This window comes from Eumetopias jubatus, unplaced genomic scaffold (genome assembly GCF_037043125.1).
Source record: "Eumetopias jubatus isolate StellerSeaLion01/CBP00866 unplaced genomic scaffold, mEumJub1_p1.0 scaffold_45, whole genome shotgun sequence".
Taxonomy (NCBI): domain Eukaryota; kingdom Metazoa; phylum Chordata; class Mammalia; order Carnivora; family Otariidae; genus Eumetopias; species Eumetopias jubatus.
In genome coordinates this window covers 1,679,596-1,743,994 of record NW_028274851.1, presented here as the reverse complement: position 1 = coordinate 1,743,994, position 64,399 = coordinate 1,679,596, and the positions used below count along the sequence as shown (strand labels likewise).

Genomic DNA, 64,399 nt, shown 5'->3' with positions numbered 1-64,399 from the left:
TCTTTCCTGACTGCTTTCTGAAGCTACAGCTGATGGGCCATGGCACTTCCTTCTTCCCTCTGTTTGCCAAGCTCAGCGAGTTGTACATGTGAGATAAACAAGGTCAACTGTCACTTTAGGACAGTTTTACTGTGTCAGTGTTACTAAGATATCACCATTGAGCTGTTCTAGGCCAGGTGCATCATAGCCAACCTGCACAGTCACTTTCTGTAACTCACCTGAAATAGATTCAGCCTCCCTAAACCATGGTTCCCTTGTCTTTCAAATGATGGACGTGCTTTCTCACATTGTTACAGTGAGGGAGATAACATGTTAGAGCATCTAACATGTTGTTTAGCTTAGAGTAAAACTTGTTTTTCTCACCCAAATGACATGATAACCCAATGGGAAGCATAGGAATTCACATCGATAACCCTAGTTTGATGTAGTCTCTGAGACGTAGTGTACACGGCGTATGCAGAATACAGAGATCTCAGGGAGGAAAGATCCCGCCCCACTCCAAAAAGGAGGAAGGTTCATAAAAAATTGGGATTTCTGCCTGGTCCTTGAAGGAAATTTTTGGCTTCGAAAAGCATGGCTAATTTAATAGTGATCTGTTCCCCTCGACTGTATGGGTGCAGAAACCGGACTGTTTTCCCAACACGCCCATCCCTACTGCCCAGCAGCCAAGCCTTACACACAATAGGAATTCAATAAATATCTGTTGGATGAATTAGTAAACGATAGGGAATGTCACAACCAAAGGGCTATACTGTGTTGTATAACTTATAACACAGTAAGAGGTATTTTTTTGTTTTTTTTTTAATTTTTTTATTGTTATGTTAACCACCATATATTACATCATTTGTTTTGGTGTAGTGTTCCATGATTCATTGTTTGTTCATAACACCCAGTGCTCCATGCAGAATGTGCCCTCTTTAATACCCATCACCAGGCTAACCCATCCCCCTACCCTCCTCCCCTCTAGAAACCTCAGTTTGTTTTTCAGAGTCCATCATCTCTCATGGTTCGTCTCCCCCTCTGACTTACTCCCCTTCATTCTTCCTCTCCTGCTATCTTCTTCTTTTTCTTTTTTTCTTAAAATATGTTGCGTTATTTGTTTCAGAAGTACAGATCTGTGATTCAACAGTCTTACACAATTCACAGCGCTCACCGTAGCACATATCTTCCCCAATGTCTATCACCCAGCCACCCCATCCCTCCCACCCCCGACCACTCCAGCAACCCTCAGTTTGTTCCTGAGATTAAGAATTCCCAGTAAGAAGTATTTTTAACTCCATTTTACTGCTGAACAAGTTAGAGAGGTTGTAATTTGTCTACATAGTTCATCTAGTCAGGAATAGTGAACTGAACATAGAATTTCTGTAAAATCTGTGACTATTTTTTTTAAGGGTCTTGTCCTCCTAATTTGGAAAGAAATGCTAGAAAAAAGATCGTGTTCAAACTGCTTTGGAATCCAGCGATGATTTCTTTCTTTCTTTCTTTCTTTCTTTCTTTCTTTCTTTCTTTCTTTCTTTCTTTCTTTCTTTCTTTCTTTCTTTCTTTCTTTCTTTCTTTCTTTCTTTCTTTCTTTTTCTTTCTTTCTTTCTTTCTTTACATATTTTATTTATTTATTTGACAGAGAGAGCGAGACAGCAGGAGAGGGAACACAAGCAGGGGGAGTGAGAGAAGGAGAAGCAGGCTTCCTGCTGAGTGGGGAGCCCGATGCGGGGCTTGATCCCAGGACCCTGAGATCATGATCTGAGCCGAAGGCAGACGCTTAAGGACTGAGCCACCCAGGTGCCCCACCAGTGGTGATTTCTAATGGTTCTGATTTTCCTACCTGATTTAGAAGTCCATTGAATCTTTTGAGAGCTCCCCTAATAAGGAGTTGCCACGAGGATTTGCAAACCATTAGAAGAATGTATGTCATGACATACAAAATTGGGGCTCTGTAACACACGTAGGCACATGAAGAAAAACACACACATTCAGACTGACTCAGAATTCCTGCTTCCGCAACGAACCTTCTTCAGTACATTGGAAATGTCAAGAGAAGTGATAGAATTAAGTGGCTGCTCTTCTCTCATTCATTAGGGGGTAAATATTCTAGCTTGGTATCTGTAGCATAGTAGACACTCAATTAATGGTTGATGAAGAGAAGCATAACAGGTTGACTTAATTAAGCAATTAATTTAATAATGAACGCTTAAAAATACTTGAAATTGATCATTTAAGGGGGAAATACTGTCTTTAGCAGGATTGAAAGCATAAAATGACCTTTACAACCTTGTTGATCTTAAAATCATACAAAATAGTGATATTTATTGTCATTTTTAAATTATAAAGAAACCAACTTAAAACACAAACATGCAAACATGTTTTTATTGAACAAAGGAGAACATTTTTTGTAGGATAATTTTTTGTTTTGTTCATTTTAGAAAATTTGTGCAGAAATGGAGATAGATGATTAGAACAAGAAGAAAATATCAATCCCCTGAGATTATTTTATAAGACTTTTATTTTTTTGACCCCATGGCAAAGTAATCACAAGATTATTCTATTAATAACTTCAACGTATAAACATATAATAGCTTTAAACAAAAATAGCAGTCTCTATTCAACATATTATTATTATTATTATTATTATTATTATTATTATTAGAGAGGGTGTGGGGAAGGGCAGAGAGAGAGAGAGAATCTGAAGCAGACTCCCTGCTGAGTGCAGAGCCTGACTCAGGACTTGATCTCATGACCCTGAGATCACGACCTGAGCCAAAACCAAGAGTTAGACACTCAACCGACTGAGCCACCCAGGCACCCCGCAACATTTTTTACCTAGCTTATTCCATGAGTATTCTCTATAATCCTGAACTGTGATTTATCATATGTTGTAAGATAGCTTCACATATTCTAGCTCTGTCTTTGTTTTCTGTTAAGAAAATTGAAAATAATCCATCAAGGTGGAATATGACCAAACTGGAGTATGTCAAAGATCTGAATAAAATACATATCACAAGTCAATAGCTTTTGTAGACACATAGTCAATATACTGTTTACCTTAATTAAGAACTAGTACTTTCACTTTATTCTTTGATGAAATTGAGCTCTTTAAAAGTAAGTATGGTGAATTATTTATCCTAAATTACTTGTGCTTAGTAAAGTACATTCTAGATACTCATTTAATGTTCATTAAATAAAGCAAATATAAGTGTAAGAATCTTTTTTTTAATGTAACAGGTAATAAAGATCTATCCTGAAATTTTCCATGCCATAAAATCTAAACATTGATTTTTAACTGGAAACAATCATAAATGGTAGAGAGTTTGCATACAATTTTTAAATGCTGCATTTTTAAAAGTGTGTTCCATAGAACACTGCTTTCAAGGGTTGCTAACAGGTGTTTCACTTACATAGGACGCGAGCTTTTCAGAGCTTTTATTTTAATGGGCTAGTATGCAATACCATGACCCAAGAAGAGATCTAATTACTGTATTTCCTACCATCATTTCACTGCAGAGTTTCTTTTTTTGTTCAATATATTTTAGGAAAGACTACTGTGAATGATGTTGCAGATTTCAGATTGGTTAACTTATCCTTTGCTGATATTTTTCCTACTTTGTGAATAAGAGATATTTTTTCACATAATATTTCATATAACTCCCCAAATACCTCACTGAACTTATATTTCAGGTTGAATATGTATGTACATATATATATATATCTTACATATATATATATATATATATAATAGGTAGATATGATGGCTTCCAATCTATTTGATAGCCATTAAGTGTTATATATTCATTGTGATTGTAATTTATAGACCTAAAATTTATTTATATGTTCAATTGCAAAACATTTTAAAAATAAAAATTCAAATGCTTATCATACACTAATAAAAACTTCATATTAAAATATAAACTCAAACCAGTCTAGAAATTTGGGATTTGGAAACATCCAAAAATTAAAGTTAAAAGTTGTATTAGTTTTGTGATTTCGTTAGATTTTTTTGAGCTTTAATCACTAACCATACAAATCTAAACTGTGAGATAAAATATTGCATCTATTAAAAGTACATTTTCTCTCTTTTTTAAATATTTATTTATTTATTTGAGAGAGAGAGAATGAGTGGGGAGGGGCAGAGGGAGAGAGAATCTCAAGCAGATTCCCCGCTGAGCTCAGAGCCCAAGGCAGGGCTCAATCTCATGACCCTGAGATCATGACTTGAGATGAAACCAAAGGTTGGATATTCAATGGACTGCGCCACCCAGGTGTCCCTATAAGTACATTTTCTTTATTTAAAAAAAATTAAAAATTTATTTGACAGCGAGAGAGGGAACACAAGCAGGGGGAGTGGGAGAGGGAGAAGCAGACTTCCCGCTGAGCAGGGAGCCTGATGTGGGCCTCGATCCCAGGACCCTGGGACCATGACCTGAGCTGAAGACAGATGCTTAACAACTGAGCCACCCAGGCATCCCTATAAGTACATTTTCACATGAAATTATTTTATGCCCCTTTGGAAAAAAAAAAAAAAAGAAAAAGTGCAGGTCAAGTGATTTTATGTAAGGTGTTAAATGCAGATTCCCTTCTTCCTCAGAAGGAAGAAGCGAAATGACTGCAAGGACCTTGAAAGGTCAAGGAAAATTTAGGCCAAAACCAAGAATGCAACAAAAGAAGAATTAACAGAAGCAAAGAAGACACAATGAAAAGGAAATTCTTTGAAAAGGGAAGGAAAAAAAATGACAGTTTAGGTCATTGGAGATTTAATTGACTCCTCAAAGTCAGAAGAACAAAGCAGTCTGAAGACCTTTTACAACAGTCCTATTGAGATTTTACCCCAGCCATTAACATATCTTCCTAATTACGCTAGGCAACTCTCAGACAGGCTACTGTTAAACCCTGCACTTTTTGAGAAAAATAATTGGATAATGGCTTGAAAACAATTAGGAGGATCATTGGATAAGAGATTCTGTATTATTTACCTGTGAGACCATGGTAAGTCTATTTCAGAAGTTAAAGCCCAGTTATAAATAATTATGAAAAATAACTTTCCTGAAGATGTAACACTCTTCTTGATTGGTGAACTAGAAATACGATTCTATGCATCTCTGGATAATTTACTATGCATGAATAATGTTAAATAACTCTTTGACCTTTAAAACTTTAGGTGTACAACAGCTGCATATACAGTCGACCTTGGCCCTTATCAACACTTAAAATGCAAGACTGAATGGGTCATGAGACCTCACATGATCACCCCTGAGTTTCAGGTAGCTCCCAACAACAGAAATAATCAAGAGAATGTCTTGGATAAACCTAGCTTCTGTTGAAGATTATCAAAATTATAGGACAAAATAGATTTTGAAGTTAAGATTTCTAATTTGGAGCATCTACACCGATGAAAAAATTTTTTGATGAAATTTTTAAAGTAGTGACCACAGCCCACTACATTTTAGGCTCAGGAGCAGGACATAGTTGTATCCACGTGCAGGCATTGATCTAAGGGGGACTGACTGGTTTAATTAGGTTAATGGAGCAGTTCTTCAAATAAGCACTCTATTTCTGAATTCTGAAGAATTTCTGTATCTCCCAGTCAGTTATGCTTGTTTCTCAATTTTATTGGTAGTGTGAATTTTAAGACTTGACCCTCCTACTTCCAAAAAAGATTAGATTTCATTTTTTTCTACGTGTTTATTAGGTGTTAAAGATAGAGGAGAACTTATCAGAGGATAGTTCAAAATGTCCAACCTGTTCTGTTTTGTTTTTATTTTTTAATTGTTATGTTAATCACCATACATTACATCATTAGTTTTTGATGTAGTGTTCCATGATTCATTGTTTGTGCATAACACCCAGTGCTCCACGCAGAATGTGCCCTCTTTAATACCCATCACCAGGCTAATCCATCCCCCCACCCCCCTCCACTCTAGAAACCTCAGTTAGTTTTTCAGAGTCCACCCTCTCTCATGGTTCGTCTCCCCCTCTGACGTACTCCCCTTCATTCTTCCCCTCCTGCTATTTCTTCTTTTTTTTCTTAACATATATTGCATTATTTGTTTCAGAAGTACAGATCCGTGATTCAACAGTCTTGCACAATTCACAGAGCTCACCATAGCACATACCCTCCCCAGTATCTATCACCCAGGCCCCCCATCCCTCCCACCCCCACCACTCCAGCAATCCTCAGTTTCTTTCCTGAGGTTAAAAATTCCTCATATCAGTGAGGTCATATGATACATGTCTTTCTCTGATTGACTTATTTCACTCAGCATAACACCCTCCAGTTCCATCCATGTCATTGCAAATGGCAAGATCTCATTCCTTTTTATGGTTGCATAATATTCCATTGTGTATATATACCACTTCTTCTTTATCCATTCATCTGTCGATGGACATCTTGGCTCTTTCCACAGTTTGGCTATTGTGGACATTGCTGCTATACACATCGGGGTGCACGTACCCCTTCGGATCCCTACATTTGTATCTTTGTGGTAAATATCCAGTAGTGTAATTGCTGGATCATATGGTAGCTCTATTTTCAACTGTTTGAGGAACCTCCATACTGTTTTCCAGAGGGGTTACACAAGCTTGCCTTCCCACCAACAGTGTAGGAGGGTTCCCCTTTCTCCACATCCCCGCCAACATCTGCCATTTCCTGACTTGTTAATTTTAGCCATTCTGACGGGTGTGAGGTGGTATCTCATTGAGGTTTTGATTTGGATTTCCCTGATACCGAACAATGTGGAACACTTTTTCATGTGTCTGTTGGCCATTTGGATGTCTTCTTTGGAAAAATGTCTGTTCATGTCTTCTGCGCATTTCTTGATTGGATTATTTGTTTTTTGGGTGTTGAGTTTGATCAGTTCTTTATAGCTTTTGGATACTAGCCCTTTATCTGATATGTCATTTGCAAATATTTTCTCCCATTCTGTCGGTTGTCTTTTGGTTTTTGACTGTTTCTTTTGCTGTGCAAAAGATTTTATCTTGATGAAATCCCAATAGTTCATTTTTGCCTTTGCTTCCCTTGCCTTTGGCGATGTTTCTAGGAAGAAATTGCTGCAGCTGAGGTCGAAGAGGTTGCTGCCTGTGTTCTCCTTTGGGATTTTGATGGACTCCTGTCTCACGTTTAGGTCTTTCTACCATTTGGAGTCTATTTTTGTGTGTGGTGTAAGGAAATGGTCCAGTTTCATTCTTTTGCATGTCGCTGACAAATTTTCCCAATACCATTTGTTGAAGAGACTGTCTTTATTCCATTGGACATTCTTTCCTGCTTTGTCAAAGATGAGTTGACCATAGAGTTGAGGGTCCATTTCTGGGCTCTCTATTCTGTTCCATTGATCTTTGTGTCTGTTTTTGTGCCAGTACCATACTGTCTTGATGTTGACAGCTTTGTAATAGTGCTGGAAGTCCGGAATTGTGATGCCGCCAGCTTTGCTTTTCTTTTTCAATGTTCCCCTGGCTCTTCGGGGTCTCTTCTGGTTCCATACAAATTTTAGGATTATTTGTTCCATTTCTTTGAAAAAAGTGGATGGTATTTTGATGGGGATTGCATTGAATGTGTAGATTGCTCTAGGTAGCATTAATATCTTCACAATATTGGTTCTCCCAATCCATGAGCATGGAACGTTTTTCCATTTCTTTGTGTCTTCTTCAATTTATTTCATGAGTATAGTTTTCTGAGTACAGATCCTTTGCCTCTTTGGTTAAATTTATTCCTAGGTATCTTATGGTTTTGGGTGCCATTGTAAATGGGATCGACTCCTTGATTTGTCTCTCTTCTGTCTTGTTGTTTGTGTATAGGAATGCCACTGATTTCTGTGCATTGATTTTATATCCTGCCACTTGACTGAACTCCTGTATGAGTTCTAGCAGTTTTGGGGTGGAGTCTTTTGGGTTTTCCACATAAAGTATCATATCATCTGCAAAGAGTGAGAGTTTGACTTCTTCTTGCTGATTTGGATGCCTTTGATTTCTTTTTGTTGTCTGATTGCTGTGGCTAGGACTTCTAATACTATTTTGAATAGCAGTGGTGATAGTGGACATCGCTGCCACGTTAATGACCTTAGGGGGAACGCACTCAGCTTCCCCATTGAGGATGATATTCGCTGTAGGGTTTTCATAGATGGCTTTTATGATATTGAGGTAGGTACACTCTATCCCTATACTCTGAAGAGTTTTGATCGAGAAAGAATGCTGTACTTTGTCAAATGCTTTTTCTGCATCTATTGAGGGGATCATATGATTCTTGTTCTTCTTTTGTTAATGTATTGTATCACATTGAATGATTTGCGGATGTTGAACCAACCTTGCAGCCCAGGGATAAATCCCACTTGGTCATGGTGAATAATCCTTTTAATGTAATGTTGGATCCTATTGGCTAGTATTTTGGTGAGAATATTTGCATCTATGTTCATCAAGAGTATTGGTCTGTAATTCTCCTTTTTGATGGGGTCTTTGCCTGGATTTGGGGTCAAGGTAATGGTGGCCTCATACAATGAGTTTGGAAGTTTTCCTTCCATTTCTATTTTTTGGAACAGTTTCAGGAGAATAGGTATTAATTCTTCTTTAAATGTCTGATAGAATTCCCCTGGGAAGCCATCTGTCCCTGGGCTTTTATTTGTTGGGAGATTTTTGATGACTGCCTCAATTTCCTTAGTGGTTATAGGTCTGTTCAGGTTTTCTATTTTTTCCTGGTTCAATTTTGGTAGTTGATACGTCTCTAGGAATGCACCCATTTCTTCCAGGTTATCTAATTTGCTGGCATAGAGTTGCTCATACTATGTTCTTATAATTGTTTGTATTTCTTTGGTGTTGGTTGTGATCTCTCCTCTTTCATTCATGATTTTGTTGATTTGGGTCATTTCTCTTTTCTTCTTGATAAGTCTGGCCAGGGGTTTTTCAATCTTGTGAATTCTTTCAAAGAACCAGCTCCTAGTTTCGTTGTTCTGTTCTACTTTTCTTTTGGTTTCTATTTCATTGATTTCTGCTCTGATCTTTATGATTTCTCTTCTCCTGCTGGGTTTAGGCTTTCTTTGCTATACTTTCTCTAGCTCCTTTAGGTGTAGAGTTAAGTTGTGTATTTGAGACCTTTCTTGATTCTTGAGAAAGGCTTGTATTGCTTTATACTTTCCTCTCAGGACTGCCTTTGCTGTATCCCAAAGATTTTGAACAGTTGTGTTTTCATTTTCATTGGTTTCCATGAATTTGTTTAATTCTTCTTTAATTTCCTGGTTGACCAATTCATTCTTTCGTAGGATGCTCTTTAGCCTCCATGTATTTGAGTTCTTTCCGACTTTCCTCTTGTGATTGAGTTCTAGTTTCAAAGCATTGTGGTCTGAAAATATGCCGGGAATGATCCCAATCTCTTGGTATCAGTGGAGACCTGATTTGTGACCTAGGATGTGATCAATTCTGGAGAATGTTCCATGGGCACTAGAGAAGAAAGTGTATTCCGTTGCTTTGGGTTGGAATGTTCTGAATATGACTGTGAATTCCATTTGGTCCAGTGTTTCATTTAAAGTCTTTATTTCCTTGTTGATCTTTTGCTGAGATGATCTGTCCATTTCAGTCAGAGGGTCTTAAAGTCCCCCACTATTATTGTATTGTTGTCAATGTGTTTCTTTGCTTTTGTTATTAATTGCCTTATATAATTTACTGCTCCCATGTTTGGGGCATAGATATTTACAATTGTTAGATCTTCTTGTTGGATAGACCCTTTAAGTAAGATATAGTGTCCTTCTTCATCTCTTATTACAGTCTTTGTTTTAAAATCTAGTTTGTCTGATATAAGGCTTGCCACCCCAGCTTTCTTTTGGTGTCCATTAGCATGGTAAATTGATTTCCACCCCCTCACTTTCAATGTGGGGGTGTCTTTGCGTCTAAAATGAGTCTCTTGCAGACATCATATTGATGGCTCTTGTTTTTTAATCCAATCTGATAGCCTGTGTCTTTTGACTGGGGCATTTAGCCCATTTATATTCAGGTTAACTATTGAAAGATACGAATTCAGTGCCATTGTATTGCCTGTAAGGTGACTGTGACTGTATATTGTCTGTGTTCCTTTCTGATCTATGCTGCTTTTAGGCTCTCTCTTTGCTTAGAGGACCCCTTTCAATATTTCTTGGAGGGCTGCTTTTGTGTTTGGAAATTCCTTTAGTTTTTGTTTGTCCTGGAAGCTTTTTCTCTCTCCTTCTATTTTCAATGACAGCCTAGCTGGATATTGTATTCTTGGCTGCATATTTTTCTCGTTTAGTGCTCTGAAGATATCATGCCAGTCCTTTCTGGCCTGCCAGGTCTCTGTGGATAGGTCTGTTGCCAATCTAATGTTTCTACCCTTGTAGGTTACATATCTCTTCTCCCGAGCTGCTTTCAGGATTTTCTCTTTGTCTCTGAGACTCGTAAGTTTTACTATTAGATGTCGGGGTGTTCACCTATTTTTATTGATTTTGAGAGGCGTTCTCTGTGCGTCCTGGATTTTGATGCCTGTTTCCTTCCCCACATTAGGGAAGTTCTCTGCTATAATTTGCTCCAATATACCTTCTGCCCCTCTCTCTCTTTCTTCTTCTTCTGGGATCCCAATTATTCTAATGTTGTTTCATCTTATTGTATCGGTTGTCTCTCGAATTCTGCCCTCGTGATCCTGTAGTTGTTTCTCTCTTTTTCTCAGCCTCTTTATTTTCCATCATTTGGTCTTCTATATCGCTGATTCTCTCTTCTGCCTCATTTAGCCTAGCAGTTAGTGCCCCCATTTCATTGCACCTCATTAATAGCCTTTTTGATTTCGACTTAGTTAGATTTTAGTTCTTTTATTTCTCCAGAAAGGGTTTCTCTTCCACGCTTTTTTCAAGCCCAGCTAGTATCTTTAAAGTCATGATTCTGAACTCTAGGTCCGACATCGTACTAATGTCCATATTTAGTAGGTCCCTGGCAGACGGTACTACCTCTTGTTCTTTTTGCTGAGGTGACTTTTTTTGTCTTGTCATTTTGTCCTTCCAGTAAGTGGTCGCTTCTCTGTTCAGAGAGTTGTTGCTACTCTCTTCTTCTATCTTCTCTTGAGTTCGTAGTTGTTCACAATGGTTTGATCCCTATTCAGCTGAATTCCTGAGACCAGACGAAATCCAGGTCTCCTACTCCTCCGCCATCTTGCTCCGCCCCCAACCGTGTTCTTAATAAATGTTTTCTGGAGATCTCTCTTAGTAGAAAGAAATACGTCTCAGTGGTTCTGTTCGTATCCTAAGTGTTTTTGAAACTACTGTATAGTATTATTGTTTTCCTTCACGTTAGGGTATTTTCACAGGATATCCCTATCCCTGCAACGGAGTTCTGGTTATAGATGTGTATGTTTATTTTCACTTTACAGGAGAAAAGCCAAGAATCAGTAGTCAATTAACTTTTGACTAGTGTGCAGTATTTAGCTCAGGACCATAATTTTAGAAATAAACCATGATCCATGTTTTGAGCCTCACGATAGGCCAGATACTGTTCAAAGCACTGTAGATGTAATGTCTAATTTTATTCTGGAATGAATCCTAGAAGGCAGTTTCATGGACTTCATTTCCAGTTATGGAAACTGAGGTTTAAACAGTGCAATGACTTGTTCAGGGACCTGGGACTCAAGTGATGAGCTGAGATTTTCATTCAGGTCAGTTTTACTCCCTGTTTTTCCTGCTCTCTGTAGTTCCCTAGGAGTATTTGCTGGAATGACCTCCTAGTAACGATTGCTGGGAATCCTTGTTTTCTCCATGTCTCTTTCTTTATAAAGGTCTCCCCATTGTTTAAATGGATCTCTTCTTACATAGAAACATGGAAAGAGAAAAACACTCTGTAAAGATTTAGCAGTGTCTTATGGTATATTCTACAGCAGGGTGAGATAACAAATAAACAGAAAAAATGTCTATTATAAATGGCGTTATTGGGGATGTGTGTGTGTGTATATATATATATATATATATGTGTGTGTGTGTGTGTGTATATATATATATGTATATATATATATGCTGGCCGTCAGACAACTGGGGGGCTAGGGCTTCCAATCCCCGATGTAGTTGAAAATCTGCATATTAATTTGCCTCCTATTAACTTAACTACTAAGAGCCTACTGTTGACCAGGAGCCTTACCGATAACACGAACAGTTGATTAACACATATTTTGTATGTTATATGCATTATATAGTGTATTCTTACAATAAACTAAGATAGGGAGAAAAGTGTTATTGAGAAAATCATAAGGAAGGGAAAATACTTTTACAGTGCTGTACTGTTAAAAAATCCGCATGTAAGTGGACCCCGTGGTGTTCAACGGTCAACTGCACACACACATGTATATAGCGGCATCCATATAACTCTTACACTATTACATGAAAGCGTGTGATTATTCCTACATTCTCCCTAACTTTAAGGTATAAATGTGATTGTGAGTTTCTTCTCAGAAGGAATGCCCTTCTCCCCTAACTGATACATAGATATGTGACCATAGATTATTCTGATGTGGATCACCAAACTAAATCTTATAAACCATTGTAGAGAAATTTAGGGTGCTAGAATAGCATTTAATAACCAGTTATTGCCACAGAACACTAACACAGGGCTAGAATCTGCCTCTGCTGCCTAACCACACTTGGACATAGCGCAGGGACAGGGAATCCCGGCCTTTGAATTCATTCATCTCACCTTGGAGACAAGTAACAGGAAGCCCCAAACCATTTATGCACCTAGTCACAAAGCACGGTGTAAATCTAACTTATGAAAAACTACCTTAGAGGGTTATGTGGTGTGCATTTCCATGTTGTAAATTTTTTCCCTGTTTTTGTGCGCATGTGACATTTATTTTATTTCTATGTGAGAGAAGCACACCAGGCGTACTTCTGCATCATTTTCTGTACCTGAGTCTCTCTTTATGGTTGCCCCTCTCCTGTTGCATTTTCCCTCTGACTCTATTACACTTTTTCCCCCACCACCCCAATTTCTAATTCTTTCTGTTGTTAGTTTTCTGCTTCCTTTAGCCATAATATAAAATGAAATTGTAAAGGTAACTCTGAGTTGCTTTTGAGCTCTTCCTGTGATATGACAGCAAAAACTAATTTGCTTTTATTTCTGTAGCTTTTCGTTGATTCTTTTTATGGACCAGATGCCCATTAAAACAAAGAATGGGGCAGAAGTCCACATCTTGTGCCTTTCTGTGACTGTTTTGAACTGAATCCATGAAATCAATGTATGACAATCAGCAGTTTAGAAGTTGGATTCCATCAGTTTATTTTAATGGAGTTTGTCTTGTGTTTTAAATTGAATCGGCGCTCTTTGTTGCTCTAACACGAAGTAGCAGTATGTTCATAATAGGAGATTTTTCTTATGTCTTATGTATACCAATATAAATCTTCTCATAGGCTGGTCACAATTCTTAAATATTCTGTTTGACCCATAATCCATCTGCTTAAGTCTCATACATACCATTAACCCACCAATATTTGAGACAATGAATTCATTGCAGATTTCAGGATGTATTCCTCCTGTCACTGTTAATGCTAATAGATCTGCATTTCGACCTGTCTTGTAGCACCATTTCACTGGAAAGAAAATTAATTTTTAGTGACCTAATCCTTCATTTTCTTTATGTCTGATTTTCACTTGATTTAGAAAAGATAATGTTTGGGTGAGCACATTGTTATCTACAACTTAGTCTTTTTCAAAGCAGCATTTCTAACCCATCTGCTAAGCCATTGTTTGCATTAGTTTGGTGTCGACTCTGAGAAGTGTCTATTTTATTTCCTTGATTTCTAGGGATAATACAGACTCATCTTACCAACACTGCCCTCAGTGACACTGACCAAGGTTCTCAGGTGGTCATTAGCCACAGTCCCCTCCCGGTAGAAAGGGTGGGACTGCAAAAAAGCTCATCCTAGCTACATCTTTATGTGCAATTACATCTCCTGCACTTTGTAACTGAAGATGAAAGATAATCATCATACGTAACTACTGATGGCCTCTGATGGAGCTATTATGGATGATTGTTCTCTTCTTTTTTTTTTTATTTTTACAGTGAACAAAGAAAAAGATGCAGCTAATATATGGCTATTTTTAAAAAGAGGCTAATGTGACGTAGATAAAGAGGAATTTAAAACAGCTAGTTGATGAGACTCTAAAGGATGTGATTTGTCATAGACATAATATGTTCCTCAAATATTTATAAAGGCTTAATAATAGGTGTGCTCTAGATATTTCATTCCCTTCAAGCCCCCAAAATCTAGGTAATATTCATTAGTTTAAATAGTTAATAATTTAGTAGGCTTAAATAAACTAAGATGATATTTCAGGACTATTCAGTGAGACCAGGTTTTATAAATGATGCAAGCAAAGCATCTATTTTCATTTATTATGAATATAAACATAGGAATTCTATTTACCGAATGGTCTCGTGAGAGACCATTCAATTTCATTTTCAAATCTGTCCTCATTTTTAAGCCTATTCTCATTTTAAAATCTGTCCTTAAATAGTGTAACCATTTGTATGTGTATATATAGGCAGAAACATACACATTTATATACATACACACATAATTGGAACTAAATAGGTAAATATTATGTAAGTAGGTTTGTAAGCTTCTGTGCTAAGCTCTAGGAACTAATCAAGATAAGATGGCACTTTACTATGCCATTACTTACATAACAAAGCTACCCTGTTCCATGTGTATCAAGCAGATAATCACCTTGGAATTTTGCTGTTCGGTAAATAAATATTTTAGGGAGAAATTTAGAAACCCTGTTGGACTGTATTTATTCAGCACACATTCTAATGATACCCAGCATTTTGCAAATGGGGATTTATGGCTTGTGGAACATTTGTGGTGCAGTGAAAATCTATAAATTGCGATTAACACAACAAAGCTGGAATATGCAGGAAGTTGTGATTTCACTATCCTTCTGCTGAGCGGCTTACAAGTGTGGTGGTGGGGTGTCTGGTATTCTAGTCCTAGCTGCATATTTTATTTCCATGCAGTGGTTACGTCTCATTCAGTGAAGTGACAGATACATCTGCTAGACGTCTCTTTCAGTGGGTGAGGAACATTGCTTGCTTTAGAGAGCACTTACTAAGGACAGTAATTTGCACTGACTTGAAAAGCAGGCGTTAGATGTCTTCCGTGTATAAGCTATTCCCAAGTTGTGAGATAAATCACTTTATAATCTGTACTGGTTCTTCCAGTCCAATGGCTGGGAAATTACTAATCAAATATAGCTGTTCAAAGAGCTTGACTTGGTATCATATAGTTGACCTTAGCACAGAGAATGTTTTGCTGGAAAAATTGTAAACTCCACTGAAATATGTCCCAGTCTGTCCCTGGGTGTTTTGCACTATTTCCACTGATTTTCCTGATCTTGGTCATCTTATGAGTATTTTTGGAATGGAAGAGACTTCTCAGTATGAGGTGTTAGGCTTTACATGTTTGACAACACAGAATGGCCCATTTTGACATAATCATGGTAATTTCTGGGTGCTGGTTTTAAAAAGTCAGACGTACTTGGTTTTCCCTTTTTTGATTTTTCTTATATTACTGTAACTTAGATGAGACAGTCCCTTCATTTGAGTACTTTATCACATATTGATGTCAAAGTCTCTGTCTCTCTTTCTGGCTCTTTCCATGCATAGATATAATAAAGGCACAGATACACAGACAGAGATGTTTACAGATATTGTGAGGGGCGTATGTGTGCATATACACATACAATAAAGCTTGACCTAATGGTGTTGCAATATCTACCTGTTCCCTCTCCTAATATGCTCATAATATTTCCACCGTGGCTAAAGAAGGGGGAACAGGAAACAAAGAGGTCACCACAATGGGGGCACTTGCTGTCTGGAAAGCATTCCCGGAGGGCATAGAACAGAAGGGTTCAAAGACCAAACCAAGAAGATGGGATTGCCGAGACAATCACATCAATGTAAACATGCAGTGCGAAGTAGGAGGAAGAAAGTGGTAGGTAACATACTTAGGATGGGGTGCCAGAGGAGGGGGGCAGCTTGTGATCAAGTAAGGTAGACCTGTTGGCCTTTGGTGGGAAACTCGTCCAGGTGGCCAGACACCTGCTAGTCTGGTATTTATATAATTCAGTGTACTATCAGTGTTTTAATGCAGTGATACAAAATAGTAGGGAATATACTAGTAGAATATGTGTATTATATTTCTGCATATAACTACAAGTACACAAGTCAATGAGAGAAACCATTCTATATATTTTCTAGGAATACCTATTTGCTGCTTTTCTTATTAATGTTGTGTGTTTCAGACATGCAGAAATAGGCCCCAGAGCCTTAAGAAATAGTTTTGAAGGAAACTTAAAACGGAAACAATCACATCTACTATTCTTCTCCCCAGTGAACCAGGAAGGCCTGCCATTTTTTTTTCTTAATTTCAGGATGGAAAACTTTGTATAGGATCCCAGATGTTCTGAAAGTAGATAATTAGAGAACCAGTGATTTAGTCTGAAGAAAATAATAATAGGACAACTAAATAACTATTTTAAGGCTATAAGTGGACAGTATATGGAAGATGGCATCTAGTGATACTTAATTTACTGGAGTTGCTATTTTTACCCCTCGAGGTCTGACTGGTGACTAATTCTTGGGGGAGGAGGAGGAAGAGGTTTAAGAGCACTTTAACTGGATATTTCTTATTTGTATAGATAATTGATTTTCTCATTTTTATCATTCTCTTGTATTATGTTTAGGACATTTACAAAATATATAAAATGGTTTCAAATGATTTGTTGGATGCCAGAAAATGATTAATTCATTTTTCTTTGTTTAGGATAAAATTTGACACCTATTGATTAAAAAATTATCAAAACAGATGTGCTTCTTGTTATTCTTTGCAGCGTCCTCTGAGGCTCTCTGGAGGTTAGAAATTCTATGATGATTTCACTTGCCTCAGTTCTCTCTCTCAAAACCTCATAATCAATCCGTTCTCATAGCCACACAGATAAAATCCAATTCCCTAAGAAACTATATGACTTTCTTTTTTATTATTTTATTTTTAATTGTGGTAAAAAAAAAACCCACATAACCTAAAATTTACCTTCCTAGCCATTTTAAGTGTACAGTTCTGTATTGACTAGGATATTCACACTGTTCTGTAACTGATCTCTAAAACTTCTTCAAAAGTCCCTTACAAAACTGCAACCCCAAAGCAGGTAGACAACTTCCCGTTTCCTCTTTCCCCAGCCCCTGACAGCCACCACTCTGTGAGACTTTCTTCCTCTGACTCCTGTCTCTGCTTTTTGGATTTTCTCTAACTCATCTCAAAACCTGCCGTTCAGGCACACAAAACTTCCCATTCCCCATTCAGGCTCCAGTTTTAAGATCTTCATCCGCATTCTTTCCCCAGCCATTGTATGGTTAACTTCTGACTCAACTTTCAGATACAGACTTACAAGACTCTCCCAGAATGGGAGATGTACACCTACTATGTGCTCCTATATGCACCCTTCATTTCCAGCTATCACAACAATTAGCTTAAAACTTTTTTTTTTGATAGAATGTGAGTGCTTCAAAAGTCAAACCAATAGCTACATAAAGAAGAACATCTAGTCCAGCCCATCATTTTATTCTTGGCACCATAGCACACACTAAATAAATAATTGTTGACTGGATAAGCGGGTCAGTGTTCAAAATACCTTTGAGCATTTGAATATTCTTTTGTCACCTACTGGCTGTGTGCCCTTGGATACATAAAGATGATGATGTTGATGATATTAATTACAACATTAATGACAGCAAGCAGCCCTGGCTGTCACTGACACAACACTTCCTATGTATGAGGCACTTTTTAAACCTTTACATGCATTAACTCATTTACTCTTCCTAATAACCCTATTCATGAGGTACTATGATTAAGCCTGTTGACAGATAAGTAGAGAGGACAGGAATGCAGAGTGATTTGTTCAAGGTTACTTAGCTCCAAAGAACAGAATTGTTCCTGGAATCAGACACTTTGAATCTGAACTCATGTTCAGAAATATCACTGCTTTCTGGGGTGGACCTCTGTTTCTTTATTTATAATAAGGGTTATTGTAACTATTTCAAAATTGGGTGATGAGCATTAAGTGTTCTAATCTATGCGAGTGGCTTAGCACAGGGCCTGATTTGTAATGATAGTTTAAGAAATAACAGCATTTATTGTTGAAATATATGTCAAGTGCCTTGTTTGGTGTTTATAAGCCTGTAGGCTTTCAATAAACGCGAGCTGCCTCTTCTCTCTTTCTCCTTAATTAGAGCAAGTCAGAGGCAACTACTGGTGCCGAGGGGTTAGGTCAGGAGCATACTGCAGTGGCCACCAAGATGAAGGGTAATAACTTGTACAAGCTGGGGAAGAAGAGCACAAGTTTCAGAAAACAGCCTCCTGTAACTGTGCGCTCATGCTTTGCTGGGATTGTGATAAAAACATCTGCCATTTGAATAATATTTCTAATTTTGAAAGCATGTTCAATTTCTCATGTCATTTTTATCTCATGGTTGGCCTTGGGAGAAAAGACATAATATCCCAATTCCCATGTTACAAAGAATCCTCAGTGACTTACCAAAGATAAGAGCAGTTTGGGTACAAAGAAGAACTAGAAATTGTTGTTAATGTCAAAAGGTAATTCATCCTCAAACCGGGATGTTTTTGAGAGTGGAAGAGGAAAGGTAACGGTTAAGTTAGGAGAACAGACATAAACTGGGTCTGTCCAGGGTCCGGGAGGACGTATGGGACCCCTTTCTTCTGCTCAGCAGATTCTCCCTTCTCTTTTTCACCTTTTCTCTTGCCCCACAAGCATCACACTGACTTAAAATATTCTTCTTCCTTGATCCAGAGAATGAGTTCTCCTTCTCAGGGTGTCCATAGTTCCATTTGCTATATACACAACGTTCTACATTGTGAAAATCAAACATTATCTATTTGAAAAGAATGAGAAATTGACCCTGATGCAATGACTACACACACACCTATGTGTGTACGTGTGTGCATGCATGTGGGTGTGTTTGAGATAAAGGATGAGAGGCTAGCATACTTGGCTTGGTTTGCTTCTACGATGGAACTTCCCTTTTGCTCTATTGAACCTCCTTTTTTATCAGTTACGTTGAATCATGTATTAATTTCCTTATAATGCCATAACAAAGTGCCATAAACTAGATGTCTTAAAAGAACAGACATATATTGTCTTACAATGCTGAAAGCTAGAAGTCCAAAATCAAGTTGTTTGTGGGGGTTGGTATTTTCACAGGCTTTTGAGGGAGAAACTCCTCAATCTCTGTCCTAGCCTCTGGTCACACCCATGCTTACTTTGCCTTACAGATAAGACACATCACTTCAGTCTTCCCTGTCTTCACATGTCATCTCCTGTGTGTCTGTGTCTTTACAATGGTCATCTACAGTCATATTGAATTAGGGACCCATCCTGCTCCAGTATTGTCCTCATCTTGATCTTATGTTTGCAATGGTCCTACTTCCAAATCAGGTCACAATCTGAAGGACTAGGGGTTAGAAATTCAACTTTTTTTTTTTTTTTTGTGGCAGGGGGCCATTATAACAATTAGTAAGAACAACCAAAACCAATCATATATGGAAGAATTTGCCAGTGTTGCAGCCTGTATCAGTCTCTCTTTTGCGATAATCTGTGTCTTAGGAAAGCAAGAAAATATAAGAACTAGTTGTGTCTGCTGAAGATATAACCTCATAGTGACCGTCCCTGTTCATTACCTGGTGACAGGATACAATTTCATAGACAAGAATGATAAATAGAGTTACTACAAAATTAGTGTTTTGCCTAAATTATTTTCTTCACCTGTTGTGTTTAAAAGACATGAAAATTATTTTCCTTTTAAAATTAACAAAATTATATTAGTGCTCTATTGATAAATGTATTTATTTACATAATGTCTTAGTCGTGAATAGTTGTTGATTGAAATGGGAAATAGTTTGGTATTTTAATAGAATTATAGATTATTACAAGATAGATCGTTTACACTCCCGAATGTTGAGAATGACAAAGAAGTTATTACTCTAACCTGCTCTGGCTTTACATAAACTACAGAACATGGTGGTATCTGGATAGCTTCCACATTCCCTGCAGGACACAGCTGGGGGAAAGAGGCAATAGGGCCGAGCAAAAGGCACTCTGGGAAGAGTGACAGATCCTCTGGGAAGAGATCAGCAATCCCAAGCAATGAAGTCTCAAAGAGAGGGGCAAAAGTTAAAGCCACTGAAGGTAGCTCATTGAGGCACCAAACAAAGAGGATGGATGGAGGTGCTGAGCAGGCAGGATGGAGAAAGCACAGGTAGAGTGTTGGCTGATGGCTTCTGTGAATGTGGAAGGGCTGGGATTAGCACCTAGTGTGGCAGGCAGTCCCCAGGACTAGTTGGAGTATGGGTCTGGACTCACGAGAACCAGGTTCATGTGCAAGACCTCAGAAGCACGCATTGCCCCCTTTCCTCTACCCACTTCTACCAAGATAAAGGGGCATCCTTAAAAGACCATTGCAAATAAGTGTCCTGACCTTGCAGCTTGCTATATCTTCTGAACCCACTGACTCTTTGGCATACGACGGAGTCTCTTACAAAACCCACAAGCATCCTTCGTGCCTCTGCTTGGAGACCTCCATGGTTCCCCACCAGGCAACTGACAATGTTCCTCTCTGATAAAATTCAGTTTTTCAGAGTTCAGCCTGCATCTTTACAGATCTCCTCCTCTCCTTACTGTTCAAATAGACTTTCACTAGTACCTGTGGAGGGAATGAAATCCAGAATGTGAAGCTGTCCATATGTTGCTCCCCGTCTCCTCCGAATTGCTATTTCTCCCCAATGAAGACTCTGTATGATGGTGATGTTCCTTCTGTCCAGCAGCCTCTGACCCTTTCTCTCACGGCGACAACCTCCACGGAATGTCTTCCTTCCCTATTGCTGATACAGATGCTCTCGTACATTCTTACACGGGCTTGCTGCTTTCCTATCTTCCTGAGTTTATCTGGAGGGGCTGCACCCTGGTTCATGGTGCCTCATCACAACCCTGTTCCTGGTTCAAAGCACAGACTGCATCCGGTGTCTCCTCAAAGCCTGTGTAGGGCAAAGCTTTTGTGTGAAGGTAAGTCTTCAGTCCAGAGTCACGTTTGCATCTGATGTTTTCCTCTACAGAGTAATTTTGAGTGAATATTTATCCTGAGGGACAACTGGAAGTGAACACACATGTCAGTTTGTAGCCTTTCATATGAAACTTATGCTAACAAGGCAACAAAGAATTCATGAGACTCATTGTGAAGATTTGTGTGACCACCATATCGGATATCATTACAACAAAATCAGATCCGTACACCTTTGATGGGGACCAAACGATTCATTTTGCTGTGCACCCGGGCTTCTGTCCTTGTTTACTGTGCACAAAGAGGAAGTGCAGATCTTCTCTCTGAGGTTAATTGTTGCTTTCACAGCTCACTCACCCTCTTCCCTTGCACCCTGTAGGATTGTCTCTGACCTAAGACGTTCTTGTGAAAATCGATATCCATGGCTTATGAGGGACAGGAATAATTCAAATGATGACGGACCCTTGGAGGTGGGCAGTATGGTTAAGCATGTGTGTTTTAAGATGACAGTTGTGAAGATAGAAAAGCTCTGTCTGGCCTTCCTGGGCTCCCAGTTACTTTACATTAAAATGTGGTGTGTCCATCATGATTTATCTACTTCTTTCTGTTTTACATGCATTTTTGTATTTATGCTTTTTACACAGTGACATTAAACAAATTTAATATTTTGTTATGATCGATTCAAGTGCAAGTCCACACTCTGCATCTTTGCTCCTCAAAGTACAGTCTCGACCAGCAACGTTGCATCACCAGAGAAGCTTTGAAAACCTGCAGATTTCAGATCAGGAGACCAAGAGAAGGGACTTCAGAGGCCTATTTACCTCAATCATGGAGTCTTCCTGAAAGGGGCTGCTCACTGAAGTTAACTCAGTTCTGGAACCTCCAAGATGATCTAGCTGGAAGCAGCCCTGAGAGCTCTAAGGAGTTCCTTCAAGAGCCACTGGAAGAGGGGAGACAGCTCAGTGTGCCCTAGAACCATTAGCTCTGTCTGCACGCCAGGATCCTGAAAATGAAAGAAAACAAAAACTTTTTTATCAAGCTTTGTCAGTGGAAAAGAACAGTTAACCATTCCCCCAGCTCCCCAGTCAACCACTCATCCAGTACCTCTAAGTACTGGCCAACCAGAAGATATGTCTGAGACATCAGAATTGTACATGGTTGTTGATGTCACCTACAATGCTGGTGTTCTCCAGGTGGAGAAAAGCGCCATGCACAGAAAGATCAGTTAATATGGATGGCCATGAAATGCGTTGAGGACAACTTAATGAACTTATTACTATTACTACTATTATTATTACTCTCACAGTATTACTGAATTTAGAATAAAAAGGAAACACTCAAAGGATGAAACAAAATCTGACCAGAGCCCAAACTGACCCCATGGGTTTAAGAGAGAAAACGAGAGAAGACCTGACCCTTGAGCAGATCAGAAGCAGTACGGTGAGCAATCCAGGTCCCTTTCCTCAGCTTTTTTTTTGCCAAGAGACCAAGTTTCAAGCAAAACAAGGTATCTGACGGGAGACATTTCCACCACCGAGACCCAGGTGGAGATGAAGAGACCAGCCTATGAATTAAAGATTGTGGCTGATCAGAATGAGAAACCTCTGAAAATTGAAATAGAAGTTAAATCACCTGGTAGTAATTCAGTATGTCTCTGTGACCTTAGTGTTTCTGAAGATGATTTATTGATCGAGGTCTCTGAGAAGTACAGATTACATCTGAATCTTCCAGAATCTGTGCATACTGAAATGACTACAGCAAAATTATCAAAGAGAAAGCTACATTAATCATCACAGTGCCACTGGTGGAAGTCAAGAGCATCATCTGCTTTGGGTTTTCAGTGCTAACGGCAGATGAATTACAGGACCTTCATGATGGGTGAAGAGGCAGTGGTTTATCTTAAATACCAGTTTTGTATTTTGTAAGAGTTCTTTTTTACCCAATGATGTTTTCTCATCAACTGTTTATCTTTTTTTTTTTAAACTCACTCTTTCTCCTTCTCAAACTTGATGTGAAGCAGAATCTACTAAAAACAGTATCGCCATGATACACTTTTTTTTGAAGGTCTTCCTAATGGTCTTAAAGTAACAAATATGATTTGGGAAATTCTGTTTGTTTTCAGGTAACATGGGAGGATTCTTGGCTTACTGGTTGAAAAAAAAATTTTTTTTGTCTAGGAAATTTTTACATCAGGAAATAAAAATAAAGATTTTTATTTTTATTTTTTAAAAATTATATTTACTTTATTTATTTAAAATAAATAAAATATTTTAAATAATTTATTTATTTCATTTATTTAAAACGAAGAAAGCAGAGTTCAGGTGCAGCCCTGAAGTACTACATCAAAGTTGTAATTCATAAGAAGCTTTTTCTTGATGTTTTCTATGCACATTAAAGTTTGAGCACTGTTCTGCATCTCTATGAAATATACTCTTCTTAGATGTGAATTAGTGTTTGGTTTTAAACATTGCCATTGTTTTTGGGAACGTAGAGCCCCCAGAAAAATAATTTAACATTTTACACACACAAAAATGTCTTCTAGCTTCCACCTGGCAGATAGAGATTTTACTTTGGGGTCACACAGATGAAATATTACAAAGAAACATTAGACATGATGTCTTTGGTTACCTGAAAAGCAAGATTTCATTAGACACTCTGTGTTTAATAGAACTAAATATTATTGAAAGTAGTTTTTTTTTCCTCAGTAGTGACCCATTTTTCCTTACTTGTAACATCTATATTTTATGTAGAAATCTATAATATTGTCATAGAATTGTATATAAATAAAAATTGTGTCCAGGTGAATTTACGGGGTCTGATTTTTATTGCTCCTTAAGTAACAGGGCTCCTAGTTGTCCTGCACACGATTTTATATTCTGACGAATGCTACCAACTGCAACTTTGGGTTAGTCCTAAGTCTGCAGTAGACTGTAACTTTTCTCCTACATGTTTATACATGTGTGCAAACACACCTGCACTCAAGCATATTTGAAATTAATTTTGAGCAGCTCTAATAGTTTTGTCTATAATGAACTAACCTAAGTTCATTACAGGAGCTGTGGCATTTATAGAGATAAGTAGAGGACAGTTCCTGCTTTCTGGACATTTATAAACTAGTATGCAAAAATAAATTGAACAGAAATCACTTTGGTATGAAATGCAACAAAAGAGCCCCTGATTACTTTTGGACAGGGTAATCAAAAATACATTCTTTGATAAACTGCTATTTAATTGAACTTTGAAAGATACATGATAGTCTAACAGGTAGAAAAAAGGAAGAGCATTTTAACTGGGAAGCAACAGTAGGAACAAAGACAAGAAAACCAAAAATGATGAGCCATGGAGAGAAAAGGACAAATTCCCAGAAAAGTAAAGTGAAAGACGTTTTAAAAAATACCAAAAATTGAAGACCGAAGGCTCTACTTGCCACTACTCCATAGTATGCACATCTTCTAGCCTTTCTAAGAGCTTAGTATATGAAGGCATCATTCTCATTAATACTGGCAGATGAAAATACTGCAGTGAATTTAGAAGACAAATGTGCAAAGACATTTCTTAAAATAGTTAACTACAAAATCACGTGGTCTCAGAACGAAAACATCATTGAGAGACCTCTTCTCCCACTTTCATACAAAGGACAGAAATCCTTTCTGGTCTCCTTTATGGTTTCCATTCCCATTTTGCTTAAATTCATTTCATGACAGGTTTCTTCACTGAAATTTGGAAGATAACTTTTGGAAAGCTGTTTGTTTTCTTGAGTTGATTGGAAATCAGAGGAAAACCATTCAGGGATCTACTTGTCTGTCCATCCCCGAGTCCCAAATTAAGAAATTGGGAACACATTCTTTTCTTCTCCTTAGACCTGAAATGTGTGTGTGTTGTATACTCTGTGTATAAATCAGTATAATAATTCTGAATACTCTGGTATCCCTTTTTTGGACTAGTTTCCAGACTTTTGAATCTAATGGACCAGTAAATTCAAATCATGTGATTGCATTTAAAAAAATCACTATTGTGGATCTAATTTCACTTCCATTGCATAAATAAAAATATAAATTTCACTTAAAAAGTGGGAAGACAATCATCTCAGAATGAAACAGCCCATATTTGACCACAAATTAATCTTATCATATGTTGTAAAAATATGCACACTATAGTTCTTATGTTTCTCACATTTTTCCATGGATTAGAGAAAATTTCTTTTATCATCGGCAGACCGACATTTTGAAAGCACTCTTCTGTGTGACCTCTATTTTGTAAATATCTCTGGTTAAAATGTCCTGTCAGAGCTGAACACCTGGGGCACCTGGGTGGCTCTGTCAGTTAAGCAGCTGACTCTTGATTTCGGCTCAGGGCACGCGATCTTAGGGTCCTGGGATCGAGCCCCATGTAGGGCTCTGTGCTCAGCGGGGAGTCTGTTTGTGGGTTCTCTCTCTCTCTCCGCCCCTGCCCCAACTCCTGCATGCTCTCTCTTCCTCTCTCTCTCTCACAAATAAATAAATAAATCTTAAAAAAAAAGAACACTGTATTCTCCAGCATAGTCTTCTCCTTTTTGGACCTGCCCTTGAGCAGCCACAGACCCTCTTCTTGGCATTGTCAATCTGTTTGCTCACCTCGCACTCACACTCTCAGAGCCACCACTCACATCTTTATCTGTGCAGTGAAGTTTTTGAACCTAAAGGCAACACTTTGTATTTATTTTCATTCACCTGTATCCTGTTCATCTGCCGCAGTGTTGCGTTCTGTCGAACACTCTAAAAATAATGGTGATGGATCTCTATAAATTTTATTTACAATGTCTTCAGGCTGTCAAAAAAATTTGAGCAGAAAAATTATGTAGAACTCCTCATAGAACATATTCCATGGATCAATAGTATGTCATTTTCTCTTTTGCTTGACATAAATAAAAATTGAATCAGTTTTATGTACTTTAAAAAAATTCTGCCAGTTTGGAGTTTTGGCAAATGCAGCTTTCTATTTCTTCATCACCTGTTCAACGTTTTTTCTTTTTTTTTCTTTTATGAGGAGGTTTTTAAAAATAAAAATTCTATATATTTAAGGTGTACAGCCGTGATGATTTGATATAAATACACATAGTGAAATGATTACTAGCATTAAGGTAACCAACATCTTTTCACAGTCAGCATATTTTGGTGTGTGATGAGTGTACAGTATTATTAAGTATACTCTTGTCCGTATTTTGATATCTTATTTATCCTACACCACTGCAAATTTGCACCCTTTGACCAACATCTCCCCATTTCTCCCCCAACCCCAGCCCCTTGTAATCACCATTCTACTCTCTACTTCTATGGGTTGGACTTTTTTTTTTAATTGCTCATATAAGTGAGATCATTCAGCATTTGTCTTTCTCTGACTTATTTCACTTAGCATCATGTCTTCCAAGTTCATCCATGTTGTCACAAATGGCAAGATTTACTTCTTTCTGAGGAATGAATAAATATTCCACTGTGTGTGTATATCTTCTTTATCCATTCATCTTTCGATGGACATTTAGGTTGTTTCCATATCCTGATTATTATCCTTATTATGAATAATGCTGCAATGAATATGGGAGTGCAGATATTTCTTTGAGATACTAATTTTGTTTCCTTTGCATGTATACCCAGAAGTGGAAATTTTGGATCATATGGTAGTTCTATTTTTAAGTTTTTGAGGAATCTCCATAAGGTTTTCCATGATGGCTGTACCAACTTGCATTCCCAACAAGAGTGCACCAGGGTTCCCTTTTCTTCACATCCTCTCCAACATTTGTTATCTTTTGTCCTTTTCATAATACCTAAGAATATGAGATGATATCTCATTGTGGTTTTGACTTGTATTTTTCTGATAATCATTGATGTTGAGCACCTTTTCCTGTATCTAATGGCCATTTATATGTCTTCTCTTGAGAAATGTCTATTCAGATCTTTTGACCATTTTTTTAATCAGGTTATTTGTTTTCTTACTATTGATTTTTTTGAACTCCTTACGTATTTTGGATATTAACCACTTATCAGATGTATGATTTACAAATATTTTCTCCCATTTTTTAGATTTCCTCTTTATTCTGTTTCCTTTATTGTGCAGAAGGTTTTCAGTTTGATGTAATAACACTTGTCTGTTTTTGTTTTGTTGACTGTAGTTTTGAGATCACATCCAAAAAGTCATTGCTTGGCCAACTGTCAAGAAGCTTTCCCCCTATATTTTCTTCTAAAGGTTTTATGGTTTCAGGTCTTACATTTAAGACTTTAATCCATTGTGAGTTGATCTGCGTGAGTTAAGGGTCCAATTTCATTCTTCTGCATTTGGGAAATTTGTTTTCCCAGCACCACTTAGTGAAGAGACTACCCTTTCCCCCTTGTGTGTTCTTGGCACTTTTGTTGAAGTTCAGCTGACCATAAATGCATGAATTTTTCAAGTTTTGGCAAACATAGCTTTGTATTTCTTCATCATCTGTTCAACATTTTCAAGAAATGTCTCCATTGTTTTTGTCACGATCAAACACATTTAAATTAAAACAATAACAAGAAAGAAGATTTATTATTTTGCTGCCAAGAAACTCAACAACTAATTTGGGGTCAGGAAGAATCAGGGGCTAAAGTTCATTGGTAACCTGTAGCAGAAGCCAGTTAAAAATAGGAAAAATGGCTATAAACACTTAGAAAAGTAATGACTTCAAGAAGTTAGAAATGTGTCAGGATCCTAGAAAAGGTCTTAGATAGGAAGACAAACATCCAAAGGGCAGATGGCCACAGAGAGACTCAGGGCTAGAAGGAGTATTTCAGAAGAAAGCAGTTTTGTCCTTGTGTGGACCATTTATCTAAAAGATGATAAGTTGACTATGAACAAATTGTTAAGAGTCTAAAATCTCTTTGGAAAGATTTAGAGCATAAACGAATTGACTTTAAAAAGCAACCAAGACTGTCATAAAATCTGCTTTCATCTTATTAAACCGTGGTGCTTATGTTACAGCCAAAGTCTAAATGTAGGCTAATAACAACGGTGAAAGATAATTAGGAGATTAATAGATTGACACTCTAATGTAGAAGAAAAAAAAGTGTTGTATAATTTGTGTAATGAATATAACATCGGATACATAGTTAAGACATCTGACATGCCATTAATTATTAAATTTAAGTCATTTAATATTTTTGTTTCATTGTGAATCATGCAGCAATGATTAAGTCTTTCTTACATATAATACCGTTTTTCAAAAATTGACACTGATAAAGTAATAAAAATGAATATATTTTGCAAAATTTAAAATTTATATTTTTGTTATATATGCAAAATTTCTGTGCGTCTTGATTACATGAATTTCATTTGAGGGTAATTTAAATTATAAATGTAAGTGTGTATAAATATGTATAATATGTTTATAGTCAATAATAAAGCATTGAGTTAGTTTGAGTTTCTTTTAAGTTATTTTGTGGGGGGCAACCACTTCACACTGTATATCTATGAAATTCTGCCGTATATTTCTCATCACGATTTAGCATTAGCGACATAACTATTTGACAAGGTAGTGCCTTAACAGGACTTGCCTTTGTGCATATTCAGTACCAGTGAGCAGGCAATATATACAGTAGAAAGTTCTATTAAAATTAAGTAGGTCTGTTTTAAAGAACAATTAATATTTATTATTTATTCAAGAAACTGTGCATGCATGAGATAACCTGATCTAATCTCATAATTGATAAATAAATAGATGTTTTTAAAATAAAATGGTCAAGCCAGTTAGTTCTTTGTGGTTAATCCAAAGACCAGTTATTTGGCACCATATAGCTGTTACCTTTTCAATTAAATAATGTTCTCCAACTCTTTACAAAGCAGCTATTCTTCAAGGTCACTTTTTCATTATCTTTAACCTGAAAGAAGGCTTCCGTAAGAATACAAATATGACTTCTCTTTTACCTCTACCTTGGGCAGAGCAATGTGAAATATTATTGGAACATAACTCTGCTGTTTTGCTATGAGTCTTACAATAATTTGCCCACTCCGGAAAGGTTAAGTCATGTCATCCCGCTAAAACCTCCTAAGCCTACAAAATAGATTACTTTACGGTAAAGCAGCTTTCCTTTCCAAGTGTGCTTTGCCCTGGAGGAAATGAAGTTGCCACTTTAGAATGCTCAATAACACCTTCCACTCAGCATTGTAACTCGGAGATTAATCAGTTTCTGCTGTTTCATCACTCAGTCAAGCGGCTTCCAAAATATAGTTGCCAACCCTCAGACTTGCACCTATGCACTCTAGGATCCAGCCTTTAAATAAAGTAGGCTTTCTCCGTTGCTTTTTTTTTTTTTTTTTGGTCCTTTGTTTATAGAACAGATTTTAAAATCAGTTATTTCAAATCTAACACTTTTTTTAAAAGATTTTATTTATTTATTTGACAGAGAGAGACACAGTGAGAGAGGGAACACAAGCAGGGGGAGTGGGAGAGGGAGAAGCAGGCTTCCCGCTGAGCAGGGAGCCCGATGCGGGGCTCGATCCCAGGACCCCAAGATCATGACCTGAGCTGAAGGCAGACGCTTAACAACTGAGCCACCCAGGTGCCTCTCAAATTTAACACTTTTTATCCTTCTAAAGAAAATAAATATTCCTTATAGAAGTTTATTTTCTAATTTTAAATATTTTATTTTATGACATTTTAGTGTAAAGGACTTCCATGTTAACATTTAAAAAAATACCACTTGGAGGTACGATTCTCTACTAGAATTATCCAATTAAGTAATACAGTATAATTATTATTTTAGTGGAAAACTAATATCTACTTAAAAGTATTGTTACTTATCACTGTAACATCACTGTGAATTTTTGTTTGCTTATTGCTTTTCTTTGTTTTGTTTTGTTTTTGATGTTAAGGAAATCTGCAATATTGTGGTTCAGGATTTGTCCCAAAGACTAACTTTTATTTCCTTTTCTCTGCCTTTTTTAAACATAAAGGTAGGAATTCATATTATCCATTTCATTCTAAAACACATCCAGATATCAAAAGTTTAAATGGATGATAGTTTATGAGGAGACTTTTAAAAAATGTGATCCAGTTCATTTTAGTATCAGTTAAACACGAGTTAAGTAATGTTGTCTCCCTTCCTTGAGAAATTCCATTCCCATGGTTACTTTGTGTAGGACCCAGACAGACCTTCCTGTGGGACAGCTTGAAGTTCTTGCAGCATATTCTGGTCTCAGTGGATGATCTCCTTGCTGTGAGCTCGCTCTGTTTCCCTGAAGATGATACACCCTAGACCCCTAGACCCATGCTCTCAGCATGTGGCAGCCATTGGCCACATCTGGCTATTGAGCCCTGGAAATGGTGTTAACTACGACTGGGGGCATACAGTTTTACAATTTTTATTTCATTTTGATCAATTTAAATTAAATTATTGATTTAAATTAGGTATGCAGTGTAAAATAAATTTACATTAAGCATACCTTTCTTGTTTTGCTAGGACTGTATTTGACCATTGACATTTTAGCCTATGATTAAGATATGCTGCAAATGTAAAATACAAGATTTCAAAGATAAGGTATAAAATGAGAAAGTGGACCATCTCAGGGAAAATTTTTATTTTGATTACATGCTGAATGATAAGATCTTGGATATATTGTGTGAAATAAAATATACTATTAAAGTTAATTTCACCTGTTCCTTTTTCACTTTTTTAATGTGACGACCAGAATAGTTAAAATTACCTATGTGCTTTGCATTGTATTTCTATTATGTGTACAGCTCTGGTCGTTCAGATGGTGGAGACTCTGGTAGTTCTCTACACACAGGTGAACTTGGCAGTGAATTCACACGCGACTTAAAATTTCCTCTGTCGTTACAGATTCTTTCCTTTTCTAACTTAAGAGAAAATCCCTTATAATGCAGATTTCCCAAAATATGTTTTTGGCAATGTTAATAAAGCTTCTCAGGGTTTTAATATGCCACATGCCATACATATCTAAACATTATACCCTGAGGCTGCTCCCCAGTTGATTTCCAGGGAGAATCACCACATACAGCATTCTGTGGATCAGATGATCAGGGGCACCTGGGTGGCTCAGTCAGTTAAGCAGCTGACTCTTGATTTCCACTGAGGTCATGATCTCAGGATCATGAGATTGAGTCCCCTGTCAGGCTCCCCACTCAGCAGGGAGTCTGCTTAAGAGTCTCTCCCTCTTCCTCTGCTCCTTCCCCCCTCAAATAAATAAATAAATCTTTAGAAAACAGACAAAAAGATGATCAGATATTGGGGAGTGTAATAATGGTGATACTATTCATTTTGTTGCTTCTCGTCTATTCTAATGTCATTTGTGATATTATATAATGTCCCCATGGATGTGACATGTATATTTTATATTGATACTTTCCCCTGCAGCTAAATGGCCTTTTTCAGCTGGTTGACTTTAGATTCCTCACTTTCCTTCTCTCATTCTTTCCTTCATCCTCAGACTCATCCTTGGCAGGTAAAAGAACAAATAACATGAGTAAATCAAAGAATGTGTGTGAGATTCCCTACCCCAGGATTTAGCACATAGATTTTCATATGCTAAACATTTCTAATTCTTATTAGAAGCTTCAATTAAATATTCAAGACATTAAGTTAAATACCAGCAGGCATTCAATGCTTCTGATTCAAAAATTATTCCTGACTAATGAGTATTAATTAATTCTCAGGTCAGTTAACAAATATTTGTTGAGTTTACATTGTTCAAGGAACTGTGTTGTCAACACTAGCGATTCGGCAGAAATAGAAACACATGAAATTTAATAATCTGAATTCACAGAGAATAATTGTATCAGTGAATGAATGCAGTATATTTAGCAAAAATAGCCAATGCTGGTAAAGCATACAGACTTGTTCATTTATTATTTTGAGATTTCTATTCTGTTTCTTATGTTAAACAGGATATCTTATGTGCAACTGCAAAACAACCTTTTGTACATAATACAAGTAATAGAACGCTGAGTTTGTGTCTTATGAACTGCAAACTACAATTGAAAGATTTTTACATACTTCAAATTAGTAAAGAATATAAAATTACCTACTGAGAAACTAGATGGACTAGTACTTGATAGAATTTACATACTTTTCATTTTCTTGTACCTTTTACTCTTTTCAGAGTGATTTAACACATAATATCCCATTTGCTACCTGATAAAAAATGGGAAATCTGGGAATGTTTTTCACCATGCCACGGAAGAGAGTGGTTAAATTACTGGATAGCTCAGTCAGTTGGGCGTCCGACTCTTGGTGCAGGTCGTGGTATCAGGGTTGTGGTATTGAGCCCCATGTCAGGCTCTGCACTCAAGTCGGCTTGGGACTCCCTCTTCTTCTCCCTCTCTCCCCTCCCCCCCAACACTCTCTCTCTCTCTCTCTCTAAAATACAAAATAAATCTTTAAAAGTACCATAGTTGAGATTCAACTTTGTCCTTTTGTTAGAATTGAAAGCATCACTTACAGAAATAGCCTGAGCTCTTTCAATTGATAACTGGTTCACTTAAATTGCTTCTGATTAGTAATCAGAACAGGGACAGTATTTGGTGAGACAAAATCCTTCTATGAAATGTGCTGCTGATCGTATGCAGGAAACAAATCAAAAATAATTAAATTTAGGATTAAGTATTTTACCTTTAAGTTTTCTTAACTTTAACTTTTTACAGTCTCAGTAGAGAGTCATATATACATTTTAACAGTGAGTTATTAGATTTAAAAAATGTCCAGAACTCTCCTTGAAGAAACACTACTCTTTCCTTAAGAGTTATCTTCCAGAAGACTGTTACATGACATAATTTTAGTTATCAGTGTCGAACAAAAGCGGAAGACACGGGTGAGTTTGGATTATAGAATATGGGCATATGAGACTCTTCAATCCCTTCCATATATTAGATTTACACCAGGTTTGGCCATCTTGCAAAAGTTTGGGCCTGTTGAAAAAATATTTACTGAGCGAGGTATTTGGGGAAATGGAGAAATAAGTAAAATACTCTTTGCACTCAGAATTCATAGAGTAGAATAAGGCAGAGTGAGGTAAAACAAATGTATAATTAACAAAACCAAAGGATGGATGTTCATTTCCTAACAGCTGGAAGAGAACCTTGTTTCAGTAGATTAGGAGAAAGGTCCCATCTGGTAAAAGCCTTGATCTTCACAAAATAAGCATTAAAAATTAACTACACAGGATGGCAGGTATTTACAGGTAGAGAAGGAACAGAATGTCTTACAAACAGAAAAGACCATGTGGACCTAAGGAAGAAAATGCAAATCATGATCAGCGTACAGCAAATAATGCTTTGATTATAGCATAAAGTAAGTGTAAGCATCGGGGCTCAAGATGGAAATTGAAGTCAAGTTGTAAAGGTTTTGACTATCGTGACACCTATTTTATTCAATGGACAATGAAAAAATAAAATTAGTGATGGAACTGTAGGAACATTTATCTGTCAGTAGAATGGATTAGAGTGGATAGAATTTGGAGAAGTATTGGTTTGGATGTAGACAAGTTTTGTGAGCACTGAAGCCAGCTTTCTTTGAGATCAAAGTCCTGGTGAGATTCATGCAGTTCGGGGAACTAGGCTGCATGGAAATATTTCCATCAATAACTTTTAAAAACATTCACAAGTAAAAGGTTTATTTAGATTTTATTTAGATTTTTAAATTAAAAAGATTATTTAATCATTTGATTCAAAATGTAAATGGCCTTGGAAAGTTTGAGTGGGGATTCCTTCACACTCAAGTACAAATCAGTTTAATCAATTTTCTTCTTCCCATCTGAGTTCACTGTAATTCCCCAGAGAGATATAATAATTTAGAATTGGGTACAATTAATAAAAAAAGCCTAAAGTAGTGACAGAGCAAACCTGGTAGAACTGTAGAACTTTGCTGTCATAATGGGAGATTTCAATATATGTCTCTCAATTACTGATAGGTCAAGAAAATGAAAAAGAAGCAAAAATAAAGAAGGTTTGAATAACAAATGTGATTTATTAAAAACTGCATAAAATTGGTGTTTATATATAAACATTTTTTAAAACAAGATTTATTAATTTGAGAAGGAGAGAGAGTGGGAGGAACAGAGGGAGAATGGGAGGAAAAGACAGAATCTCAAGCACACTCCCTGCTGAGCCCTGACTTGGGGCTCCATCTCACAACCGGGGATCATGACCTGAGCTGAAAGCATGAGTTGGACACTTAGTTGACTTTGCCACCCAGGTGTCCTGACATATAAACACTTTTTAGTTATATATTATGCATTTACTTTTTAAAACCAACTATTAAGCCGTGCATAAAGCAGATCTCAACAAATCTAAGTAAATTTCGAAGAATTCATATTACACAATGACACGGTGGGGTAGCAGGGTTTAGTGGACGAGTATGGGCCCCTAAGTCCCACTGCCCAGTCTCAAACCCTGTGTTCTTCACTTACTGAAGACTTTGGGAAGATGAATATTCTTTTCTACCTATTTTCCCAACTGCAAATAGAGATCATAATAGTACCGATTTTATAGAGTTACTGGGAGTGTTCCATAAATTAACATATGGGATGTACTTGGTACAGTGCCTGGAACATGGTAAAATGATCTAAGAATTTGCTATTACCAAAAAGCATAGTTTTGTGCAGTACAGGCACAATAGGGAAGGGAGTAGTCTTTTTTGAGCATGGCAAGACCTTGTCTGGATAGAGAGCCAGAATGGGAGTAGGGGTGGAAGGGAACTTGTAAGATAAAGGGCAGAAGGGCACACAGTAACTGGGAAATGGAGAGAGGGATCAGGAAAATGGGGATGGGAAAAAAAAAAGGCAAAATCCTCTCTGGTGTTGAGTGGGTTGGGTGACAGCGATGACATTGGACACAGGCTACACCATGTTGCTGTCCCTGGTTCTGTCCCTGGCAGCTCTGGAGATGTCTTTACAAATCCCAGTAGTGGCACCTTGGGGGATAATGACACAGGTGTGTCAGTGGTCCCCCTCCTTATCATCATAGGCCCCTCCCAGGCTGTGAGCCATGGCTTGACTCTGTGGGTTTAGATGTTCTCGTGGACATGGAACAGAGTACCAGTGAAGGAGCTTTTGTGCTTCGTAGGCTACTGAGCACAACCTGGTGTTGTATGTTTTTAGGCAATTTTATAATATCACGGCCAATTTTCTGCGAAGGCCAAATATTGTGCCTTTGAGTTTGGATTGTGGTATACATGTTCACAAATGTTCAGATAGAAAGTAGAAGCCGTGGTAGTCTTTTGGGCACGTTTATTACAGTAGGAACCTGTTCTATCTCAGAATGGAGCCACCTGCATGAAGAGCAGAACCTTTACTCTTCATTCAGTCTGATTTGGGAGAAATATGTGAACACTTGCTTGAAAGGCCCTGTTTAAAGAGTTATTACATTGTGTCCCTTTCCAATAGAATCTTGAGATGAAGCTTCAAAATTTTAGTGTATCTCCAGCAAAGATGTAGAAAATAACTGTAAGAACACAGACTTTCTGACAGCAACATCCCAAGGTAAATAAGAGAGTAAACCCTAAGTGCCGTTGTGGATGAATTAAAGAACAATTCATCTCAAAAGTCTATGCTAAAACAAAGTGCTAAACAGTGAAAAATTGGGTGCTGTAATGGAATGTTTTTGTGTCATGTCTTCAGAGGAAACTTGACTTTTTTCTCCCCAAACAGAATATCTATTTCCTTTAGATACAGATTGAGTCATCAATATTTATTAAACACCTTGAGGTGAGCCCAGGATCTGAGTTATTGCCTGCCTCACTGGCTACAATAAATAATAAATATTGGCCCGATGTTTGAGAACAGGAATACCCTCATTTGAGGTTTTTTTTTTTAATCAGAAAAAAAATAACATCAGTCATGATATTTTATAATTTTTTAGTTTTTTTTTTCTCTCTGAATCCCATTATGAAATAAAAAGGAGTGAGAAATCAGGTCGGGACAATAGGAGCTGCAGGGAGGATGTTAGAACTTTAAGAGGCTTCCATAATCTCCTGCAACAGTCTCATGAACGTTTATGGAAACTGAGTGCTGGCAAGCTTCTGCCGTTTGTCTCGCCGGCTCCGCTGAGACTGACGTGCCAGCCGACTTCTCTCCTTGCTGCTTCTTCCCACTGTGTCGGGAGACTCCCTGCCTTTAGTCTTGCTCTGCCTCACTTTCTCTAGGTAGAAAGAAAATCTTGCCTCAGTAGTTATAAGAAAATAATAAAACCATGGGTTATCTTGTTTCTCTGTTATGTGTGTTCTAGTGGCAGTGAAGAGCTACCTTTGACTCTTTGGGCTGTGGAACTTCCCACGAAAGATTGGAATACCCATAGTGTCATGTTCGTTAGAGATTTCTCCTGATGTTCATAATGGTTCCAACCTACTCATGGCCAATGAGATGGTTATGAATATTAATGAAGGAGAATGAAAAAGCTGTACAGTTGAATCATTGATTTAGGAGTGTTGAGGGCTTCCGTGTGCCACCCACTGTGAGAGAGATGAAATGTACTAACAGATCCTTTCTGCTAAGTTCTTCTCGGCCTAGAGTGCAATCTTAAGGTTAGTACCCTTAGAAACTTGAATTTGTCTTGGTATGGAGAGTATAATCATGCTAAACCTTGTTGTAGGAGAATATGCATGAATTTCCAATGGGAATTTATCGAACTTCAATAAAAATACCGCTTTCACAGAAAACAGATTTCTCAGGTTGGCATAACCAGCACTTTGTGTTCCTGTAGGCAGACCAAGGCGTGAAACCGAAGTATAATCTCAAGGTTGTTTCAAGATCATGGAAGCAGAGGAAGAAGCGTGAATTGCATGATTCACGTAGACCAGTGTGCTGAACTGGGCTATGGGCATGCGCCTGCCTTTTGCTGTGCTTTCTTTAATCACTAGTTCCAGGCTGATAAACGACACCTTTCTTCTGATTGGTAAATTCTTTATTTTGAGGTGTTAATGGCTTCGGCTAAGTTTTGGCCTTGGGGATATCATTTTTTTAAGACTTTGAATACTTCTTTATGCTTTCACAACAGTGACAGTAACTGTCCTCAATTAATCACGTGCTTAATGTTCTCCAGGCCCCATTCTGGACTTTAAATGCATTATCTGTTTGAAGCCTCACAAGCCTATGGGGTATGTCTTCTTTCCTTTCTTGAAAATGAAAATGTTCATATATCAGAGGATTTAAAGAGCCTGCGAGATCTCACGTTGGATTAAACCCAAGTCTGTCTGAGTCAAAGCCTTCTCTGTCTGCTTACTTTCTGTGCTTCCTTCTCATAGTCATGCCCTTGCCTAACTGCCAACCAGGCTCCTTCTAATACATACACCTCTGTCTTTTCTTTCCCAGGCTCTCTGTTGCAGTCTTAACTCTGGGTGTCATTATTTGCTACCTAGACTCTTGGGCTAGCCTTCTACAAGGATTTCACAGCTCACTTTCCCGGTGCTAATCTACTTTATACAGTTGAAAGATCAATTTTCCTAAGGCACATGCAGGTCGTGTCATTTACCTTTTAAAAGAAATCATTAAGGCTTCCTGTTCCCTCCATAAAATAATCACAGTTCTTGGTCAGATATACAATATGCTCTGTGTCTACTGTCAGAGTCCCCTTTCTAACCATCTTCCTCCTAACCCCCTTTGCACAGCCCGTGGCCAGACAAACAGAAACATTCACTGTGTTCTCCATACAAATCTGCCCTATGGCCCCCATATATTTCTCATCCCTTTTACTTGGTTAGGAATATCCTCAACTTCTTCATGTCTATATCCCATCCATCACTCATGACTTAACCCTATGAGGTTTAACCTATAGTAATGGACTTGGGGTATCATCTGTGGTTCCTTTCTTCTTTAAATACCCTCTCATCTCAGTTGATGCTTCAGGTCCTGTCCCTCCCATGACCTTCCCTAGCACTGGATCTGCACTTCCATTACGGCCTCTATTACTGTTAGTATTATACCAGAGTGGTTTAAGTGTGCCTTTTCCTACCAGAATATAAGCACCTTGTCCCAGAAGTTAAGACCAAAACAAGGATTTGAGTACAAGCAATTTATTTTGGAGTTGATTCCCTTGTGGGGGCATGGGAGGTGTGAAGAGGGGAGGGAAGGATGTGTGTTAAGGAGCAGGTTGATGCTCTAAGAAACTGAGATTCAGTCCTCTGGAAATCTGTGAGACTTTTTGCGTGTTCCTGCCAGGGAGGAAGAAGCTGGGTTCTTTACATGCTAAGTTCCCTTTGGCACTGGTTGAGGGCAATGCCCAGGTACACTTAACTCCCTGGTCCTCCCCACCTGGCCTGTGCAGTCTGAGCCAGGAAAGCCAGAGGAAGCAGTCAGAGACAGAACCACATGGTGTGCCTGGGAAATGTGCGTGCCGGGAAATGTGCGTGCCAGGAAATGTGCGTGCCTGGGGAATGTGTGTGGGTAGGACTGACAGTGTCTGCCTCTTGCCTCCAGGGCAAAATTCTGTGGATTTATCTCTATATTCCCAGTGGTGTCCCTTATTCTTCACATGATGCCGTTCACTCATTTGCTCCTTCATTTAAAAATGATCTATCTGGTGTCTATTAGATGCCAGGCCCTGTGCTCTGGGGATTGTGGCTATATCCACGAACAAGATGGATATCAGTGCTGCTCATATGAAGTTCACACACCGTGAGAAAGGGTCAGGAAAGAAGGAAGGAAATAAACAAACGGATGCTTCTGCACACACTAAGTAAGGGACACCTGTAAGCAAAATTTTGTGTGTCTGTGCTAAGTTAAAGAAGCAAAAACTACATCAAGAGAATTTTTTTTAAATCCAGTTAGTATGGTTCAGGATTGAGATGCATGCCAGTCAGCATGATTTTAAATGGCTGTCTTTTCACACTTAAATAAAAATACCTACCTTATTTACTTAAAGCATTTTTTTTCAATTATTATATAGTGGTTTTAGGTATAGGAATTCAATAAGATTGCCTTTCAGGAAGACTGTATAAAAGTAGTTAAGCAGGTGCTCAATAGCTGTTTCTTATTAATGATGAAAGCACTTATCCTTTTTCATAACTTTATCCACAAAACAATAATTAAATTAAAAATAAATTGATTCTGTCCTTGATCAATTTATGCTTTTGCAAATATTTCTCCTAGGAGAGGTTAAATTATTTTCCAATGTAGAATTACTATTTAGTAAGTTTTCCCTGTGAAATGGTAGGAAATATTCTAACCCCATTTGCCATTTGAGATACCAACACTCAGAAAAAGTCATTAAGAGTTGATGGAATTCAACATCCAGTTAGCACCATAACCTGATGTAAAGAATAGGTGTGGGAATTGTATGTCACATATGCCATTGATGAGTCTATACATATTGCCATGAATGAATTATCTTAATACTGATTTGATTTTGTTGTTTTATAACTAATAAAATGCTACTCAAGGGAATGAATGTTATGCCTAGCATTAGTAGGAACACATTAACGTACACTGAATGAATGAATGAATGAATGAATGAATATGATGGTCACTGCCACTCTGGCTTTTAAATTTAATGATATCTGGAGTTGTTTTCTACTACTACCTTCATGTGCACCCACCCCCACTTCACCCTTTAACCCACACAAATAGTTTACCTTCTTTTGTTTACATTTTAAAGCATATATGTTATCCCTCGCTCATTCATACATATGCTGTAATCTTATTTTTCTGATTCCCCAAGAAAACTGGCAGGAACTAACAGACTATTCCAGCCAGGTGGCAAAGCATTCTTGGTCTAGTGATGCATGCCAAAATGTTGCCTATTTATAAAATGATCATGTGGACAAAGTGAGTACATTCACTAATATCTGAGAGTCATCTAGGTTACTAATCATTTGACTTATGGTAAAGTAGGTGAAGCTGATATGCAAACATTTTTAGCTTTATAATTACAAGTATTAATTTTATTATACTTAATGAATCTGAAAGATGAATAGTGATTAATAATACAATGACAGAGGCTATGTAATTTCAAGAAATTCAGGGTAAATGACATTTCACTGATTTTTAAGTATTTCTTCACTAATTCCCCCAAAACCAAAAGTAGTAATTCAAAATCTCCATTCTTTAATCTCCAGAGATAAAGAGAGTAGATACAATGTTATCAACAGATACCTCACAGGTTGTGTCTATCCTGATTCTATTCTATGGCTTTGTTTCTATTCCTAAAGGGGTATTCTCATCCTGCATCTATCATTTCCAATGGGAAAATGCATAGTTTTCTATATTCATACATTCATTCATTCGTGTGTTATCTGAGATGATATAAAAACATTATTTTGGGAATAGAATTTATGCAAAGCATATATAAAGCCGTACTGATTTGAATACACGGTGGAATTCAGTTCCCCTAGGCCCTAATAAATAACACAGTTTACCTTGTACAATCAGTTTGGCATTAGTCCAGTAATACATTAGATATGTGTTTGTCATCATATGTTCCTGATGATTCAGTGAGGTCAGTACCAGCAGGTGAGAGTTTGTCCAATGTATGACCAGAAAAACTCTGCAGTCCGATTTTTGAGCAAACGTGATCTTTGATGATAAAATTTAAACTTCACTTTTCTTTTTGCAAATTATACACAGCCCTTTGGAAAAGGTATTGACTCCATTTCCAACTGCCTTTTTATTTACCCATTTTAAAGTTGTAGGGGAAAGCTCTTACTAATCTGTTGTTATTGAGCAGACTGGTATTGTCATTTTGTCCTTGTGTATTCCCAAGTTACTGATTATTTGACCCAAGTTGAGTGTTAGGAGGATGAGAAAGGGTTTAGGGACAGGGAATGAGGAGAAGCAGGGAGATTGGGCAAAGTGCAGACTCATGTAAGACTCATACAGTTGCCATGCCTTTGGTCCAATGGAGGCTCTCCATCAAGGTCATTTTATACAGAAAATATAAAAGCTCATCAGAACAGAAAATGGTGACCTTTTATCTCAAGCAGACTTCTCATATGTAGAAATAAATATTAATTGAAAACATTTTTTCCTAAAGATTTTATTTATTTATTTGAGAGAGAGAGAGTGTGCGTAAGCACGAGCAGGGGGAGAGGCAGAAGGAGAGAGAAAGGGAGAAGCCGACCCTATGCAGGGCTTGATCCTAGGCCCCTGGGATCATGACCTGAGCTGAAGGCAGACGTTCAGCTGACTGAGCCACCTAGACATCCCTAAGTGGAAACATTTTAGAAAGCATTACGGTATCCTTTCCTTTTGTGGCTGGACATAAATAAAATGTATATGCTATTAATTTTTTAAGATTTTATTTATTTAGAGAGAGAGCATGAGCAGGGGGGTTCAAAGGGAGAGGGAGCGAGAGAATCGCAAGCAGACTCCAATGTTGAGCATGGAGCCTGATGTGGGGCTCAGTCTCAGGACCCTGAGATCATGAACCAAGCCGAAATCAAGAGTCAGATGCTTAACCAACTGAGCCACCCAGGCACCCCACTATTAACAATGTTAATAAGAATTCTTAGTCAAAAAAATTTCTCAAAAATATCATCAAGTTTCTCCTAGAAACAACACTTGAATGAGACCTATGATAAGTAGGTGATGCTGATTTACATTTCTCATTTTGTTGACTTTACACAGTAAAATAGGGCTGAATGCAGAGATTTATATTTTTAAATGTTTTAATGTTGCACCTTAGTATCAAACTGACTGAACTAGTACCATTTTCCCTGCTTCTTCTGTGCTCGTATTTATGATTCTGCAGAAATTTTGTACTGTCCAAGTGACTTAATCTGTCTCCTCCCAAATCATACATGAATGCATTTTGTGTTCTTCAGAAAGAATATTCTGACCTCTACATTAAAAGAAGAAGGAAATTGTTTCCGCCAGGCACACAAATGGTACGATGGATCACTTGCAATACTTTAGAGATAACTGATACCTTATACAAAAATGTGAAAAGAAATCTACAAGTAATTAGGAAATGTGTCTCTACTCTGGTACTTTTAGTTCCTCTGAAAGTTATTTATTAAAGAGTATACAGTGAAACTAAATAAAATTTCGTGTTTTATTTTACTACTTTTTCAAGAAACCAGCAAATCTTTTAGGATTAAGAAAAAAAATGAATATAATATAGGAAATGTAAGTGGTTAACAAACATGGAAATTGGTCACATATCATTATCAAGTTATACAGATTGTATTAATAGCGATCTTCCAGTTTGTCCCCTAGTTTGGAAATCAATTAGTTTTAAAAATGAGCATATCAGATGCAGTTTAGGATCCAGTGAATGGGAATTCTGCTTTGCACTGGAATGTGGATAAAACCTATTTCAAAAGTCATTTGGCTCAGTAAGCTTATAAATATTCATCACTTTTGACCCAGGAATTTCATTTATTGTTAGTTACATAATAGAAGCAAGAGCAGATTGTTGAGAAATGATCTCATGAAATCATTAATAATAATCACAAAAACAGGAAACTACATAATGCCTAATAAGGAGGTTCCTGGTGCGTCTTATGATCTACTGTCCTGCAGTTACTAACAGTGCTGTTCACAAGGACTTAATAATAATACTTTAATTTTTTAAAAAAGATTTTACTTATTTACTTGACAGAGATAGACACAGCGAGAGAGGGAACACAAGCAGGGGGAGTGGGAGAGGGAGAAGCAGGCTTCCCGCAGAGCAGGGAGCCCAATGTGGGGTTCGATCCCAGGACCCTGAGATCATGACTGGAGCCGAAGGCAGACGCTTAATGACTGAGCCACCTAGGCGCCCCTACTTTAATGTTTAGAACAAAGAAAGGTCATGGAAAGGTTGATGTGGTCCTCAGCTGGCTACTAAATTGGTTGACCAGGCAAACCATGAAATTACAGTTCATGGAATTATATGTAACTAGAAATGCAGACCTGTTCCAGGGGTTGGGACAGGCCTTTGAGGTCTCTGGGTCTCACTTGCCAAGTCAGTATAGAAAACATGAGCTTAATATGGTGGGGTGGCATTCATTTTGTTTTTTCTCTTTTAAATTTTGGAGAAGGGTCTTGCCTGCCTCTACATGGGCACTTCTTTGTTAGCCTTTATGTTGCTCCTCGATCAGTGCCTCTTAAAACTCACAATTAGCCCATGAGTCTTTGATTCCCTCTGGCTTTTTTCATAACTTGTTAACTAAAAGCACTAACTTAAATGACCAGAATTTGTAAGCAGCAGGATTGAGCTGAAAAAAAGGACCATCTAAAACCCTTCCCATTTGAACGGTGATCTAACACCCAAATTGAACAGTGGGAATGTAACATGTCACTTGGGGCCACGCTCCATACTTGCAGGTTGTTTAGAGAACTAACAGTAGGAACATTTTGAAGAGAGTCATAACTAAGCACAAAGGAATGAGTAGGTTTGCTCCTTATTTGTGTGGATTTACTTCTGCCTGTGAGTTGCAGCATCTTATTTTCAGGGAAACCTACTGACAGCAGCAATAGAAAGGGTGTAATCAACCTGTGGGAACAATCCAACGAGCAAACTCCAGCAGGGGAACATTGTAAAGCCTGCGACATGCGGCTCCCATTACTGCCACCATGCTCTCATGAGGGCGCCCAACTTTCTCACACACAAGGGCACAACTGTTGAGTACAGCTTATTAGGGGTGTGTGTGTGTGTGTGTGTGTGTGTGTGTGTGTGTGTGAATGCAATTGTCAAAGGAGCCATAAAACAACATCTTCATTCTCCAACTTCCCATTGGGCTATAAATCACATGGATATTGTCAATATGCTGGGACTGTCCCTACCCTCAGGGTCTTTGTAGTCTACGAGGGAACGTGAAATTAACACAAAAACACCTTCAATACGGTAAAATGAGAAAATGCCCAGACAGAAGCCTAGGAGTCAGAATAGAGAAAAATTGCCAACAAAACTTAGGAGTTCAAGAGCGCATGACTGTTATTCTCAGGTAAGACTGTGATCAATAACTCAGCTGTGATCAATAACTCATCGTTTAGCTGTGTTGATGCACCTTCCAGATTCCAGGGCTTGTTGCGCATCCCTGTTATCTTCACGCCATGAACAGTTTGTGGGCAAGGGGATGTTGAAAGACAAGCCTGTCTTCTTTTGACAATAATCTGTCAGTGATGTGACGGATTCTACTGTTTTTACTAACATGGTAAGATATTTTAGTAAAAATAGGACTTTGTGACCATGGCTTTAAAGGGGTCTGTTTGAAGCAGTGCAGGGAATCCTTTCATTCTTCCTCTTTTGTCATTTACCCTTCTCCCAGCTCCATCGAAGAGTAGAGAAAAATGAAACATATGTGCGTTCAGATGGGGAATTTGGAGAGGCGAGTTTCTGTTGTTTCATAGTATCTTCCTGAATAAAGTGGGCTAGTCAGCATTCTAAAGACAGGAGAACAAGGCAAGCTGCCAGAACTCAAATATTGGCTGAAAACATTTGGCCACTCTCTGGAAATTAATTATTTCATTCATCCAGCCATGTTATATTCCTGATCACTTGGAATCTCGGGATGCCCGTTACTTATGCTGCCACAAAGGCGTGTTGGCGTCCGTGTGCCCTTACTGCATAGATGAGCTACAACTTGGTGAAAACCCGACGGTGTGATGAACATCCTTTGTCTCTGGGACACTGATGAGAATGGGTGGTGTGGTCTAGGTTGCTGCTCCCACCAAGGGTCCAGCAACTGGGTGAGGCCTTGATCAGTGCTTCTGAGTGATCCGTGTTCCTTGACCAGGTTTGCGGGTGGAAAATCAATTTTGTGATGGGCATGCAGGCGCTCTCGTTCGCACCTGTCGTTTCTGCTCCCAGGCCTTTGACCCCGTGGACACCCAGGTGGCACTTGCCTTCCCAGTCAGCTACTGTCTTACTTCCCCTTCTAGAGGGGGATGTACAGCAGTGTCTGCAGTTTGTCCTAAAATGGTGTCTGGAGTGTCCTGAGTGAGCGGAAGCAGAAATAAACCATCATTTGGAGGGTCTAATGTAATATTATTTATACAGATCGCTAGGATACAGTGAGAGGACTGGAGTGCCAGTGGTAGTCATCATCATTATTAGTAATGTGAGTACATTCCATGCCTTTTTAATTTAATCCTAATAGTGTTTTTTAAGATAAGCATTGTTATCCATATTACATGTCTGAGAAAACTAGTCTCAAAGAAATCAGCGTCTTATTCAAGTCACCCATCTATTGGCAGGAAGAGCTAAACTGCATCTTTCTGGATCCAAAACTTACAATGTTTTTTTAAGACCATTGGTATTGCAGCAGAAAAGTAAATGTATTTTCATGATTCTGCAGCTAGCTCTTGGCTCTTTAAGTTCATTGTGATACTGTTTAAGGCATGAAAAAAATCCTAGGGTTTTCTCTTGCCTCACAATGCAACCCCGTAGATTCTCCCTAGTGATGACCATCCCCAATGTTCAGTTGTAGGAGTCATCCGTGGCTGATGTTATTATATGTGCAAGCATGATTAAGTGACGTGGTAGCAAGGCCAAGTTCTTCATATGTCTTCTGTCATTTTGCATCCTTATTTTGGGAAGTAGATATGAATTATATCCTAGGGACAACTTTAATGTCGCATATCTCAAGGTAACTATGTAACTTAAGCTATAGTGATGACCGTGGTGGCTTTTAATGGCATAATTTCTCTACCAGGTTTAAAAAAAATGTCATGGACTTATCTTCATTATGAAGATTAGTAACAAGTAAACTCCTTTCCTTAGTTTTAAGGGAATACAAATATATCCCTATGGTAGATGAATACTAATATATGCCTTTGCTTTTTAAAAAAGTAATAGGTTTAAGATGTATTAATATTTATGTAATTTTGCTTTTTAAAGGCACATCAAGATAAACTAGAATGCATATAATTGCAAGCTGTTGAAATCTCCCACATGACCAAAATTCTGTCACTGCATGAAGAAATTCAACAAGAAGACGAAATACCTAAGATATAAGCCACTCTGAATAAACAGAAGCCTTCAACATAGTTATAGTATGATTTTCCTCTCTTGAGCATAGCGATCCAGGAATATCTGCAGTAAACCATGGGGATATTCTGGAAGGTGGTGATGGGAAAGTGGTTCTCAAGGTGCTGCTTGAACTTCTGCAGCCCATGGGGCACCTGGGTGGCTCAAATGGTTAAGCGTTGTCTGCCTTCAGCTCAGGTCATGATCCTGGGATCCTGGGATCAAGCCCCAAGTCAGGCTCCCTGCTCAGCAGAGACTCTGCTTCTGCCTCTGCTTCTCCCTCCACTCGTTCTCTCTCTGTCAAATAAATAAATAAAATCTTAAAAAAAAAAAAGAAACTGCCATAAGGAATGAGTGACTAATGTATTAGTGCTCCAGGCATTTTTTTAATCCTAATAAAAGAATTTATTAACCCAAAGAAATGCCCACTATTTCTAGAGGATTTGAATGAAAGTGCTTTTGATCCAGGAGTTCCTTCTGTTCTCCAGGGGGCTGTGTTTATTTAATTCACAAATTTTTATATGAATCCATTGAATCAACAGGTTTTTTTTTCAAGCGGTGGTGCCCTCACTCTGGCTCCTTACCTTTCTCTGAACTCTAAAATTAACTCAGAGAAAACCAAGTTTCTACCGAACAGATGAGCCAGATCCAAATTTGCATGCACATATCTCTATGGAAGAAGGAGGAGGCTTGGAGGAAAGATTGATTGGTTAAGACCTGTCATGTATGTTATTCTGTGTGTTTACATGTCCTGTGTAATCGATTTATATTGCTTTGCATATTTATTTATCATGATGCCAAAAGCAGTCAGATGAGACAAAACCTCAGATCTTGCTATTAATAAAAGTAGGTTAGCTAGCAAGCTGTCCCTGGAGGGGCAGCTCAATGGTCAGCAAGTGACCTTCCCCCAAACCACTTGAATAGGACATCTGGGAAGGAAGAAAGAATGGGAAGGATCAAGTCTTTTCTCCCAAAGGATGCAGTTATGGTGCATCAAGACTCTGATGCCCCAGGGGACATAACTCTGTCCTGGAGAAGATGAGCTTTCTTCAGTGGTGCTGCTAGGGGTCTCTCCACTGTCTGACACCTGACAGGGGAGATGCTTTCTTGTATGGCTCCTTCCAACCCCAGGCCCCCATGTTGTTGGGGTCCCTTTGCCTATGGAGGGCTCGGCGAGGCTCCTGTGTCCATTCGTGGTAAACACACATCTTTGCCAAATGGTGGAGGGCAGGCTGCCCCTTCTCTCTGCCTGTCATCCCTCCAACATTTGCTCAAATGGAGGGCCTGTTCAGGAAGGTCATCATCCAAACTGCAGCAAGTGCAGAGGAGAGAGCAGAAAAAACAAAATGAAGGACAAAAATTATCCAATCATTCCCAACCAAAAAGTGGGAACAACTCAAAAGTCCCACCAGCTAATGAATGGGTAAATAAAATGTGGTCTATCCATATAATGAATAGTATTCTTTTGTAAAAAAACAACGAAATATCAGTACATGAACAATGTGGTGAATCTTGAAAACATGCCAAGTAAAGAAGTCAGACACAAAGACCACGTATTGCACAGTCCCACTTACATAAAATGTCCAGAATAAGTAAATCTATCAAAACAGAGAGCAGATGAGTGGTTGCCCAGGGCTGAGGGAAATGGAGGAGCTCAAGAGGGGGGATGGCTAAAAGGCACAGGGTTTCTTTTTCAGAGCAATGAAAGTATTCCAACATTGTGCTGGTGGCTGCACAACTATGTGAATATACTAAAAGACATTGAGTTGTACACTTTATTTTTATTTTTTTAAAGATATTTTTTATTTATTTGAGAGAAAGAGAGAGAGACGTAGCACAAGGGAGAGGGAGAAGCAGACCCCCCACTGAGCTGGGAGCCCGATGTGGGGCTCGATCCCAGAACTCCAGGACCATGACCTGAGCCAAAGGCAGCTGCTTAACCAACTGAGCCTCCCAGGCGCCCTGAGTTGTACACTTTAAATGGATGAATTGTATGTGAATTATATCTCAATAAATCTGGGATTATTTATATATTTTTTAAAGAAAAGTACATTAGAATAAATAAATCCCAGGAGGCATGGATTCTCCTCTCTCCTCCAGTCATCTGTAATCCTTAAGAGAAGCCACCAGCACATTTATAGAGGATATGTCCCAGACACAGTGGGTAACATTAGGTAGCTAATGCATCTTTCCAAGTGCCCGCAGTGTTCAAAGCACCCCCGCAAATGAATGATTCACTATGTGTACTGTGCACAATACAGACGTTCTATCAAATGAATCGATACCGGTGCAGATCATCTTTGTGTTTGTATACATATGGCATATGTATACTATTATAAATATATGCCATGTATATATGTTACCTATAGGTATATATTCATATTTATAGGATATGTAGTATGGTATATATTGTACAGTGTTCAAAATCAAGTGAAAAGAATCCAGAAATTCTTCGTGAAGAAGGATGAAGTACGTTGCTCTTCAGGGAGATCGGCAAGAGCCAAGAACTGCTAGAAATGAGGGGGATAATATGTGAGGAGTTAACCTGTGAGAAATAAGTCAGTTTTCACGTGTCTGGTTTTCCTTACCATACAGATTCCTACAGTTCCAACTCTAGATAGCTTGATGGAGAATTCCCTAGGACACAGGAAGCAGGAGCAGAAGGTTTTTCAGAATTTTTAAATTTACTATAGCATAAATTAATATGTGGATCCTCAACTCTTACCCCCAGGGCATAACATTTTGTTGAGAATTTCCGTATAATATAAAGACTATTACAAACGGAACCGTGGCATTGTTGTTAAGGATTAAAATTTCCTTACAGTACACAGGGATATAATTTAAATCGTTTCCTTGTGAAGACACAGGAGGCCTTTTACACCTTGTGCAAGGATTCCTCCCACAGTTTGCTTTCTGGAAAGCTAGTCAGCATACTAACTTTCTAAGCAAGGCCACAGCAAAATCATCACATAATGAGGGGGCGCCTGGGTGGCTCAGTCAGTTAAGTGCCCGACTCTTGATTTCAGCTCAGGTCATGATCTCAGGGTCGTGGGATCGAGCCCTGCATCAGACTCCATGCTCAGTGCAGAGTCTGTTTGAGATTCTCTATCTCCCTCTCCCCCTGTCCCTCCCCTTACTCGGGTGCTCTCTCTCTCCTTCTAAAATAAATAAATAAAATCTTTCTTTTTCTCTAATTCTCTAATAACACAGATTCCTGTACTTTGTACTGTAGGAATAGGTCTTACATTCTTCCGACATTTTTGGCATGCTATCCCACGCTCTCTCTTCATTAGCATACAGGTGGTATGTGGTGCTGAGTACTTCATCACTGGTCTGAGGCTGAAAACCAGGAGGTAATTTGCAGGGTTTGTATGTTAGGTGCCCGTAATTGTGCCCAGAGTTTAAAACCAAGCATTTCAATGCACATTAGCCTACAGGGAAGAATGTTGCTTGGTTCCTGCAATATCACTAGCACCTATTTTAGATTATATTACTTACTTACTGACTTATAATAAAAGTTAAATGCATGCTGACAAGTCATTGCAAGATGTTTACTTGATTTTATACAATAATAACAGATACTCCAAAACATTAAAGAAACATGACATTTTTATTGAAAAACACATTGAGTATGATTTCTCTATGACATTTAAATTTTTTTATTAACATATAATGCATTATTTGTTCCAGGGGTACAGGTCTGTGATTCATCAGTCTTACACAATTCACAGCGCTCACCGTAGCACATACCCTCCCCAGTGCCCATTGCCCAGCCACCCCATCCCTCCCACCCCCCCACCACTCCAGCAACCCTCAGTTTGTTTGCTGAGATTAAGAGTCTCTCATGGTTTGTCTCTCTCTCTCTCTGGTTTCATCTTGTTTTATTTTTCCCTCCCTTCTCCTGTGATCCTCTGTCTTATTTCTCAAATTCCTCATATCAGTGAGATCATATGATACTTGTCTTTCTCTGACTGACTTATTTCACTTAGCATAATACCCTCTAGTCCCATCCATGTCGTTGCAAATGGCAAGATTTCATTTTTTTTTTTGATGGCTGCATGGCATTTTAAAAATTGTTTCTGGGATATCATAGATTAATACAAAGTAATACTGAATGTCTTTTAAGGAAAGTAACTGAAATTCTTTTAGGATTGGAACACTAGGAATTATTAGAGACTCATTTCTAACTCCAACCAATGAGCTAAATCAATGAACACAGCAAAACTGGGAAATATTAAATCAAACTGAAGTCCCAAGTTGAATTTATGTCATGGCTAAAAGTTAAAAAACAAAAACCAAAAAACAAAAAAACACCAAAACCAAAAACCAAATGCAACCCACCAACCCACCAAACAAACCAACAAAAAACAACTCAGCAGCTACTGTCACTCAAAACAAAAACAAAAATTCAGGAACCATGATCTGTTTAATTTTCATGTTATAAAGAATGTGGCTCAGTTCTTAGACAGGAGAGTGTTGATTTAGCCAGAATCCCACTGTGATAAGCAAACTGTGAAAAGCATTCATGTATCAGCAATATTTTAATAACTTATTTGTGCTGACTTCCATGAAGGGAAGTCACTTTACTTAAAACAAAATAATAATAATATATAATAATAATGAGAGGAAGATTCTTGGCAGTAAGTCTATTATGTACAAGTCTACATTATGAACGTGCTCTATCTTTTTTTCTGGAACAGACAGGTCTTTGATCTTTCCTGTAGCAACTTTAGTAGCAGACTCAGAACACATATGCCATAGAGATTATGTTATTGATAATCAGCAAGAATGGCTTTTGTTAAACTGACCAAGAATTTTACAGATTTAGGAAATGGAATGTATTTTGACTATGTTGCCTAGAGTAGAGAGTAAATGCTTGAGGTGTCCCCCAAAACCCATATGGTGTATAATTATACATGGTCAAGGGGAGCTGCACAGTTCCAGTTAGTTGGATTTATTTTAAAGCAGTTTGCAAAATTAAAAATACGTTAATACCTAACATCTTAAGAGTATCATTATATATTAGATTCCGTATTTATGTTTTCTCAAGAGCAATGCAGCATATCACAAATAGCATCTCATGAGGATGAGGCAGAAAAATAATTTATGATCAGCCAAATAAGGGCTTAGGTCAGGGATGGGCACTTTTCTGTAAAGGGCAAGACAGTAAATGTTTCAGGCTTTAGGCTTTGCAGTCTCCGTCACATATTCTTCTTTGTGTTATTTTTGAAATAACCATTTAAAAATGTAAAAGTATTCTTAGATCATTGCAATACAAAACAGGTGCATTTGGATCTGGGTCTGTAATTTGCCAGCTCAACCAAATTCAGTGTATAGTCAGTGGCCCAAAGAATAAGTGCGTTCTTTTCAAGGGCTACTTGGTACATCCCCTAAGGGGAGGCATTTCAATTGGCATTCTCTGCCATGATGGAAAAATATATCATACATAGACCATTTATTAATGTCAAGAAGTTAATCAGAGTATCTTCCAACTACTACATGCCCTAAGTTTTCTCTTCTTGTAGCCTATCCTATAATGGATGTCTTTTGGCCTGTTGGCTCTAAACCTTTCCCTTGCCCTTGGACCTGACATTGCTGCTATGCCTGCTTCTGAAGGAGACTGGTTTCATACTCTCTTCCCAGTTTGTGCATTTCAAGGACTAACAGCGCAGCTGGATTCTTCTCCCTCTCCAGATTCAGAATCTGAATAAATTACAGGAACGGGTGCCAGTAGCAGGGACTCTACTAGATGCCCCCTGTTGGACTCATGGAAACTTATTACCTTTCCCTGTTGTCCTCAGGGATACCCCTGAGACCACGGAGTACTGGGGTGTGATGGCATGCAGGTCTTAAGGGAAGGATAGCACTTCTAAGTTCTGAAAACCTCAGCCTGTGTAACTCTCATGAGAAGTGCCACAAGACCCCGAATATTCTTCATGGAGCATTTTTGGAACAACCCATAGGAAGTCAAATAGAGATAAGGAAGTAATGCATCTACCCATTTAAATCTTTTCAGATGAATTTTTTACAAGATTATTTTAGTTTGTTTCTTTATGGATGTTGTCACCTTCTCCCCACCATGGCAAGCTGTGCTTCTGTCCTTCCTTTGAGCAGAAGACACACTGTTCTCAAGTCTGTGCCTCTTTGTCATCATTCAGTCTCTTATATCATTTAAACATCTTTTTTTTTTTTTTAATTTTTGGTCAATTTTCTGCTCTGCCATGTTGAAATCTTAGGGTCGTATAGTTTATACCATAAAGGGAGCATGAATCCCAAACTTGGAAAAACAAAAATGAAGAACTGGTAAAAGCATGAACTGCCAAATGTTGAAAATAACAGCTCTTAGAAAAGAAAACCAACTGAGGCAGAACTCTTTGGAAATTGGGGGTGCAAAATAGTCTTGAGTTTCTCCTTAAAAATATACGTGAAACAAACCTCATATTCTCATCTTTAATTTTCTGTGTTTTCTTTGTAAGCAGTAGTGTGTCTTTGCAAATTAATTTGCAACCATCTGTTCCCCATGAAAAAAGAATCCCTTATTTTTCAACTTCAGTTATTCAGCTTAAAATTTAACTGTGAATCTATCTTTATAAATATCAAATTCCAACAGATTGGTAAGGAATTTTGATAAATAAAACAATACATAAGAGCATTTTGACTCTTTAGATAGTTTTTCATATTAAAGTTAGATAAATAGTAAAAGTGGTGACTAGGAAACATGTATCAAAGGTGGAATATAAAAAAGGCTTCAGAAAGAAGTCCAATAAAAATGGGAGTGTGCTGGGGGAAACAATGGAAAAATCACAACCCAGGTGTAGGTCCACTTTATTTTTTTAAATTTAATTTAATTTTATTATGTTATGTTAGTCACCACACATTACATCTTTAGTTTTTGATGCAGTGATCCATGATTCATTGTTTGTGTATAACACCCAGTGCTCCATACAGAACGTGCCCTCCTTAATACCCATCACCAGGCTAACCCATCCCCCCTCCCCCCTCCCCTCTAGAACCCTCAGTTTGTTTCTCAGAGCCCATAGTCTCTCATGGTTCATCTCTCCCTCCAATCCCCCCCTCATTTTTCCCTTCCTTCTGATGTCCTCCAAGCTATTCCTATGTTTCACAAATAAATGAAACCATATGATAATTGACTTTCTCTGCTTGACTTATTTCACTTCCTCCAGTCCCATCCATGCTGATGTAAAAGTTGGGTATCCATCCTTTCTGATGGCTGAGTCATATCCCATTGTATATATGGACCACATCTTCTTTATCCATTCATCTGTTGAAGGGCATCTCAGGTCTTTCCACAGTTTGGCTATTGAGGACATTGCTGCTATGGACATTGGGGTGCATATGGTCCTTCTTTTCACTACATCTGTGTCTTTGGGGTAAATACCCAGAAGTGCAATTGCTGGGTCATAGGGTAGCTCTATTTTTAAATTTTTGAGGAACCTCCACACTGTTTTCCAAAGTGGCTGTACCAACTTGCATTCCCACTTTATTTTAATGCACCTTCTGTGAAGCCCAGTTGGACATTTAGAATTGTTTTATGGGTAACTCAGTAAGTCAAGCCACTGAACTAATGCTTGCCTGATTGCTTTAGATAGAATTTTTAACTCTGAATTACATGATTGGCATTTTTTCATTTTCACCCACATTCTTTACCCAGCCTTGTACTTATGTTGGCCCAATCTTTTCCTTCCTTCTCTGCAAGTCCATTCTGTTTGCATGTGAGCTACAAGGGGCCATTTTATTTTAAAAATTACTGGGGAGCCTGTGTGTCTCAGTCGGTTAAGGTCTGCCTTCAGCTCAGGTCATGATCCCAGGTCCTGGGATTGAGCCCCGTGTCGGGCTCCCTGCTCAGCAGGATTCTGCTTCTCCCTCTCTCCTTGGTCCATTCCCCTGCTTGTGCTCTCTAGCTCACTCACTCACTCTCTCAAATAACTAAAATCTTAAAAACAATTACTGGACTGTATTGATTTCGAATTTACCCTCTCTGCATTTGTGGGTAATGTATAATAAAAACATGCAGTTCTGGGAGGTAGTGAGACTGAACTTTCAGACAATCCATAAGAAATTAGCAAGAAAATGTATTATATTACATGTACTTATATGGTAAATATTAATACTGCTTTTATATAGTATATACTTATATATAGTATAGTATGTATTCATACAGTATATTATTTAATATATATAAACTATAGCCATGTATCATATAGTATATATCATATATTTATATATTATTTTATACATCCAGTATATATAATACATATTTAACTGTCGTAAGTTAAATTAAAATAACTTGTTAGGTACTGATTATTTAATTTAATTTTTAAAAATATGCACTTAACTCTAGGGGTCCAGTGTGTCTCTGCAGTCTTCAAAGTTGATGAATGCAAAACTCACTTTGCAAAGCTTCCCTAGATTTACCAAAGAGAATCCTATAAAGTAGCCATTGTATATCTTTGCTGCCATCCTTTTCTTGCCTGTCCACTGTCTCATCCAAATATTTTTATTTTTTATTGTTAACTAGGCGTTATTCTCCAAAAGCTAGCTGGGTAGGGTTAACTCTAGAGTGTTTATACACCACTGGAGAACTTTTGACATCCATGCCAATTAAACAGATGGTAGTAAGACTGTAGCAGTTCTGGACAGACGGACCTGTCCGGTTCTCCAACATGTTAGGGATTGATGTAGTTGTTGACTCCACCTTAGATACGTGTCCTCACAGTCACAGATAGAGGACATCAAGGTAATGTGTTTTAGTCTTATCTGTAGAGAAAGTAAGACTCCAATTAATTGAACTCAGTTAGCTTCATATGTCCTAAATAACAAAGAAACTTGTTAATATAAGTCAATTTTACGGAGGAGAGTTTAATTTGACATAAATGCAAACTGCGATTTCATTAAAAATGTATCTATGTATAACAGCATGTATGCCATTCTGTTTTCTATAGTTCAGCCATGCCAAATCAGACCTTGTTTAATAAAAGTAAACCAATTAAAAAAATATATATATATATTCACACAGGATGCTGGTAGCATGTGGCTATGGGAATTGAATCAATGTATTAAGTGTAAGTTAACTACATCTTGACTACGTACATACTGGTCTGGCCAGCATTGGGAGAGAGATTTTGCTCCTTTTGAATGCCTAATATCAAAATTTAATACACGTATGTTAAAAATTTTGAACGAACTGCTTCTTTCTCTAATGACCAAGAAACAGAAATGTATCAGACATATATTGGGATTACACAATTTAAAATGAATTTTGGGGATGTGGGGATAGGTACAGTTGGAAGAGAGATGCGATGTAACTTTATCATCGTTGCTGATCTCTTTCTGTATTTAATAAACAATCTGTAATGCTGACTGTTATACATAATCCCTATTTATATAGTATAAATTCTAGACTTTTCCATTTGGAAAACATCAAAAGTGCACTTTTTGTTTCCATTGTACATTCAGTAACTCAAGGAAATGCATTTCCTGCCTTAGAGGTTTGCATGTGTGGTCTGCTTCTTATCAGGCAGTTAAGACCCAGCAGGCTGGAAGGTTGACCAACCTGCTCTAACTTGTACTCTCATAATTATCTTGTGCAACGCCTTATTTTTATCACAGAATTTATGTGTGTGTTCATGTGTGTATACACGCGTATATATATGTATGTATGTACACATAATTCAATGAGGACAGAGAGTGTGTCTCTTTTACCTGTTACATGTTAGGCATTCAAATATTGGCTGAATGAATGAACGCACATGATATTTAAAGAGTGTTTAAAACCAAGTCTTAGAGGGGCACCTGACTGGCTCAGTCGTTAAGTGTCTGCCTTTGGCTCAGGTCATGATCCCGGGGTCCTGGGATTGAGCCCCGCATCGGGCTCCCTGCTCCGCAGGAAGCCTGCTTCTCCCTCTCCCACTTCCCGTGCTTGTGTCCTCTCTCTTGCTGTGTCTCTCTCTGTCAAATAAATAAAAAAAAAATCTTAAAAAAAAAGCAAAAACCAAGTCTTAGAATTTGCCAGACTGAACTTGGTGGCTAAAGAGGAAGGAAAAGAAAGCGAGAAGGAAACTTGTTAAGAGAACGCAGGGTTAAGGCATAGTATATGATGAACAAGTAGTAGAAGTGGCTAAGGGTAATAAAGGATATGATACTGGAATAGTTTAATCTTAAAAAGTTTCTCTTAATATTTATCTTGCTTCCAGTCATATGTTACTTGTTCTGACTTATCCATGTTTTACATTTAGAAAGGTTTTGAAGCAGGTCATCGGATATTAGTTATGTAAGCAGAGAGGATGTTTTGTTGCCTGTGTTCCCCCCCAGCTGCCAGCAAAATGCCTTGTGCACAGGAGATATACAGGGTCTCTCTCTCTCTTTTTTAAGATTTATCTACTTGAGAGAGAGCATGAACGGGTGAAAGGCAGAGGGAGATCAGACACGCCGCTGAGCAGGGAGACCGATGCAGGGCTCAATCCCTGGACTCGATCCCAGGACCCTGGGATCATGACCTGAGCCGAAGGCAGACACTTCACTGACTGGGCCACCCAGGGGCCCCATACAGGGTCTCTTAATTTTACTGTTTCAGTCTTTGAGAATTTCTCAGCTGCATTCATTTTAGCTTTGTCCAAAAAATTTACTTTTTAGCATATGTTAAGGGATTGCCAAAATGGATTTTTTTGAACTGGTGCAGTAGACTGTGTGTTTCCAGTTGCTGGGGGAGACCTACTCGTGTTTAGATGGGAAGGTGCAGGACAAAAGATACAGAGAATTACCGGGGACCACAAAAGCAATCAGGCATTCTGGTACAGAGGCATCCATAAAGGTACACCCTAGGAATCACATGCCCGATTTCACATTTATCATCTTCCTGGGTACCCAGCATACTGACTCAATATTATAAATGAATGCAATAATTAATGAGAATTTATTGCACAAGGATTGCAGCTTTGGGTATAAATTTTAACTAGATGGCTTGTAGGGTTTTCTTAAATATTGAAAATCTATGGCAAATACATGCATAGAAAATCCTAAATTGTGTGATCATTATAACTACCCTTTGGGGTCCCCCCAGTGCCAACGTGTATTGTAGTGCCGTTTCATCACGACCCAGTTGTGGGTCCACTGACATCCATCCCGCATTGTACTGATCTGACCTACTCGGGCTGAATGCTTTAAATGCAGTATTTGAGATCATTACCGTGACCCTGGAAGTGGCATTTTACTGCATCCCTATTACAGATGAAAATAAAAGGTTAGGGTTAGGGTTTGGGTCATTTAGTGACCTGCCTGGTGCTAGATATACCAGGTTTGATCTCAAGTCGGCCTGGACGAGAAGCCTTTCTCCCACACTGAGCTGCTAGAGCTATCACAGACATTTGAAGGAGGGAAATATTGGTGTTGTAAGGGGACTGCAGGAAGGCTCCACAGAAAACACTCCATTGAGGAACAGATGCACGGCTTCACGCCTGAGTCAGATGGTGTTACTTCTGTCCCCTTGGTTCTGGAATAAGAAAGTGAAGGCAGCCAGAGCAGGAAAGGATGTGGCTGAGCTTCCTCTCAAATTCCTGTTACATGAGCCATCAAATCATTCAGTTTCATAGACTGTTTCTCCTTGTTTCCTTTGGTTTGGGTTCTCTGAATAGAAAAAGGATATGGACAACCCATTTTTCTTTGTGATAGGATCACATGATCAGTTCCTAAATGTTCTCTCCCTTCCTCTGTCTGTCTCTGTTGAGGTCATGGTCTACATATGACTCCACTGGAATGTCTCCATTTCTTAACCAGCTAAATGCTTCCTTTTGCATTTATAATGGCCTTAAATCTCAAAGGTTGAATAAAACCCTCAATGATGATTTCTTTAACTTCTCATTAGCCAGAATGTGTGGATAAACAGAGCATGCCAAAAGCCTGGTGAATGCATAGGTCGTTGAAGAAAGTTTAAAAATAATCATGAAAGGACAGTAGGAATGTACCTGAGCGATTCACAGTCACCAGAATGCCTCTCTGCACACTGTAGAGAGGAGCGAGGATGTTACATATTCTGCTTGCCACAGCTAGGCAGTCAGATCAGTGTAATAAGAAGCTGAAATGTAGATCGAGGCTATCCCAGGCATCCATCACTCCCCGGGAGTCAGGTGTTTGGATTCTGCCAAAGAAGCAGTCTGGGGACATAGTGGGCAGAGCCCAGAAGCGGGAAATCCCTTCTCAGGATGGATGAGCCTGCCTGCAATTTCCTGCAGCACAGGGCCATCACGGACCAGGCTGGGGCTTTTCCCATCCATATGGAGAGAGAGAGAGAGAGAGAGAGGGAGAGAGAGAGAGAGAGAGAGAGAGAGTCAAATTTGCACCACACTAGAAAGAGCTCTATTCTGCATATTTTTTCAGGAACACATAAAACTTGGAATATTAAACCTGCTGTATTTAAAATGCAGTCTGGCATTGAAAATGAGGATGTCTCTATGGACTCAGGCTGCTTGCATTGTTTCCTCCTGGAGATGTGAGCAGTTTGTTTTTGCTGTGCTCCTGCAGGCCTGCCAGGGCTCTGGCCTAGACTGGGGAGGACTGTATTTTCCTGGTACTTAGTCCTGGGTGCTGGTGGAAGATGATGAGGGACCGGCTCATTTGTGGGGAGGACAGGCAGAAACAAGTAGTAATGCAGCAAACTTCCTTGTATACAGTATCCCCTAAGAAGCTACATCATTTTCATGTATTAACTTTATTTCGTATGATTTGGTGGGTGTTATCCAGAACACTTACAATCCTGCCGTTGGTATCTATTCCAGAAATGAAAGTTACGATTACTTTGTTATATGTTCCTTTATACGTGTTGAGATGCAGTGTCAAACTAGTCTTAAACTAACCTGCTTCAGAGTAAATAATGCAATTCTCACATCCCAAGGTGACATTCACATGATGCGCATGATGAAGTGCCCACAGCAGCACTAACATTCATGGGGATACAAATGGATTTAGAAAACAGTGTCTTCCGTTATCTCAGGGTTCAGTTCAGATCTGATGGCACAAATGAAATTGTGTTGGGTTATTCTCCCAGGATGGAAAGCAAAAACATGTATGCAACCTTTGTTGTAGACAGATGTGTTTCAACCTGTGTTTACCCAGAAGGTGGGAGGGATCACTAGCCTCAGCCCAGCAGGGTTTTGCTCCAAAGTGATCAGTCATTAAAAGGACGTGGATTAGAACTGCAGTGCAGACAGAAGGGTAATGCTTGGGAAATAACAAACTCTGTCTGTGTCTCCAGCCAAGTTCGTTCTATCATTTGATTTGGCTAATTTGCTGCTGCAATCTTTTAGGTGGTCAAATGCAGAACTTAAAAATTCAGTTCAACAGGCATTAACTGAACTCAGTACTCAGGTATGCTATTTGGATCTGTGGCTGCTATGAAATTGAACAGAGCATATGGTTGTCTTCAAGGATGTAATAATGCGCAGGAGCCATGTACAGATCTAATGAGCAGCACGCTAATAGGGTGGAGGGCACCACAGTGCCAGGGGATAAAAATTTTGTCTAGTTGGAGGGGAACAGGAGAGGCTCCATGGAGGTGGTGACAAATGACAAATGTGGGATGATGTGGGGGTGGGGGCATAGTAGTTGGGGATGGGGAGGGCACTCCAAAAAAAAAAAGAGAGAGGCATGGGCAAAGGGAGAGAGTAGAGAATGATCATTGGAGGGAAGGGAGAGCAACACGATGCCACCGTTTTTAGAGAAATCAGTCATGCGGCCACATCTGCAATGAATATGGGTGTGGGAAGCCCAGGAACATGCCCATGAAGAGCCATGTTATTGGAGTCTGGGTTAGAGGTGAGGAAGGGCTGGGGGGTGCGGTCAGAAGCACATGAGTATATGTGGGGAAAGGAGGAAAAATAGTATACTATGACAATGGGCTTTCTTTTCTTTTTTTTAATATTAATTAATTTATTTGGGGGGGTGGGGCAAAGGGAGAGGGAGAGAGAATCTCAAGCAGACTCCCCTCTGAGCTCAGAGCCTGACATGGGGCTCAGTCGCCATGACCCTGAGATTATGACCTTAGCCAAAACCAAGAGTTGGACACTTAACCAACTGAGCCACCCCCCAGGTGCCCCAACAGTGGACTTTCAAAGCTGGATCCCTGCAAGCATTCCATTACCAGTGGCACACTGTCTGAAAGAGAGAATGTAGTTGGAGGTAAGAGGAGAAGATCAGGGACTGGGTCAGAATTATGTGAGTTTGTGTTGCTGGAGCATCTAGAACAGGTGTCTAGTGGGCAGGTAGAAATGTGGATCTGGAGCTGAGATGGGATAATTAGACTTCGGAAATTTCTTTCAGAAGGCATGGCCCATGTGATATTACCATGAATACATTACCAAAATAGAGGGTGATTGTAGAGGAAGAAAGATTCATGCTTGCACTCAGGGAGAAGGAAGAAAGAGATCCAGACGTGGTGTCCAGGAGTAGTCATGGGAGCCATGGGCAGACAGGCAGGCCCTGTTGGAATATTTCGCAGAGATGCAAGGACTCAACACAATTAAACAATACAGACTTCGAAGAATTGTGTGTGTGAACTTGCAAACCAAGAGGTTATTGGTAAGATCTGCAGACAGTCGTCAGATTTTAGGTATTTGCAGAGCTTAGGTATGAGAAAATAGGAATAGATAGCTCTTTAAAAATGTTTGTGATCTGTAAAAACAACAACAACAAACTTGATAACCTGAAAAGTGATTATGATAATACCCTTCTTCCCTAGTGTCTGCTAGGGGCCAGGCACTATGTGTAACTCACCTCAGTTAATTTGAAGGCACAGTCATGACTAAGGATTCGGGTGGATGGAAAGTGAGGAAGGCACGGAGGGTCTCACGTCACCCTCTTCTGCCTTCAGCAGTCTGAAAGATGATAAAAGCAGAAGGTAGAACCTTGTTTCATTTCTAAAAATGGGCCCTTTCCCTTCTGGATGCAGCCCCGCCCCTCCTTGACCCTTCCTGGTTATGACTGCAGTGCCCTGTGGACTGGACCTCGCTTCTTACTCAGCATCCCCCAGCTGCCCCATGAACAAAGTCCCTCCCAGTGCTGTCGCTCATGGTTTCCCAGTTTTCCTCTCCTTCCCTTCAAGAATTTTCCAGCCCAGGTGTTCTCACACCCTGGGGTGCATCAGAGTCCTTCAGAGGGGTTGTCAAACCAGTGCTTCTGACTCAGTAGAGTTATGATGAGACCCGAGCTTCTGCATTTCTAGTAAGTTCCAAGGTGATGCTTATACTGCCGGTCAGGGGAGTTAGTTTTGCAGTTTAGGAATATTGGATGGACCTCGGGGAGGATGTCGAGGGCTTCAGGATCTATGTGGTTGTCAGTCAGAAGAGGGATTTTGCTGATGTTTGGTTGAAGCGGATGGACAAGAACCCAAGTGCAGAGCATACAGGAAAGAAAGAACTGAACTCAAAGGGAGGGTGAGTGGACATGGACAGCGGTGGACGACGTGCGGGAGCCGGGAGGACACTACCGGGTGCTGCCGAAGACTCCAGCGTGGAGCAGGGCATTTTCCAGCTGCCTCTGGACTCTGACATGCAGTGATTTTGATTCTCTCGTCATGTTCAACATTTTTATCGAGTGGCCCGGACCCCCTTACCTTCCTCCAAACACCCCCCACAATATTAAAACAATCAACAAGGTGTGAAAATGAGTTCCTCTTCACAAAACCAGCCTCCCTCTCACCACCAATGGTCATAGAGCTGCTGTTGAACTCCTTCTACCAAACAGTGCTCCGACCCGGCGCGTGGCCCAGGGAGCCAGCCATTCCAGAAATGTCTTCTGAAAGAAATAAGTCTATGTGGAAATAAACCCGCATCTCCTTCTCCAGCTAAGCTGCTGCTGCGTTATCTGCTCTTGGGAAAGAGGTATTTTCAGCATGAGGTCCAGTAAAGATTTCAAAATGTGCTGCCATCCTATGCAGGAAGTGAAGAGAACGTGGGTTGCCGAGACATCTTGTCTGTACCAAGTGCAGAGTCTCTCTCCCTCATCAAGCCATGCCCCTGGGTGGACTGAGAGCGAGAGCAGGAGGGAAGCCTAATCAAGCTGTCCCCTCCTGCCCTTCCCACTGAGTGCTGATAAGACCTTGGCACTGAGGAGAGAGGAGGGTGTGCAGTGAGATGTAACACACTCTTTCCCTGGTGGGTCTCACATCTGGCTGAAATCATGGAGCAATGTTCTGGAGGGACTGAAGGTTCTCTTTTCCAAAAGCACAGACTCTGATGAATCTTGAAACTTTCAGCACTCTCTTATGGTAATAACTCCTGCTAAGGAGTGCAAATGAGTCTGATGCCTTTGAGAAATCTTGAATTGTCTTGATGGAAGCATTGATAAGGGCGAGCCAGGATACTAATTTTGCCTTGAAGGGTGACATGAATGGGTTTGAATTACCGTCTGAGATGGACACCCTCATCTTTACAGGTAGCATCCATCTTTTAACTTCCCCAAATTAACTGTGTTCCATTGCATTGATTAGCAAACTTTGATCAAGCAAAGTCAGAAAAAATGGATAGCATGCTATATCCTTTACACGCATTTATTTCCTTTTCTTTGGAGAGATCCTTATAATTACATGAAGTAATTTTGTCCTTTTGCACGAAGCCCTGCATCCCAATTTTTGAGCTTTTGTTTTCATTTAAAAACATCAAATGTCACTGCTAATCCGGCCAACTGTGGCCAACCATAGTGGCAAAGCATGTAGAGACCTCCGTGGCAGACGTGTGTGCGTTACCGTGCTTTGCAAACTCTCTCTGCTCACTTTTCCCCTTGCATCTCAACCCGTGCTGGTCTCCTGCATGTGAGCATACAGAGCTCATGCCACAGGCAGCTCATCACTGAGTCCCCAAACCCTCCAGGTATGCGGTATGCTGTTCGATAAGGTGACTCCACTGACCATGCACAGGAATGCCATGCATTATCAAGTTGTTATCAAACAGTTCCCAAACACCCTCACTTTCTGCCATTGTGTTGCTATGGATGATAACTTACTGCCAGTGGCCACACTTGGAATAGAATGTTCTTTATTGAAGAAGCTAGTTAATTTTTGAGACATTTCATAATGTGAAACTATTTCAGGCACAAAAATTTTAGGTGAAGAATGTTGCCATGGACCTCATCCCTGGATTCTTGGAATTTAAAGTAGGAAATATATTGCTACAGACACATCTATATCAAACTCGTAGGAGGTAAGCTTGGAATATCAAAGAAAAACACAAATACACAAGAGAGATAAATGTTCTGTTCAGATTAAGGAGCTGCTCAACTGTGTGTGGAGGAAGTGACTTAGGGCAGGTTCAGGGTGTCCGCCCTGGTGGTGGGAAGAAGCTGGGCAAAGGAGCCAGCCAGAAAGCACTGAAGGACAGCTTTGGACCTTGCTGACTCGAAGCTTTTCGCAGTGGACTCATTATCCTATCTCATGATCAGTGATAGATGGAATGTTGGCCACGAAATGGATTCTTTACGTAAAAATCTGTAATCATAGAATTAAAACCTGCAAGAGGCTTTGATGATGATCTATACATTATATTGTGAGGTCAACTTAAGTCTGTAGTGAAGGGTGCGCTGATAGTAAAAGCTAAAGTCAGGTCCTTACCCAGAGCTTCTGCTCGATATATGAGTTCTACCCTGTGTCCTCTTCTGTCTTTCTCTCCATCTTGATTTTTATTCTTTTCTCTTAATTGTTTAAAAACACTTCTCTCCTTGGGCACCTGGGTGGCTCAGTCATTAAGCGTCTGCCTTCAGCTCAGGTCTTGGGATCCCAGCCCCACATCAGGTTCCCTGCTCAGTGGGAAGCCTGCTTCTCCCTCTCCCACTCCCCCTCCCACTCCTCCTGCTTGTGTTCCCCTTTTCACCATCTCTCTCTGTCTGTCAAATAAATAAATAAAATCTTAAAAAAAAAAACAAAAGACCACTTCTTTACTCTCTGCAGTGTACTGCCCATTATGCAATCTTTTTTTTTTTTTTTCAGTATCAACGATCTTTTTCTCTGATGAGGCAGGGAGGGCTGCCATTCACCCTGTCTTTAAAAACACAGACACAGAAAAATGTCTGATAAGTGTCTAATAATACGTGTACTGTAGTTGCTGGTGAGCTCGAACTCTCCATTTTATCAAACTCTTGCCTCCTTGCTGTCTGTTAACTAAATGATCAGGGGTCCAGCTGACCGATGGAGGTAAGGTTGTGATAGTGCAGTGAAGAACCCCAGCTTACACAACCTGCTCTTAAATCTGGGGGTGGGGCCTCAGATGGCACATTTAATCTCTGTAATCCTCGGTTGCCTCATCTGTAGAATGTAGATGACAAGCATCCACCCTACAGCCCCACGTGAGGATGATCTGTGGTCATTCGCTGAGGCACGTGGCGTAATGCCTGCCTTGCAACACACAGGCAATAAACAGCCCCCT

General features: G+C 38.9%; 1 pseudogene; it reads left to right on the top strand.

Moving 5' to 3' along the window:
- The first annotated feature begins 21,913 nt into the window (after positions 1–21,913).
- LOC148161884 (PIH1 domain-containing protein 2 pseudogene) lies at positions 21,914–22,967 on the top strand (annotated as a pseudogene).
- The last annotated feature ends 41,432 nt before the right edge of the window (positions 22,968–64,399 follow it).